The 72,089-nt window shown below is 43.5% G+C and overlaps 1 long non-coding RNA gene across 2 annotated transcripts; it reads left to right on the top strand.

Moving 5' to 3' along the window:
- The first annotated feature begins 29,606 nt into the window (after positions 1-29,606).
- On the top strand, positions 29,607-53,982 carry LOC103168353. 2 transcript variants are annotated; one of them, XR_485403.3, is made up of 4 exons: positions 29,607-29,669; positions 29,790-29,900; positions 30,117-30,184; positions 53,181-53,982. It is a non-coding gene; the product is annotated as an uncharacterized LOC103168353 (long non-coding RNA). The 2 variants fall into 2 exon arrangements; XR_485402.3 differs by lacking the exon at positions 53,181-53,982 and adding an exon at positions 32,798-33,108.
- Positions 53,983-72,089: the final 18,107 nt, after the last annotated feature.

Below are 72,089 nucleotides of genomic sequence, written 5' to 3'. Positions count from 1 at the left end.
TCTAAGCTCTTTCTACCTAGGATTCTTGGTCTCCCTGCAGTGTTGACTCTTCCAGGACATCAAAAGAGCTGGAAAATGGTTCCGAGCACTTTAAACTCGGTCCTCTTCCCTCACCCATTGCCCATCTTGGCTGCTACACAAAATTTAACATAAACATTAAACCTCCTTTCCTCCCTCTGTCATGCTATCACATTCACGGCCACTGTTACTCCTCCCGGTGTTTGTTATTTATTCAGGTATTTAATCAATTTAGTCCATTTTCTTTTTGTTCATCTGTATCTAAACCCTTCCTTCTGGTATTTGTTAAACACTTACTAGGTGTAAAACACAGTTTTAAGCACTGGGTTAGGTTCAAGTTAAGTTAGGTTGGACGCAGTCCCTATCCCGCCTGGGGGTCTTAGTCTACGGAGGAGGGAGAACAGCTATTCAATCCCCATTTTACAGTTGAGGGAACAGAGGCATAGAGAAGTTAAGTGACTTGCCCAAGGTCACACTGCAAGCATTTGGCAGAGCTGGGATCTGGCAGGCCTATGTTCTTTCCACTACACCATGCTGCTTCTACTATTTATTTGGAAATTTATGTCTGTTTGGCTCCTCCATTAGACTGTCAACTCCTAGAGGGCAGTTACTTTTTATTTTGTTGTATGTTCCAAACACTTATTATGGTGCTCCGCCCACAGTAGGCACTCAATAAATGCAACTGAGGGTGAAAATGAAATTGCCCTTTCCTACGAAGGACTTACTCGCTCCCCAGGCTGGAAATCATTTCCGCACTTGAAGTTGATAACATTTGGAGCACCCATGATTGGCTTCTGTATATTTTTCATCATAGCTTTTGCCCGACACACGGCACGATTTGACACTGTCTAGCAAAGGATCCAATTTATGACTGGAGCTCCATCTGCCTGCCTCAGAATTGTAAGCCGCTGGCTCCCAAAATGAAAATGTCTCTATAATGTTCTTCACTTTAGGCGATAATGATAAGCTGCTTCTATAAACAATTTTAACTAGTGACCCATGTCATCGCTATGGACAGTTTGGAAACTTCAATTTGGGAGTCCAGAATTATTGGAGAAGAGTTCACTCAAAAAAAACTATTATCCAGAGATCTCATCTTCCTGGATTTACCTGAATAACCTCTCAGATGCCATTGCCTCTGACGTGGAAGAAATTCTGTCTTTCAGATCGGCCCCATTTTTTATCCGAGACACAGCAGAGATTGCTGTTTTACCTCCATCGTTCTGTCAAGATTCCCATTCAGTCACATTAGTAATCAATCAATCGATGGTCTTTACTGATCCTTATTGTGTGCAGAGCACTGTACTGAGTCACTGTGGGCAGTGTGGAACATGTCTACTAGCTCTGCAATATAGTACTCTCCCAAGGGCTTAGTACAATGTTCTGCACACAGTAGGCCCTTAATAAATATGATCGATTGATTCACTGATTGATAAAGTGGTCGGGAGAGTACAGTAAAATTGGGAGACATGATCCCTGCCCTCAAGAAGCTTACAATCTTGTAAGGGAGACAGGTTTTGAAATAAATTACAGGTAGAGGGAATTGGAGAGTACAGGGATATTCATTAAATGTTGGAGGGCTGGGGGTGGGGTGAGCATCAAAGTGCTTAAGCAATTCAGATTCAAGTATTTAGGCAATGCAGAGGGAAGGGAAAACAAGGTGGGGAAATGAGGGCTTAGTCAGGGAGAGCCTCTTACACCCATATGTATTATCTGCCTATAAGTTATATATTTGTAAAATTGCTTTTTTATGGTATCTGGTAAGCACTTACTATGCTCAAGGCACTGTTCTAAAAGCTGAGGTAGATACAAGCTAGTCAAGTTGGACACAGTCCCTGTCCCACATGGGGCTCACACTCTTAATCCCCATTTTACAGATAGGGTAACTAAGGCACAGAGAAGTGAAGTGACTTGTTCAAGGTCACACAGCAGAAAAGTGGCGGAGCCGGGATTAGAACCTAGATTCTCTGACTCCCAGGCCTGTGTTCTTTCCACTAGGCCATGCTTCTTCTCTGCTGTTTTCATCATTGTCCTTCACCCCACACCGGTAGTGGAAGGGGGATGAACTGTCAGAAGCAGGGAAATAGCTATGCTAACACTAGTGAAGCATCTTAAATAGTCAACAGACTCGGAATAAATCCTGAACATTCCTTGCAGAGAGTGGTGCTAAGCCATGAGTGATTCAGGGAGGCGCTTAGCTGGAAGGGAAAGTCTGTGTTTGCAGACTGGTGGATGGAGAGGGAGGAGAGAAATGAGAAAATGAGTTTTTTCCCAAATTAAGGCAGATGATTCCAAAGTCTTTCTTCCTCCCTTCTCACTGGTATCATCATGAAGATGACATGTGAGCTGAATATGGTAGCACCGCCCTTCTGCTTTAGAAGGGAAACCTGGGTTCATCAGACACTCACTAATGACAGTCCCTTTACCTTCTATCCAAATCGAAGCCCGGACATTGTCCCAACCAAGCTCTGCCAACACTACGCATAAGTTGGAGCGGTGCCCTTCCACAGACAGTCTTTAACGGAAGCACCTCGGAGAACGTTCTAAGGTACCAGACTGCAAAATAATAAAATCGCTCCATTACTTTAACAAAGAAATGTGTCAATATGCAAACTCCTCCAATGCCAGAGTATTTCGCAACATTTCCTAATTGTCTGCTTAAAAGTGTCATATTATTACTAGGGTGGTCCTATTCTCGATAAGATAACTGCTGTTAGAGGGCACAACTGCAAAAGATGAGGGCTGGACCATTTTCTTGCTGAATTACAGCTCTGACTCGGTACTGATTAAAAAATGGTGCTTTGATTCCTTCTCCTTTCCTCACAATCCTTACAATGCTGTGACTGGAGGAGAGTCTCTCCTCTTTCTTTTTCAGTGTACCACGCTGGGGTATCTGCAACAACAGTCTCCTCATTTTCCGCTGGAATGCATCGCTGTCTGAGGCTTAGCTTTCCCGTACCCTTAAAATGCTTCCTCTTTCCTCTTGGCTTCGAGTTTCTTAATTTCAGCTTACCAAATGGTGTTTCGGGGTCCAGATTTTTAAACTCAGCAACAACCAAACACGCAAATGGAATGGACGGTGTCAGGCAGGGAAACAGATTCCTGAGGCTCAAGCCGTCAATCTGAGCCCCAGCTACCGGCCTGTGATTTTGGCGCCCGGCTAGCTTGGAGATGTTCTGATGAGTTGATAAGAAACAGCTCCGCTCCCTATATGAGGTGTTATTACTCCCGGCACACCATGATTATGGCTAGGTGTGGCTTTAACCCTGAAAAGATTGAACTGCTCAATAAAGTGTGGTCCAGAGGACCTATACCCAGTGGAAGTTTCATCAGCATTTTTCTTCTTTCTAAATGTAAATGTCACGATGCAGTGTCCTGTAAACGATGCTGTTTATCATACACTGTCAGAAGGTGCCGCTAAAAGACACATTTCCATTTGTTTCCTTGCTTGGCTTTGATTTGTAATATCAGATCTAAACAGTGTAAGAAATTGACTTTAAATTTCAAGGGCAGGAGACAGAATGTGTTTTGCCCACTGACCGGGCCCAAGTTTATATTCAAATTACTTCTCCTTTCTCAGCTATGAAAGGGGGTTTTGAAATTCATGCTGAAAAGGTTGCTCAGGAGAGATCACCTTCTCAGTGTGATCCTCACACCCACGGATTCCATCTCACCATCAGTGGTACCTCCTTCGAACCCAAGGCAACTCCACTACTGCTATTTTGCCGGTAATTGCAAGGGGGATCTGACCCCAGGTCAAAAAAAAGCCTGTTTCTTCAGTGTGACCTGATTTACGAGTCAACTGGCAAGTACCACTGACACAGCTCCCGTCCAGCACGGTAAGGATGGAAAAACTAGCTATTAGACATCCTGATAGGGACGATTTGGGTTCAGCCGCATTGGTATAAATTTTCCTGATTGCAAGTTGTCCTGATTGCCTGCTTTGCCATCGTTGGTGAAAGCCTTTTTTTTTTAAGGATTTGTTAAGTGCTTATTACATGCTAGGCACTGTGCTAAGAAAGCGCAGGGGAAAATACAAGATAATTTGGTCGGATTCCATTCCTGTTCCACATGGCGCTCATAGTTTAAGATGCAGGTTGTGGGTTCTAATCCCCGCACCCCGCTTGTCTGCTGTGTGATCTTGGGCAAATCACTTCACTTCTCTGTGCCTCAGTCACCTCATCTGTAAAGAGGAAATTGAGACTGTGAACCCTGCATGGGATAGGGACGTGACCAACTTGATATGCTTGTCTCACCCCCCGCACTTGGTACGGTGCCTGGCACGTAGTAAGCGCTTAACAAATACCATCGCTGTTGTTGCTGTCGAGGGAGAACAGGTATTGAATCCCCATTTTACAAATGAGGCAACTGTGGCACAGAGAAGTGAAGTGACTTGCCCGCGATCACATAAATGGTGGAGTCGGGACTAGAACCCAGGTCCCCTGGCTCTCGGGGCCTATGCTCTTTCCACTGAGCCACCCTGCTTCTCAGGCCTGTGATTGAAGAACAAAAGAGGGTGCCTATGAGGTGGGCGGGCTCAGCAGGAATCCTGGAAATAGCTGGCCACCATGGAGGACAAAGACTAATGCAGCCCAGCGCCCGCCTCAGGCCCCTGCTCCAGGCACTACTCACTGGTTACACCCTGTGACCCAGAGGGAACATGACTGGCAGGGACAAGTTCCAAAGTTTGTCAGTTGCTCTAGACGGGAGATGCTATCGCCAGCGGCCCGTACAGATAGACGGTTGAGACATTTCTCCATCCCATGAGGGGCTCACTAGGGGAAGACAGACAACGAGAAAAATGGGAATAAGTTGTAAGCAACCGTGGCAGTTAAAAGTGCAGAATGCCGAATTGCCTCAGTTTCCTTATCTGTAAAAAAATGGGTATGAAAAACCTCTTTCTCCCTAGCTCAGCCTGTGATCTCAATGTGGGACAGAGACCATATCTACCACAGTGTTTAGGACGGCGCTTGACTCACAGAAAGCACTTAACAAGTATCACAGTTATTACTATTATGGGCACGTAACAAAGGAGAGGCTTAGGCCAGAGAGCAGAACTGGCTGATTCTCCCTCCTGTTTATTTTTGCATTCAACTACTTCTAGATTGCCGGTTTCAGTGAAACTGGGAACATCACAGATCTCATCTCATGTCAAACTAAAACACACTAATGAAAAAGCTATTTTCCTTTATTCTAAATGCCAACAAATGGCACCAACAACAATACATAATTTGCACTTACGAGACACTGTCTTATTAACCTCTACAATGCGAACGATGTTCGGGGCACTTCATAACAAGAGTATTTCAAGTTCAAAAGCGCTTGCCTTGCAAATTGAATTTATTCAACAATTTGCCCAAATATAATTTGTCTTCGATGTTTTAATCTATCCCTCAATGTTCCTTGAAAATGTACTTAATGATAGTTGCAATGACAGCTTTTATCTTTATTTTCCCTAGTGCATGAAATCCATCTGAGTTCTTTTTCTATTTTAGAGAGCAGAAACATTGGATTTCTTTCCTAGCATTTTTTTTTAATTCCAGAATTATGAGACCAACAGCTACAAACTGAAACTGGGAACGACTGTAAAAGGGGAAATAAAATATTCCTAGAATTAGAGACGGGAGAGCGGAATGTCTAATTATATACCTAAGTTGAGAACATTCTGCAACATATCAGAGTATTTTTAATTTTGTGTGTCACTTTCAATTTAAGAGTGGGCTATAATGTTCTAGAAAAAATGTAATGCTTTTCTGTATCATTTAAATAAAAATGTAGGCTGGTGACAACCTGTTCCACCTACAGTTATGAGGTTAGGGTTATAAAAAAAAGAATAAGAGGAGACCTTTCCTAGACTCTAGAAGAGCCAGGATTGTGTATTATTGTGTGAGCAATAGAAGGCTGTGTGGGCAGATATCTCATTAGCTGTTAATGAGAATTTATGAGCATACCTCCTACATCCCCACATTGAAGGATATAATAATATTAGTACTAATGTAAGTTTGGAAGAAATACGTAGAATGTTGATACCACACTATATTGGCTTCTGGCTGAACAGTGCAGGGATCTGAGCCTTAGAATGAGCTCCTTGTAGACGACAAACATTTTCTACCAACTCTGCTGTATTTTATTCCCCCAAGCATTCAGTACCATGCTCCGCACACAGTAAGTGCTCAACAAATGTCAGATTCATCGATCCACTGATCGGTGAAAATCCTTCGTTTGATGAGGAAGAGTAACAAACTTCGAACTACCTTAAAAGACTCCAACCAACATCTGATTTATGACAGGGTTTGCCAGGACATAACTTTGGTCCCTTTGAGCGGTCTACGTCATTTTGGAAGGTAAAAATAAATCTTCTATATATGTAAACATTTTAGCTGCTGTGAACTCATTGGGAACCAAAAAATTTGCAGTCTCTATAAACCTGTTGTGGTATCTAATCTCTAATGCTGGGAAACCTGGACCCTCTACCGAAAACGCATCCACCTTCTAAAGCAATTTCCCCTGCACGATGTAGAAAACCATTTTCAACACAAAATAGCAGGACAACCAGTACTGACAAAGAGATAACTGAAACACAGTGAGCTCACCCGCATTGAAGCAGAGATCCAAACTCCACAGTTCCACAGGACCTGTGAGAAGGACAAACAACAGTTGTTGTATTTTGATCTGGGAAGCTGTGTGGTCTAGTGGAAAGAGCATGGGCCTAGCAGTCATGGGACCTGACTTCTAACTCCAGCTGCACCACTCGCCTCCTCTGTGAGACCTGGGGCAAATCACTTAACTAGACCTTAGTTTCCTTATCTGTAAAATGGTTATGAAGCACTTCTTGCCCCTGCTTAGACTGTGAGCCCCATGTGGGACAGAAACTGCAGTCTGACCCGATTAACTTGTATCTCCAGAAGGGCTTACTAGAGTGTTTGACACAGTAAAGGCATAACAAGTATTTTTAAAGTACTTGTTAAGTACTTGAGGAGCAGCATGACTTAGTGGATGGAGCATGGGCCTGGAAGTCAGTAGGACCCGGGTTCTAATCCCATCTCTGTCATTCATTGGCTGACTATGGGCAAGTCACTTAATTCTCTGTGTCTCAGTTACCTCATCTGTAAAATGGGGATTAAGACTGTGAGACCCACATGGGACATGTCAGCATCCAAGCTGATTAGCTTATATCTATCTCAGTGCTTAGTATTAGTGTCTGGCAAGTATTATTGTTGGTATTTGTTAAGCGCTTACTATGTGCAGAGCACTGTTCTAGGCACTGGGGTGGACACAGGGGAATCAGGTTGTCCCACATGGGGCTCACAGTCTTAATCCCCATTTTACAGATGAGGTAACTGAGGCACAGAGAAGTTAAGTGACTTGCCCAAAGTCACACAGCTGACAAGTGGCAGAGCTGGGATTTGAACCCCAAGGACAGTTTGGGTACATTTGAAGAATTTGTTCTCCAGGATGGCCATTCAATTAGCTTTATAGCAGACAGTTTGTTCCCCTGTCCTACAGGGTCTCAGATATTCTTGTGTACCATCAGCGGCTACCCTAGGACCCAACTATCAAATTGCTTCTGGGGCCTCAACATCATCCCAAAACCCAGAAACCCTCTGATCCCCTGCTGATGCACCCTGAGATCACAAAAGGTTTGGGAGAAAGTCAAGGAGAAAGAAAAGGAAACTGCAAATGAAAATCCTTTCTCCAGTGACAAAAATGAGTAAACAGCAGAGTAATGAGTGATTTGGTAGCTTGAGGTTTGGTATTTCTTGGGTCACTTGGTTGGAGAGAGCTGGCCTTTTCAATCTGCACCAGGTTCCGGCATTTAATATCCTGCCCATTTGAGCAGGGCATAGCTGTTCTCTGCTGTGTAACTGTAAATACTGGCTTTGCACTCTTCAAGGGGAGATTTTGCAGGACTCACTGAATATTTTCCAGTTAGGAAAAGGAAGGTCAAGGATGGGCAGGTCACGAGTATTTCCTTTGTCAAGGAAGATCGAAGAGGAGCCCAGGAGAATGGGGAGAGGGGACACGGTAGCCAGGGAGAAAGATTTCATTTTCAGATCCAGGGTGTCGGGTGTTTTGTAGCTCACACTCAGTGAACTATGTTTCCGACATCTCGTCTGGACACATCAATGATTTGTGGGGCTGTCACAGTTGGCAAGGCCCGAGGTGTAAATACGTTTTCAAATCCTCTGGGGGCAGCTGAGGGCTCCCACCCCACGTGGAGATGAGTTCAGACTGAGCCTCTCCCTTCTTGGCCAGCTTTCTCTCCTCAGCCAGGAACAGTCATCCTCCAAATGGCATTCTCTTTGTCAAAGCAGGCCAGGCCCTAGGACAAAACAGTGTTTTGCTTCTTGTAGATTTCCCTCTGCCAAAGCCACCCTGAAATGCTCATATTCTGCCTCTACTCATTGTGGGCAGGGAATGTTTCTGGTTATTGTTGGGTTGTACTCTCCGAAGTACTTAGTACAGGGCTCTGCACACAGCAGAATGAATGAATGAATGGTAACATCCATGAAGAATTCTTCCTCCTGCTTGTACCCACCAAACTTACCCCTTAACTCGTGAGCCCTAGGAAGAATGAAAGGAATCTCTGTCAGATTGCCAGAGCCCTCCTCTGGTTTTCTAGCCATGTGTCTGTGGCTCGAGGTAGTGAACTAGCGGGGTTTATCGGCAGGAACCCGCAGGTCAGGAAATCAGTCATTTGGGAGTAGAGCTTCGATGCTCTTACCCAATGTGCCCCAGCCTTAAGCTCAAAAGATGTAGGTGGGGGAGAGGAGGAAGGGCATTCTCCCCCGGTTGAGCACCCTGATTGGAAAGCAGGAATCAGCTCCTTGGATGTAGTAGTGATAATGTTTTCTGACCTCCTTGTGTTTGCAAAGTACTGTATTCAGTCTCAGAAAAATGTCCTTTTATGAGAATTAGACACATCCTCAAACAGGTAGACAACCTAGGAAAGGGTTGGTGGTAGACAAATAGGAGAAGGTGAAAAAATAACAAACTACAAAATGAAAATGGGAACTACCCGACCGTATGGCTAAAGGAGTTCCATGCTCCTCACTTAGCAGGTAGGGCCTGTTCAGAGTCTGCCCATCACCCACCCCACACCACACCCACCCCACTTCCAAGGTTCTAAAATTGTGGAAGGGACAATGCCACGTTGTCCTTCCTCTGTGATCAGGGAACATGTCTACCAACTCTGTTGTATTGTACGCTCCCAGTTATTACACAGTGCTCTGCACACAGTAAGCGCTGAATGAATACCCCTGACTGATTGATTGAAGCAACAAAGCCTAGTGGAAAGAGTACAGGCCTGGGAGTCAGAGCTCTGCGTTCTAATCCCAGCTCCTCCATTTATCTGCTGTGTGGTCCTAGGCAAGTCATTTCACTTCTTTGTCCCTCTTTTGCCAAATGGGGATTCCATGCCTGTGCTCCCTCCTACTTATTTTGTGAGCCCTTTCTGGGACCTGATTATCCTGTAGCTACCCTAGAGCTTAGTAGAGGACTTGGCGTATGGTAAACACTTAATTATTATTACGATTGTTATTATCGATTGCCGTTATGCAGACAGCAGAATGAACCCTGCTGCTAAATAGGTCTACCAAGTTGGAAGCTTCCTATTAGATTATAGATTAGATTATAAATCCTCCACTAATAGAAATAGTAGTAATAATATTACCCTCCAGGAGCTTCCAGTCTAGACTGTAAGGTCCTATGGAATTGGACTCACCCAAGCACTTAGTACAGTGTGCTGCGCATAGTAAGTGCTTAATAAATATCACTGGAAGATGATAATAATAAACATAGTATTCGTCCTACTGGGGTAGAGACAAGATAATCTGGTTGGACACAATCCCCAACCCACATGAGGCTTAATTTAAGCCGGTGGGAGTAGGATTCAATCTTCACTTTACAGATGAGAAAACTGAGGCACAGATCATTTAAGTGACTTGCCCAAGGTCACACAGCAGTTTCAAGGAGGAGCAGAATTAGAACTCAAGTCTTCTGACTCCCAGGCCCATGCTTTTACCCCTAGGCCACACTGCTTCCTGCTTCAGTAGAAAAAGTGTTTTTAACCTACACCAATAAAACGTATTTTTAAATGTGCACAATTCCATGCCTTTTCAAACTTGATCTTGCCATCGTCAGTTTTAGGAATTTGGTTATGGTATTCTAGGATAGTAATGAAATATGCCATCTTAAAATTTCCCCATTTGGTCACTTTCATGGTCATGCTCATCACTCCCACCGAAGCCTGAACTGCTCTCTCCATTGCTTTCATATCCTCTTTCAATTTCCGCATGCAACCTCAGAGAAACTTGGAAACCCAAATTAGCAAAGACACACCTACACACTCTCTGAAATATGCTTGCGTGATCCTGAAATTTACCTCTCGCAGTAAAAAGACCACTCAGATTCTGAAACTTGACCTCAGCTGAATTTGGTATTATTGAAAAGCAACTGGGATTTCCCTAAAGGCCAAATTATCCACTGAAGAATTTGAAGAGATTTGGGTTTTTGAAAATCAACCCAGCATACAGTTTGGTACATAGAGACCAGATTCGGAGTAAGCACTGACACTTCAGATTGCCAGTTTCCACAAAATTGCAGTCTTTCAATTATACAAATAATTGAAAGCATAGCAAAAGTGCTACCAGTCTCAATTTTAAGGAAAGCTTTGGTTTTCTGGCACTAGAATTCTAGGTGTGTGTGTTAGGGGGCGGGAGGTGGGGGTCATCCACAACTGTTGGATAGAAACAAACTAATGTCCAATAGGGAAATGCCCCAGAAGGCTGCTTTAGATTTCAAAGGCTTATAAAGAGTGCCTGTCTTTTCATTTCATATTGTTCCTGTGGAAAATTGGTGGTGAGAAACACAGCCTGGGTATCCAGACTTGGCTAGAGCCCAAAGCTGTGAAAAAGACACCCTTTGAATTCACTTAAAACAGTTTGATGTGACTGCTCACCACCTTCCTTTTACCGGTCACGATCTGCTTTTGGCAAACGGCTTCTCTCTGTGATGGTGAAGATTACTGCTGGTGATACTCCTCTGACAGGCTGGATATTGACTTGCACTTCGAAAGGTCAGGCAGCTCGACTAGTTAAGGGGAGCTGGAACAGTAGCTCCAACTCGCTTTGAAAGGAATTTAACCTTCATATTGCGAAGCTCACTGCTCTCCCACAGTTAGTTTGGAGAACTCGCTCCTGATGGTTCTCTTCCCCTCTTTTTCTGAGTATGCCAACTGGGGCCCGAGGGTTAACATCACAAAGGCAAACAAGCTCTCACCCCACAACACAGTCTAGGAAGAAAACGCACAGCACTGAACCATTTTCCAGAAGATGCCATCCTACTGTTATTTTTAAAGAGAGAGGAGGACAGTGGGCTTGCCTTCTATGCCTTTCGTTTTCCCAGGAGAAGTACGGCCCTTTCTGCTTGTTAGAACCGGGTGCTGTAAATTGATAAGCTGCTTCGTACGTTTTTCTGGCCATCCTTCTGACACGAGATCAAGAAAAAAAGGCGCATTCCCAGTGGAGGCCACAATCTTCTCCCCTTCCCTTTTGAAAACTCCCTGGCCTTCTGTTTTTGTCTTGTGACCAGGAGATCAGGAGAGAGTGACATTACAGTGGTCCCCGGGGAATGAGGTTTAGCGGTAAGGCTCAATGCCGGGACGAGCCTAAGGCGACGGGGCTGGGACTGAGGCTTCACTTTCCATCATGTAGGCAAGAAACTGCCATTTTATATTCAAAATAAAACCCATTTATAATGTCACCCTAAAACACAACAATGGTGCCATCCTGAAACACGAACAGTCCTTGGTGTAACAGAGGAGACCTCGGAAGAAGCTCACGAAAGGGAAGGAGTGTTTTCCCTTTGGGAAGCAGTACGAAGAATCTGCCTTGGGTATCTGGGAAAGCAAAGTTTGCTTGATTCCAGAGCAGATTTGAGGAATGGCATTATGGCTTTCGCTGCGTTAAGTTTGACATCAGCTAGATTTTAGATTGTGCTCAAATCATCCTTAATGTCCTTTCTGCCTCATCAGTGGGGGACCATTCTAGTAACAAAGTGCCAATCAGAGGCTCTTGTTCCTCTTTAGCTTGAAGATATTACTGTAGAGCTTTTCCTGAGAGCATGATCTCTCTGCTTGAGATGCCCTTTATTATAACTATAGTTAAAGGTCTGCTGGCTTAGCCATTATAAACCTCTAATGTTCTTGACTGCAAAAATTTGCTCCAGGACAAAGCTCAGCATACTAAGTCAGAGCCCTTGGGAATGCTGGTTTTGATCAATTGGAAGGAAAAAAAAATACAGTGGTTTGGAGTTGAGAGGGAAACAAATATAAATATCAGAACTACTCCGGCTACTATTTTCTGTTGCTATTGTAGTGCTAAAAATAGCCTCATTAATTACAATGAACTCTCACAGTAATTAGTTCATAATGTGCACTAATTATTTTGTTAGTTTGGAAAAAAAGGTAATTAAAAAAAATGAAAATTGGGTTAGAGGGAGGATCCGTTCAGTCCTCGGAAAGAGAGCAAGAGACATTTTAACCCGTTGATCGTCCCCTTCTGAATGGTGTCTGCCTTGCCCAGACAGATTTGAGTTTCAGTAAGACTAGCAGTCCTTGCAGTCACTGAGTCAATGATCCAGATTTTCCAGTGACTAAATTTCTCCCCGGGAATGCTGCTGGGACGATGCCATAAATGCGGTGTAGGTTTCTGAACCAAGAAACGCCCAGGGCTTTTTGCGAAGTGGGCAGGCCCGGCAGGAATCCTGAAAAATAGTCTGGCTGATGTGGGTGGAGAAGACCTCGGTGGCAGCCAAGGCCGGTTCGCCTGCTGGGTTCTGGGACTGAGACGCTATGCCGCATTACTTCAGCTGTAGATGGATGCTGCACACCCCAAAACTTCAGGTGCCTTTGGTACCGTACTGGACCCTAGCTTTCCTACCCACTCATGGCATTCCGTTCTCCAGTGGAAAGGTGACTGGCAGAGATCGCAGTGCATTTGCACAAACCACTATCGCTATAATCTACTCCTTCGCCAGATCCTCAGTCCTGAGATCTCAGCACCAGTGTGCTCTTCCTTCATTTTCATTATCATCCAGTGGCTCTTCCCAACTTCCCTGTGGTGTCTCAGGCCAAGAATCAAAAGTATCCAGGATACACCGGTACCAGATCAGTGACTCGTCCACTGCTCTTGATGAGAGACATCATCATCGTCAGCAGCATCGTGTCCGGTAGTGACTATGGATGGGATTGCAGAATTTTGATGATAATGAAGTTGGCTGAGACTTCATCAAATGGTTCATAACTATTATCCATGGGGAACCCAACAAACACTTGTGTCTAACCGGCCCAACTGACAATATCTCCGGCTGAGTATCATCCTTTCTCACTGAAAATCCAGGTCGTTTCCAGAGGCCTAGAAATGACTTTGACTATTTGCATCAGCCTCCTTGCTACCCACGTTGCCTCCGGTCTCTCCCTACTCTACTGTGTATACTTCATACTTCACTATTGCAGCCAGGTCATTTTTCTAAAGCACTGTTCGGTCCACGTTTCCCCACTCCTCAAGAACCTCCAGTAGTGGATGGCCACCTTCATATCAAACAGATACTCTTTTCCGTCAGTTTTGAAGTACACAATCAGTTTGCACCCTCCTACCTCACCTCGCTGATTTCCTACTACAATTCGCACACTTCATTCCTCTAATGCCAACCTACTCCCTGGACCTCGATCTCCTCTATCTCACTATCTCACTGCTGAACCCTTGTCCAACTTCTTGCCTCTGTCCTGAAACTCCCTCCCCATTCATATCGAATTAGATCATCACTCTCCCCACCTTCAAAGCCTTATTAAAACGACACCTCCTCCAAGAGGCCTTCACCGACTAAGCCTTTATATCCTCTTCTCATTCATTCATTCAATCGTATTTATTGAGTGCTTACTTTGTGAAGAGCCCTGTACTAAGCACTTGGAAAGTACAATTCAGCAATATAGAGGGGCAATCCTTGCCCAAACTGGGCTCCTCCCTCCCCCTTCTGCTTAACCTTTGCACATGATATTCACCCCACAGTCCTTAGGAACATATCCATAATTTATTTCTATTAATGTCTGCCTCCCCCTCTAAGCTCCTTGTGAGCAAGGAACATGTCTACCAACTCTGTTATACATTGTACTCTCCCAAGGGCTTAGTACAATTCTCTGCACACAGTAAGCGCTCAGTAAAAGATTTACCGATCGACTGACTTTAAGCAGTCAACTAGTCCAGCACCATGACTTCAAGGAGGATTGGCTTGAGAAAGTTTTGAAAAACGCACAGGTCCACATTTTTAAGGTGTAAAAGAAATCAAGCAATTGACCTAAAAGAAATCATATATATTCTGCCTTCAGTTTTTCTATCCTTTTTCATTTTTCTTGGGCGTGTGTTCAGGAGTACCCCTTCCTCTAATAAGTATTTGTACTTTCATTCTTGGTGTGGCCACAAATACAAGGAAGAGGGAGAAGAGATAATCTGGGGAAACCTAGCCCCATAGCAGATGTGCCTGGCTGAACGGAATGCAGACAGCCACTCAATTCTGACTGCTTTGCACAACTGCCTTTCTCCTGTTAGGATGTAATCTCCTCCTGGGCAAGGGATGTTTTACTTCTACGGAACTTCCCAAGTGCTTACAACAGTGTACTGCACGCATAGGGCTCTCAATAAATGCTACTCCCGCTAAGAACATCCCAAAGTCATGAGCCTCTTCCCAGTGGCTCGGGGAAGGGATTTCGCAATATACCTCAAGGAAATATTTTCCATTCCTGTGTTAGGGAGCAGGAGGAAAATCCTAAAAAGAGGGGGAAGCATCCTTGGTCTCTGAGTACATACAACTCATAATTACCCATCACAACAGGACCAGGAGAGGACCTGAGTCAGTGGAATCTCTGAATCCATTCCCAAATCTCAAGTTAGCCCAAAACTTTCAACATCCTCAGCCAGACCTCCTCAAGGAGCTGCCATAACAAAATGGAGTCCTTTGAGTTTTCCCTTAGGAAAAGACTTTAATGAAGCATGAAATGGCAAGTGAAATTGTAAAGAAGAAAAGGGCAAGGATAATTCAGAAGATTGGTGCTGCAGCAATGATTTGAACTGACACGGAATCCTTGTGCAGTCAGTTTTACAACTTGATAGACGGTTTCCATTGTGATGCTTTTACCTTAATTTAGAAGGCTCTTAGTTGGGGGCTTTGAGGCAGACAGTTTCATATTCCTGAAATAATTTTAGTTGAATCACTTTTATTTGAAATAAATTTGATTTTCAAAAGGCACTGGTTATGCCTTTTTTCTTGAGAACTATGTATTTAGACTGTCATGGCAAACTCATAATTTCCTTCAAACTTGAATTAATTCCATCCTGAAGAAACGGAGATGTAATCCTTGTTTATAGAACTCCTTTTGTGTTGGTGGGGTGATTCATATAGAAATGTCATTTCTGTCAAAGGTGTCATTATAATTCAGGTCTTTGGCATTATTATTATTTTTGTCAAATTACAATGTTATATCATGGGACGACGCTTTAAGTTTCCTTAATGACAATATTACTCGGTGAGACATGATTGCTAATAATATATTTAGAATCAATCTGTGTACTACAGGAGTTCGTGACACATTCTCAACAATATAGGGTAGCTCTATGACTCAAGAATGAGCACATCATCTGGGTTGAAGCTCCAGGTTCAAACGGCAACCAGCTCATTCAACCTGCATCAGGTACAGATCTCGCAGGGGTCTGCTGGGCGAGTGAGGGTCTACAAGAAGGATTATCACTTCTGGATTTATAAAGCTAGTCCTCTGAAGGTTCCTGCTTGCACCATCCACTGGTCAGGGGGTAGGTGGGGTGAGAGGGAAGGTGGGGCCGTGAGAAAATCTGCCCTGGGAGAGGCAAGGAGGAAGCAGGCGGCACAGTTGACCATATACTACTCCCTTCCCTTCTAAACCTGACCCTGGCCAAGAATTGGGATCCAGGATACAGTCTGGCATAGATACAACTGTCATACTGGACTTTAAGCTCCTTTCTAAAAAAAACAAATGGCATTTGTTAAGCGCTTACTATGTGGCAGACACTCTGCAAAGTAGTCAGGTTGGACATAGTCCCTGTCCCGCACAGGGTTCACATTCTTAATTGCTGTTTTATTAATAATAATAATAATAATGTTGTATTTGTTAAGCGCTTATTATGTGCAGAGCACTGTTCTAAGCACTGGGGTAGATACAGGGTAATCAGGTTGTCCCACGTAAGGCTCACAGTCTTAATCCCCATTTTACAGACGAGGTAACTGAGGCACGGAGAAGTTAAGTGACTTGCTCCAAGTCACACAGCCGACAAGTGGCAGAGCCAGCATTAGAACCCACAACCTCCAACTCCCAAGCCTGTGCTCTTTCCACTGAGCCACGCTGCTTCTCTTTTGATTCTCAGTCCCATGCTCTATCCACTAGGCTAGGCTGCTTCTTGAGGGGAGAGACCTCATCTACCAATTCAGTTGCATTACAGTCTCCTAAGAGTGTTGTACAGTGTTCAGCATCCAGTAAACACTCAAAATATACCACTGGTGGTTTTGTCAATCGATCGTTTGCTTACCACTCTTAACCTACAGATCACCCACACCCACTCCTATCCCACGACACGCTGTGAGTAGCTGCAGGCAGCGTGGCTCAGTGGAGAGAGCCTGGGCTTCGGAGTCAGAGGTCATGGGTTCGACTCCTGGCTCTGCCACTTGTCAGCTGTGTGACTGTGGGCAAGTCACTTAACTTCTTTGTGCCTCAGTTATCTCATCTGTAAAATGGGAATTAACTGTGAGCCTCACATGGGACAACCTGATTATCCTGTATCTCCCCCAGCGCTCAGAACAGTGCTCTGCACATAGTAAGCGCTTAACAAATACCAACATTATTATTACTGCGGGTCTCTACTACCAGGGTGGCTGCTCTCTTACTCCTACCCCACTCAAAAATAACAACTGTGGAATTTGTGCCAAGCACTGTACGAAGCAGTGGTGCAGAAACAAAATAATCAGGTTGTAAACGAGATCTCTCCCACAGAAGGATGGCAGACTGAAGTGGGAGAACAGGTATTTAATTCCTCTTCTACGGACAATGAAACTGAGGCACAGAGAAGTGAAGTGAATTACTCGAGGGCCCACTGCAGGCAAGCGATATAGCCGGGGGTTGAACCCAAGTCCCCGACTTGGAGACCCCATGCTCCATCCACTAGGATGTGCGGCTTCGTTCTTCCAATTCCTTAGGCAATTGGACCCTTAGGCAAGACAAAGTGGTGCAGGCTGGGGATGAGGCACTCACTTAGAGAAGCAGCATGGCTCAGTGGAAAGAGCATGGGCTTGGGAGTCAGAGGTCATGGGTTCTAATCCCGGCTCTGCAGCTTGCCAGCTGGGTGACTTCGGGCAAGTCACTTCACTTCTCTGTGCCTCAGTTACCTCATCTGTAAAATGGGGATTAAAACTGTGAGCCCCGTGTGGGACTACCTGACCACCTTGTATCCCCCAGCGCTTAGAACAGTGCTTTGCACATAGTAAGCGCTTAACAAATACCACCACTTACTTACTTTTTTATTTTTAGAGCCGGGGAAAGTAGGGGAATGAACTAAGGGGGAAAGCCGGGGGGAACGATGGGGTGGCCTCTGGAAGGACCACGGAGCAGTCACGGTGGTAATTTACCCTGAGCAACCTAATTAATTTAATCTGAACATTTGGTATGGGTGGAGGGGGTGGATAAGGTTTGGTTTGGATGGATAAAAGAGGAGTTTCGGCCACTGAATCCAAAGCAAACCTTATCCACCCCCAACCCATCCCCATAGACAACTCTGGGCAGTTTAGACCAAATTAGATCGTTTGGCTTCAAGCACCTTGAAATGAGAAGAGCTACCTGGAGAGAACTTCAGAACTGAGTCTACCCAACAAAGAGTTAAGTAAGAAACCAAGGTTGACACTGTTTTCCAACCAAACCAAAGGATTAAAACCATCCTCCTGAAGAGATCAGTCCTCCCCTCTAATGCGGCTCCTAAAGAGATCAGGGAAAATTATTTTGACTTCATTCTTTTTTATCTGGAATAATTAACTGTTTGTTTTACCGACACAGATCTCCGAGGATCTTCCAGCGTCCCTGATGTCACCAAACGTTCAGATTAGATTAATTAGATGAAATTAATTCCCTCCCCCCACAACCATCACCTCCTTGAATGGGTCATTAGCACCTGTGGTGTTGTCAGCACCTCCTGGCCAGAGGTGCTGACACAGTCTAGGTTGCTATAGCAACAGGGGGTTTTATTGACTCCTCGGCAGCTAATTTGCCTTCATAACCTGGCAATTTCCCCTGTTGACACTGAAATTCTGTTCCACTGTGCTATAGTCAAAGTTTAGGACCTGCTTTTGCCTGGATGTCCTGCCTTTCCATCACCCGTTGAAAGTTGTTCTCTGACCCACAGATCGGACACAAATTGGGGGGAGGGAATGACTTGTATAGTGGGGTTTAAGACCTGCGATGAACGTATTGCGCCTGACAAACACCTGAGGGATCTCTAGCAGTCAATTTAACACGGGATAATTGTGGTATTTGTTAAGGGCTTACTGTGTGTCTAACACTGTGCTAGGCCCTTAGGTAGATACAATACAATCATATTAGACACGGTCCTTGCCCCACAAAGGGCTCAGAGTCAGCAGGGTGGGAGAACAGGTATTTTATCCCCATTTTACAGATGAGGAAGCTGAGGCACAAAGAAGAGGTTAAGTGACTTGCTCATTTTACACGGCAGGGAATTAGCAGAGCTGAAATTAGAACCCAGGTCCGGGTCTCCTTCCACTAGACCCCGTTACTTCTCATTTAGCGGCTGCTGTCGCCTTAGGCTCTGTGGGCCACTGGCTGGGCCTTCGGAGACCTCCGTCACCGTCTAAAACCTCTCGCGTGAGGACTCCGCCTCCGGTGGAGACAAGAGCAGAGAGTAGAGTTGGGGGATTGGGCGTGCCAAGGTCACTCTCCAGAGCAGTCCCTTCAAACCCAAGAGGATGCTATGGGGTCCAGGAGGGCCACACTAACCCCAAGAATAGGCTCGCTGCTGGGGGTGCCTGTTGTGATGCCCAAGGGTGCCAACCTCGGGCACATTTTACATCACCTCAGGACCTGGAATGGTCCGGGTCCTGAGTGTTTTATTTGAAAGCACCAGCTATAGGAGTGAATTGGCAGTGATTGGCATGCCAAGAATACTCGAGTCCTTCCGTCATCCCCAGGCAACTGAGATTAGCTCTACTTGGGAACTAGGGCGGCCTAATGTTCAGTTTTTGTTGCTTCTGTTTTCATGGTATTTGTTAAGCATTTACTATGTGCCAGACACTTTACTAAGTGCTGCGGTAGACACAAGCTCATCAGGTTGAACACAGTCCATATCCCACATGGTGGGTGGGGGGTTCCAATCTTAATTCCCGTTTTACAGATGAGGTAACTGAGGCCCAGAGATGTTAAATGAGTTGCCCAAGGTCACCCAGCACACAAGCAGCAGAACTGGGATTAAAACCCAGGTTCTTCAGACTCCCGGGCCCATGTTCTATCCATTTGGCCAGGCTACCTGGACAGTTTTATTTTCAGCTAATCTGCTCCCAGTCTGGCATGGCTCTGGATGCATTTATGTCTGGTATTTTTACACTCTGATTTCCTCCTTTCCTTAGCACTCACAGCCAAATTGCTAAACTCAGAAATGGTTCCTATGTTCAGAAGGGCCAGGAACAGGATGATGAAGACCCTGGAGCAACAGGAAGGGAGGGAACTGTGCACGGGGTAACCGGTAAGCTCCTTGTTGGCAGGGAACAGGTTTACTAACTCTGTCATTTTATACTCTCCTAAGCGCTTAATATGTGATCTGCATACAGTAAATGCTCAATAAATACCACTGATTGATTTATTGTGGACTGCCCTAATCGGCAGTCTAATGGAAAACATTAATCTGGAAATAGGAAAGTCAATCAACCAACCAATCAATAATATTCATTAAGTGCTAACTGTGTGCAGGGCACTGTTCAAATTCCTTGGGAGAATACAATGGAGATCCCTGCCCTCAAGGAGCTTGCAATATAGTGGGTAAGACAATCATTAAAATAAAACAAGAGAAGCAACTGGGTGTAAGAGTAGCATCATGGCCTAGTGGATCGAGTACAGGCCTGGGAATCAGAAGGACCTGAGTTCTAATCCCAGTTCCGTCACTTGTCTGCTGTACGACCTCAGGCAAGTCGCGTAACTTCTCCGGGACTCAGTTGCCTTATCTGTAAAATGGGGGTTGAGATTCTGAGCCCCATGTGGGTGAGGGACGGTGTCCAAATGGATTTGCTTGTATCAATCGCAGTGCTTAGTACAGTTCCTGGCACATGGTAAATGCAATTATTACTATTATAAGGATCTTCTAGACTGTGAGCCCTTCTAGACCATGGGCCCGTTGTTGGGTAGGGATCGTCTCTATCTGTTGCCAAATTCTACTTTCTAAGTGCTTAGTAGAGTGCTCTGCACAGAGTAAGTGCTCAATAAATGCGATTGAATGAATAAGCACCTGGGTGTTGAGGTGGTAGGAACGGGGTGAGTACCAAAGTGCTTAAGTGATGTGGACCCAAGTGCATGTGTAATGCAGAAGGTCTGGGTTCTATTCCCAGTTATGTCACTGCTTACTGGGTGACCTTGGATAAGTCACTCGACCTCTCTGGCTTGCAGTTTTCCTAACTGTAAAATGGAGAGACGCAGCCCTACTCTTGCCCTTCCGGACAGGGCTGCCAGGAGGACAGATGGCATAACCAGTGAAATATTCGGGCCCAGGAGGCTGACCCCTCTCTGTTTTCTGTCTCCTTCATTCCTTTCTGTCCATCCGGCTGTGAGCTACAAGAAAGGAAAACCAAGAGCCAGTATCCTTGTTTGTCCTTTGCTTTCAAGGAGACAAACTGTTTCTCCCAATTGCAGTAATACATCTTTTGTGAAGAAAGGGGGGGGAGGGAATCTTCCACCAGAGCTGTTTTTTAAATTGTTTAGTAGGAGTGTAATGGCTCGAAATGCATTACTAGTTTTGTTATCTCGTGAATTCTATACCCTCGAGAGAGACTGATGATCATGTTTGACACTGCCAGCTGGAAGCAATGTCATACACTGAGTTTAGGCAGCTACCTAAAGTCCCAAATCATGAGCTGGAGGAGATGGGAGATTTTTATCTCTGGGAATTCTCAAAGAATACAATTACCGAGCATTCAGACTCCCCTGTCAGTTCCCTTAGGCCTGTATTCTAATATGACCCGGCTGCCACAGCGGCCAGAGCCTGGCAGGAGACCATGGTGGGACTACCGCGGCAGGAGGCTGCCGTGTAGTCGGAACAGGTATGTAGCAGAGGAGTCTCCCTCCGGTTAACTGTGGCCACACAAACTATCTCCTACAGTCTCACCATCTGCCGTTCCCTGGACAGACAAAATCATGCCCGGCCACAGGTCTCTATGCAACCGAGGCCCATCCCTTTGCTTTCTGATAAAGCAGAATTGCATTTCTCACAGTCTCCAAGTACTCAGTTCTCTGAATACATCAGAGTTGTACTCTTGAGAGACCTCACATTAAAGAGAGTCCGCCTCACCCATTCTGACATAGAAGCGGTTCTATCAGTAACAGTAACACTCCCATTGTTATTCCCTAGTTTTCTCACTGCGTCCTAGCCAACCCGTGTCCTGGAAACATGCGTTATAGCAGAACTGAGTGCATCGATATGGGTATCAGAGGCAACTACCGAACACTTATCGTACGTGGAGCACTCTCTTGGGTACCTGGAAAAGGTGAAAAAGAAACAAAGACGTGGTCCTTGCCCCAAATTGCTTACAGTCTAATGGGGAAGATACTGAAATAAATATAACTGGTCTAAACGAGTGAATGAAGGAAATGTTAATAAACACATAAACTGCCAAAGTTCTGAAGTGGACGACGGAATGGTTTGATCAGGAAGATGGGAAAATTAATCAGGGAAAGCTACCTGGAGGAAGTGACTTTTGATTTTTAGAAAGGCTTCGAAGAGCATTGCATGCAGTTAGGTGTTTGCACGATATTGGCTGGTTGCTTTTGTAGGAGAGCAACTGAGGCTGTAGATGGAGGAACCAGAGTGTAAAAGGCAGAGGGTCTGAGGAAGGTCACAGAGAGCACTGACAATGATTCAGGAAAGAGACTTTTTTGTGCTTCTTCAATGAGGATTTCATAGAGAAGCAACATGGCTAGAGAAGCAACATGGCTCAGTGGAAAGAGCATGGGCTTTGGAGTCAGATGTCATGGGTTTGAATCCCAGCTCTGCCACTTGTCAGCTGTGTGATTGTGGGCAAGTCACTTAACTTCTCTGTGCCTCAGTTACCTCATCTGTAAAATGGGGATTAAGACTGTGAGCCCCATGTGGGACAACCTGATTCCCCTGTGTCTACCCCAGCGCTTAGAACAGTGCTTGGCACATAGTAAGCGCTTAACAAATACGAACATGGGAAGCAGCATGGCTTAGTGGAAAGAGCCTGGGCTTTGGAGTCAGAGGTCATGGGTTTGACTCCCGGCTCTGCCACTTGTCAGCTGTGTGACTGTGGGCAAGTCACTTAACTTCTCTGGGCCTCAGTTACCTCATCTGTAAAATGGGGATTAACTATGAGGCTCACGTGGGACAACCTGATTACCCTCTATCTCCCCCAGCGCTTAGAACAGTGCTCGGCACATAGTAAGCGCTTAACAAATACCAACATTATTATTATTATTATTATTAAAACTTTGTTTAGAGATTAAGTCTCTTGCCTCATGATGCTCGTTTTTCTACTTCATCCAGCATTCAAAGGCTCCGTAGTGTGACTGTTGCACTAAAGTGAGAGGTTTAAAGGTGTCATTATTCTAAAGGCAATTTTTATTTTATTCGGAGGACTGCATCTTAGTATCGATGTCATCTGTAAATAGATCATTCTGAATACATCTCAGTCGATCGGTTTGGCTCAGCTTCAAAGCAACTGAATCCCAATCAACAGTTGGGAGACAGGGAGAGATACTATTCTCACCAACCCCGGGCTACACAGAGCCTCAGATGAAGCCAGAGAAATCACTCCACTCATAACTATTTGTTCTCGTCAGGGTCGACGCCAGCATGGCTAACTGAAACCTGTTTATGATCCAACTATTTACCTTTAACCAATCACTAAGGGCTCTTTCCTCACAGAAGCTTAGCCAAGAACATTGTCCCCATCCACCCTCTAGTCATTAACCAAACCCACTCTCCACTGCCAGGGAGAGCCCCTAAAATGGAACACAAGATGGGAGAGGAGGAAAAGGCCTAGATGATTCACCTACTGGACAATCAGCTCTTGAATGGTCGGACATGAAAAAAAAAGGGCTTATATCCAGGGTTGATTTCTCTGGACTTGCTGGATTACCCTACTGAACCAAAAGAATGGGGAAATGCTGTTCCTTCACTTCTCAATTACAAGGCATTTAGCTAGGGATCAAGTCACCAGCTCTACTGGATTGTAGTTTCCCAAGTGCTTAGTAAAGTGCTCTGTGTAAAGCGCTCAATAAATACCGTTGATTCACTGTCTGATAGTGTAGACTTCCTGCAGGTGTTGTTTTTCTAATGAAAGGCAGCGGGGAAGAAGCAGCTCTGCACCAGCCATGAAATAGAAAGTGGTGAATCACATCAAAGTGGTGATCATTAAAAACCCAAACTCAAATGGAGAATGAAATATCGACTTTATTGCAGAGGTGCCATGGCTCAGTGAGTTTAAGAGGGAGGAGAACTTGGGCTATAAATTCTCATCTTTGCTCTGCCAGAGGCCATGTCAGCATAGTGGAAATATCTATTCTCTAGACCCAAATTGGCAAGGGGAAAACCTAGCCCTCGATATCAAGCCAACATTTGCATGGAAAGTTCTAGGCAGGAAGGGAGAATCATGTCATGACTCTTGTCTTAGCGCCCACCCTGATGGCCAGAATGTCAGTCCATCTGCCAGATGGACAGAAGGCATTTCACCCTCCTGGTCCTGTCTCATCACCTTGCTGCTATTCTGCAGAGAGCTTTATGCTGCTCTGGAGACCAGGCAAGTACGTTGTGGGAGAAGAGGTGTGGTACTGAATTTCATCCTTACGGTGGGGGGAAGCTGCTGATCAAGGACACGCTCAGGTCAATCGTCCAATCCCCGGACCCAAAACCGACGGTCTGCTCATGGTCCAACAGCTTTCAATTGATCCAGAAATCCTCAACAAACTCTTCAATTCCCTAGACTGAAAGCAAGGCCACTTTCCTTTGTTCCTTTGAAAATCATGAACGGCTAGCATCCCACTGCTTTTAAATGAGCAATGACTCTGCTCCATGCAGACCATCTTTGAAACCATGCCCAGGTGTATAAAGCTCTGCACTGAAGGCCTACTGTGTTTACACAGTAACACACAATAAAAGCAGAGGATAGAGTCCCTACCATCTGGCCGGGTACTATGAGAAATCATTCAGTGATAACATAGAATGCTAAAATAATGGACTCTATATGCGTAGTAGGTAGAACACAATTGTACTTTCCTCTTTAAGATGGTATATTCCTCTAAGGTAAGGACCGGGTCATTTATAAATCAATATAAATAATTGAGATATTTGTTAAGCCTTTGTATGCCAAGCACTAATCTAAGTATTGGGGTGATAAAATACAATAGATCGGACACAGTGCCTGTCTCACATGGGTTTCGCAGCCTAACGGGGAGGGAGAACAGGCATTCAAACCCTATTTTAGAGATGAGGAAACTGAGAAGTTGGATAACTTGCCCCAAAGCACACAGCAGGCAAGTGGAAGAGCCAGGACTAAAATTTAGACTTCCCAACTCCTATTCCTGGGCCTTTTCCACTAGACCATACTATTTTTCATCCACTTAAAAAAATAGTATTATTGAGGACTTGGTAGTGTACAATAGAGTTAAAATGTATGATCCCTGCCCTCATGGAGCTTGCAGTCTAATGAGAGATCCAGGCAGTAGCTTAAAGGTAGGGCAAAAATAACCGCATATAAAGATTACGGACATACTTGCTACAGAGAATAGGAGATGGGCGTGAGAACCCATCCACTTAAGTATCATTGAACTTCAGCTGTACTCTTCCAAGTACAGTCCTTTGCACAGAGTAGGAGCTCCATAAATACTAAACTCCCTTTCACTGACTTGGGTCTTTATAGATGCAGCTCAGACCTGGAGGACGTTCTCAGTCTGAAGTGGATGCACAGGAGGTTGGCCCAGCAAAAGCACAAAGCATGACGTTAGAAAATCCCCAGACACTGAAAGAACAAGGACAATAATGACTGTTATTTTCGGTGCTCTAGGAATAACAATGATTATTGTTCTTGTTTCAACATCATCAACATGTTTTCACAATTTCTCTCGCCAGGAACATATATTCAGAGGAGACTTTGGGTGACCTAATAGAAGTTTTCAAAATTATGAAATGGAGTTGTAAAGTTCACCGAGAGGCATCCGTGACCCTGATAAAAGGTTCAACGACTAAGATGTGTGAGGTTCGAAGTAAACACAAAAGCTTAAGAGGATAATGGTAAAAAGAGTAAAGAACACACTTTCCAAAGGAAACACACACATTTTTCTGTGTCTGTAAAGAACTAACCTTCATTTCTAAAGATGTACATAGTGACAGTGAGGTGTACGAGCCTCCTGAGGGAAAGGGAATGTGTTTGATTCCACTTTTGCACTTGATCCCAGTGCTCTGCACACAATGAGTGCTTAATAAATACTATTACTATTGCATCCATATGTCAATGTGGCTGAAAAACATGCACAACTGACACTCCACTGCATAGTGAGAAAACACAAGGATCGTTCTTTACTGTCTGATGGATTCGCCACTATTTTAAATCTACCTCTTGGAGCTTCTGCTCCAGAAAAGCAACCTCTCTCGGGACAGCTGCTTGCCAGGCTGGTGGTCTCCCAACAGTTCACTTCAGTAGGATCAAGGTTAACATCTTCTTATCCTACCACTACTGAGGAAGACTGCTCTGTCATCCGCCAGGAGATAGAAATTGTTAATGAAGAGAAAAAGCTGAAAGATGTGGGGAGGCAGGTGTAGAGCAGAGGGAAACCCAAATCAATACTAGTCATTAGACGGGTGGCAGGATGGCTTAGGGGAAAGAGCAGGAGACGTGGAGTTAGGAGATGGCCCCTGGACTGCTGAATGACCTTGTGCAAGTCCGCTTTGTGTCTCAATTTCCTCATCTGCAAGATGGGTAGGTGATACCTGCTCTCTTCACTTCAGAGATTGCGAGCCCCATGTGGGAGATGAACTGGATCTGATCTGATTATCTTGCAGGCATGGCTGCATTTAGCATAGTGTTTAGCACATAGTAAGTGCTTAGTAATTACCATAATTAAATAGTATTATAAGGAAAAATGACCACTGGGGTCAGAGAGCATGGGTGGGTCTTGGAAGAACTGGGACCAGGTGGTGGTTTAAGCTTGCCATGAAATTAATCATGACCCATGAGCCTAGAGAAGTTCAAAGAAGCCAGAATAACCCAGATCTTAGCCTCTCCCTGTTCCTGTTCCCTGTAGCTCAACTCCCCACCCATCTCTCTTCACCCACCATGACCGCTGCCTCTCAATCTCCCCAAGGAAACACGGAGACCTCACTATTTCTTGCAACTTTTTCATTCATCCTCTTGTTAAGAGTAATGCTATCCCCAGATAGCTCTGAGACTAGGCGGGGACTCTAGAATTCATTTTGTACCCTTAAATTCTAGAAAAACAGACCAAGTCTAGTAAAACAGCAGCCCTGCCTTAATCTACTAAAACAGCAGCCAGGAGCACTCCATTAAGATCATTTAAATATCTATAGCTGGAGAGCATGAAACAAAAATCATTTTCAGGTGGCTTGAACTGGCCTTTCTAAAGCATTAAGGACCTTATATTGATCAGTTATGTGACATGCAAATATTTCAAAACATCCTATTCTTTTTAGAAAAGCAACAGAGGTTTTAGCAACATGTGATCCGGCTCTGCAACTTTTAAAATTGAGCAAACTTTCTAAAAGGTTAAAGCGGGGACCTTTTCCTCCAAATTAGAGTTCAAATTATTACCCCCTTTAAAGAAAGCATTTTCATTTTTAGTAGAGTTTTCTTTGCCCAACTTGGTCTTTTATACGGCTGCCTTTGTTGTTCAAGGATAGAGTTGCTGAAGGTGATTATCTACGTACAGAGGTGAGGCTGAAAGGAATCATACTGGAGCTACATTTGCCTTGAAAGTGGGGGGCAAAACAATCGACTTTTTCGTCACTGACGCATTTGCTATTTCCAGCAGTGGAGGGCTCTTTGGGAACCTGCCTCTTTATTACCTGAGCTTTTTAAAGTCTCAGTTCAAGAAAAGCAATCCCTCTCCTGACTCCGACCGGTTAAACTGGTCTACCTGTTGCCAGTGTCTCCCCTACATTGTAGCATTCTGCCACCATGTTTGAGTTTGTGTTTTTCTGTGTCTTCAGCAACTTGGGTATCTTGCCATCTATTATCCATTCTCCTCCCATTTTCTGCCCGGGGAAGCTGTGGGGGAATGAGTGTGACTTAAATCTTGAATCTCATTGCTAGTGATCCTCTCTTACCATTTGATGTTGCATTAGGATTGGCAAATTGACACTGATGCTAGAAAAGCTGGGTATGTCTTATTTGCCAGATTTCGTTCTCGTGATTTAATAGAAAATTGGACACTACCAAGCTTTGAAGATCTTCTGATATTACACTTAGTGCTCTGTTGTTCCCATACTCTGCCTTTCATTCTCCCAAAGTACATATTGGCCTTCCTGATTCAGGTCTACACTTCTCTATTTACCTATATTGCCTGTCAGACAGTTTTCTGCCTAGGAAGCAGAATCTGATGACAGATCTCAGCTCCATCTGTCTCCCTACCTTTAATTTCTTTCAGTATCTGTCTCCCTTTCTCAGTTGTAAGCTTCTTAAAGGCAGGGAACAAATCTATTACTTTTATTGCACTCTACCAACTGCCCAGTAGACACTCAAATACAGTTGATTGATAAACAGTGAAAAATTTTAGTGGAAAGCAGAATTTCCCCAACGGCAGCTGGTCAGAACTTGCCTATTTCTGGCTTATTGTGGATATGTTTACCCAAACATGTCTCTGTCCCTCATTTATGTTCCTCCATGGCACAGCCATCGGTATACAGCATATCTGGATGGCCACCTCAAAGCCTATTCACACTGCTTCTAGCCACAGCTGTCACCACTGAGCCCTGCTGTGAATGAGCATTCCTTGGACAATCTTATCTCTTGCTGGGCACAGAACACTCAGTCATCTTGTCCAGTTGATGACTATCATGGTTGCTGGAATTGAGAGGTCCTCAGCTAATGAAATATTCTTCTCCAGGAGGGAATATTTTATATGCCCCTGACAGGGCTTGGCATACAGTAAGCACTTAATACGCACTATTATTATTATTGTTGTTATTGTTGTAATGACCCGACAGGCCTTCTCCTAGGAGAGATTCCCAGGGAATCTTCATTGTGGACAGGCTAGAACTGTGCAGAGAAAGGGTTGATATCACTGGTTATTGAAGGGAAGGCCAAGGGACAGCTTGCGTGTATGTCTACGAACACTTTCAAACCATAAATGAGACCGCTCCCCACAGAGAAAATACTTTGATGGTGGTCTGAGGTCTTTTTAAAAAGGGAAATGTAAGTCTTTTGACATACTTGGATGTCTTTCAGACATTAAGCCAGTTCCTGCCCCTGCCATCTGCAATCAGGGAGGGCTGGGAGCTCGGGACTAAGCAACGTGCTGGGAAAAGCAACAGCTGAACCAACACTATGGGGCCATATCTTTTTTAAATCATGGCATGAGTCCTAGAGAGCAGGAAGCTGCTCAAGCTAAACTGCCTTACTTATCAACTATTAACATTCAATTAGTCTGAGGTGAAAAAATGTTGTGGGAGGAATCTTCAGAATATGTTCTAGGCGTGGATCAAAAACTAAGGCTGGTGGCAGGCCTGGGTGTGGGGTGTGATGCCCCAAATCCTCATGAAATAAATGCTATCCCTGATTGAAGCAGAAAGGGTCTACAGGCTTTCAACAGAGGTAAGAGGCGAATTGAAATAACAGCCAGGCTAAGATGGCTCGGGTAGAGAAGATCAAAATTCAAAACTACCAAATGGGTAGTGGGGCTCCATCAGCTCGAATTTGGTCATAGTGGACCCCAAATATGACACTGTTATTATTCCTCTCCACAAAGGCTGTTCTAGCCGTCTCCTCACCCATATGCAAGAATCAATCGATCGTGTGCACTGATCACTTTTCCCGTGCAGAGCACTGTATTAAGCAGATAGAATTAGTAGACCCGATCCCTGTTCTCGAGGAGCTTTCAAAACATTGTTCTGCACACATCTCTGTAGTCTTCAAAAACTTCATTTCCATTTCCACATCAACCAGCAACTACTCACCTTTCCCTTTAAGGAACTCAATAAGCCTCTTATCTCTCTTCACTCCCCTCCCACAACAAACACACTAGTAAAACAAGAGAAGGTACACATTGGCAAAGGGTGTCCTTCACAGAAAAACCTTTTCAGCCACTGCTGCTTGCATAAGTATGCTTCTCACTGCTGGTAACATCATCTTCTAATATGAAGGATAGTTCTACATTTACCTCTCCAGTAACAAAGGTACTAATGAGGAATTCTAATCTGCATCTGCTTTCCCTCTGTGTTTATTTTTTCCTCCAACAGATTAGTGGCATTAGAGGGAACAGGCCATGAAACTCATGAATGGGATAAACAGCACTGTGAGGAGCAACTATGTAATGGTGGTGGTGGGAAGCCCATGATCTGGTGCACAGGGTGAGACGCAAGGTTGTTCGGTTCATTTCTTTTGGGTTTTTTTCTTATATTTGCTAAAGTTGTGGTTGGCAAAATAAATACTCTTTAAGGTTTAAAACGGAAGTTCAGCAATGAATCCTTGATTTCCAACTTTAGAAGCATATTAAATTACTTGGCAAGTACTTGCTATCCTTATCTCTAGAGAACCGAACAAAAGGCTTCTTTTTCTTCCTGGAGACTATGCAGGGCGAGAAGACATAAAGGCACTTTCTGAGCCCGGAAGGTCGACAAAAGGAAGAGTGACGGTGAGAAATTAAAACATTAAACCCCCCCAAACCCGATATTGATCTGGGAATATGGCCTTTGAAAAGATCTGGGATTAAACTAATGAAACCATTTTTTCATGTGTTTTCAAAAGGACGCCCTGAAAACGTGTGTATTAAAAAGGGGAAATACATTGTTGACTATTCCCGTTGGAATTTCTGTTTCTGATATCATGAACTCATCCAATTAAAGTGGGATTATGCCTCAGATTTTCCACGCTCTCGCTCGCTGTTGCTCTTTTTCATCATAATCTCACAGTGGCCACAGTGGGAAAAAGGAATTAGAAGAGCAGTGTTCACCTAACCTTTTAAGTCCAAATCACTGCAGAATCAATCAGCAGAGAGCCAGATTAAAACAGAAAACAGTTCTCTTGCACTAGTTTTCTCCCCCACGGCCTGTGGGTGGAGAGGTCAGAATCAAACCTAGCTAGCTAGCAGCCACCCCATTACCTAGAGAGGAGGCTGTGTGTTTGGCACTCTCTAGTCGAAAGATGAATTCTTATTTTTTACATCCCCTTTTGCAAATGATCCTTTTTCTTTCCACCAGTCTAACTTTGAAGTCACAAGGTAAAAGTATCCGCTTCCGACTTTGAACTATTTCCACAAATGACCCTAGAAATATTTGTGTGTCCGTGTCATTTAGCATTTCCAACCAAGGACTGGATTTCCTGCTGGGGTTTGATGGGTTTTTAATACTAGAGATATCAATTCTTCCCTCCTGTGGGGGAATTTAGATCATGCGTCTAACTTCTTTCCCTACAGCAGTTTTCTCCCTTAACTAAAACAAGCAACTTGTTTGTGTCCCCGAGGACTTCCATTTAGATGTACCATATTTTCTCTGTGATGTGCAGATTGAAAAATCCATACCTTAGGCTCAGCCTAATTTATACGCCTCTTAAAACATGCATCTTGCAACAAAGAGACACCTCAGTGTTGCATAAAATATTCCCATTATAATATTCATATCCTATTGCTTGCTTTACTCATCAAAGCAATCTCTCTGCTGCTTTCTGTAATTGAAATCCGAGTTCTTCAGCTGCCAGTGTTAAATTTACTTTTTTCCCCCCTCTGATTTCAGTTAGAGATAAACCAACATTTTCAAAAACAATGTGGTTCCTAGTTGAAAAGCTATTTTCTGGCACATCTATAAAGTGGATGGTTAGTTCCCTAGGGTGGCTTGTGTGCGTTTAAAATGCCAAATGATATGGGCCAGAAAGAAGAAGACTAAGTTACTCCCAAATGAGAATGAGAAACCTAGCTCCTGGGTGAGAGAGCCCTCCTTAGGAACAAAAACACGTTGAGTCTGAAGGAATTAAATTCTGGATTCATACCCCCAAGAAAAGATTACCAAGGAGTACACACTAATCGACAGGTTCAGATCAGACAGGATCTTGTTCCCCTTTTTTTTGTGGTAGTTGGGAAATGCTTTCTAGGGGAAAGATGCAGATCAGCCTAGTGGAAAGAGTAAGAAGATGGGAGCCGGGGCATTTGGGTTCTAATCCTGGCTCTGCCGCCTGCCTGCTGTGTGACCTTAGGCAACTTCTCTGATATTATTTCTTCATCTCTAAAATTGGGATTAAATACCCGTTCCCGTAGCAGGTGAGCCCCATGAAGAACAGGGACGGTGTCTAACCTGATTATCTTTTATATACCCCAGCTCTTAGCAAAATTCTTGACACATTTAACAAACATCAGAATTATTATTATTATTATTATTAACCTAAAGATATTAAGGGAATGCACTCTTATCTCTCTTCACTCCCCTCCCACAACAAATGCATTAGTAAAACAAGACAAGGTACACTTTGGGAAAAGGAGTGTCCTTCACAGACAGACCTTTGCAGTCACTGTTGCTTGCATAAGTATGCTTCTCACCGCTGGTAACTTCATCATCTAATATGAAGGATGGTTCTACATTTACCCCTCCAGTAACAAAGGTACTAATGAGGAATTCTAATCTGTTAGGGGATTAGTGAAGCAGCAAGGCTTAATGGAAAGAGCACAGGTCTGAGAGTCAGAAGAGCTGGGTTCTCATCCCAGCTCCACCTCCTGTCTGTTGTGTGACCTTAGGCAAGACATTTAAACTTCTCCATGCCTCGGTTACCTCATCTGTAAAATGGGGATTAAGACCATGACGGTGTCCAACCTGATAAATTTGTAACTACCCCAAGTGCTTAATACAGTGCCTGGCACGAAGTGTTTAACAAAACATGATAAAAAAACCACAGGTTTTTGATGATAAGGGCTGTTAAAAGCCGAGTGTGAGACGTGATAAATTTGTATGATCGCCATTCCTGGAGAGCTTCATGGAAGAGGAGATCTCCATGTTCCTGGAAGCAGGAGGCTGCTCCAGATGACTCTCAAGGTCTCCCCTGGAGTTTGAACTCTACAGTGCCTAATTTTTGTCTTTACCTCAGATGTTGCTAACTATTTAATTTTCATTTTCATTTTTGAGGGCTAAAGTGCTGCCCTTCAAAGGTGAAAATGATGGTACTGTCTGTGTGATTGTAACCGTATGCAAGCATGTGACTGATAATCAGTGAGTGTCTCCCCACCCCTACCACACCGAGAAATGTAAAACTGTCCTTTCTTCAGTTTTTGCAGTGCCTGGAGGAGTTTTACATTCTTCCTCAATATCGCAACACTATGAATGAGCAGAAAATGGATAAAAACAGGATGAGGGATTTGAGCAACACAGACCCAGCCACCTATCTCATCAATGTTTGGGACCATCTTTGAAGGAGTCCTTTCTACAGAGCTGACATGTTAATGTGGAAACAGCAAACAGTCACTAAAAACAACATCCACCCCCTTCCAGTGTCACAGGCTTTAAGTCACTTGTAATTCAGACAAAGGCAACTGCTTTCCTTTACCTCTACAGTAAAAATCACTCAGCCACCTCTAAAGGATGTTTTAGAGCTGCCGTGTCTTGGTAGAGAGCAACTTGCAGTCTTTAAAACATTAGAGAGGTGGCAAACTGTCCATAAATAATTCTTCCATCCCACAAACCGGAGAGTGGGAAATTTGCAAAGCTGGCAGATTTTTAGTGTTTTCTTCGCTTGCATTCATATTACAACAAATGAGAATGGATTTCTAATATCCATTCTCCTGCATCCATTAAGCAAAGCTGGAGCCTCGGAGAGCTGGGAATGAAAAATTTCCTCTGATCTGAGACACTGGAAAAGCCCAAGTACTCATTCAGCATTTCCACCTCCTTTTCGGCAGAGACTGAAATGCTCTGGAGACTGGCAAAGGTTAGGGAATCTTTTGATTTTGTCTTGTTACTTGAGAAGCAGTGTTATCTAGTGGAAAGAGCACAGGCCTGGGAGCCTAAGGACTTGAGTTCTAATTCCAGCTCTGCTCTTCACCTTCTGTGTGACCTAGTCCAAATGACTCAATTTCTCTGTGCCTCAATTTCCTCATCTGTAAAATTGGGATCTCCCTCTTACTTAGATTGGGTGCTCCATGTGGGACAGTGTCCATGCTGGAAGTGATTATCTTGTATTTACCCCAAAGTTTCACAGAGTGTTTGGCATATAGCAAGTGCTCAACAAAATACCACAATTTTACTATACTTATTGTTACTTCAAATACAAACTAGTTCAGCAACATGTTCTAAGACGGGCACCAGACAGGTTCCAAAGAACTGGTAGTATTGGAGATAGTACTTATGGAGAATCCTCTTGGTGCCATGCACTGTACTTAGGTGTCTGGGAAGTACAAAGTAAAGAAGAGACAGCTCACCTGCCACAGGGAGTTTGTACTCTAACAAATGATCAGAACGCATTTAAGTGCATGGAAAAATTTTTAAAACCATGAACCTAAGAGCTTCCTGCCTTGGACTCAGGGGTTTGTCACAGACGTGGCATCATTATAGCAGCTAACAAGGTACTTGCTGGCATGCACGAATGGGATTATGGCATGCAATCCTGGATCCTTGTTTTAATTACAGAATTAGAACAAGGCAATCATAGAGCAGGGATGGGTTGTTCCTCCGATTTGTTTTTCACTCCTGATCTGAATGGCTTTAGGCAGGAGGAAGGGATGAAAAGGCAGGCAGAGGAGGATGGGCCTTCCAGCGGAAAAGGGTGATTTCAATGAAGGCCCTGGGCTTATGTAATCTTGCCGCACATCTAGATTGCTCCCGGAGCGATTGCGTTATAGCGTGTTCCTTTCAGCCCACCATCCCAGCCGTATGCCCGGCAAGCACTTGCCAGCCTCCTTGAACAAGGGCTGATATACGATTTATGTTCAAATGGGTTGAGTGAAGCCAATTTGAGACAACTAAAAGAGATGAAAGCTGTTACGTTAAGAAGGGAATTTAGCTTGGCCATCTGATCATCCAGGAAGAGATTTCCACTGATGATAGGAAAATTGTGGCCGTCCGGAACAGACTAACTCCTCCAAATGGCCCAGTTCAGAGGCAGTTGGGCCTTCTCCTGCCACTTCTGGGACTTGATGGTTTGGGAGCATGGCAATCAGTCCAGTCTAGAGGAAGCGGCTCAGAGACATCCAAGCCAGGGGGCTGGCAGGGACACAGGGAAGGCATCAAGAATGAGCAATAGTTGGTCATTAGAGATGGAAGATAAAGTGGGGGGGAGAGAGAGAGAGAGCACCGTCTATAGGGTGTTCCATGCTGACTCACTGTTGTCATACAGCAGTGGATGAGCATAGTGTGAAAAGGAACCAGCAAAATCCTACAATCCTGTAAAAGCTCAATAAATACGATTAAATGAATGAAGGTACATGCCCTCCTTCAGTGAGAAGCCACTTTAAACAACACACGTACTCATAAAATGCTAGGACACGGGGACCTGCTATAGGGGGAGGTTCTACAGCTAAACCAGCTGCAACCCTTCCCAGTTGGTCTCACAGGTACTGGCTTCAGTCGAACTCCATTTGATTCCATTCCCAAGTTTAATTATCTCTCCAATATTGGCTGGATTGGCTCGGCTCCATCATGCTGTTGGGTTCTGGACCCAGAATTTCAAACTTTTTACTGTTCATGGGGTTAACATCAGTGTTGAATCTATTTTGGTTTCCTTAGGTCTTATTTTACATTTCCACAATTCCAAAGGGTTAACATCAGAGTTCCTCTACTGCAGTCTCCTAAGCTCAGTACAGCGCTCCGCACACATATGACACTCATACTAATCCTGGCTCCGCCACTTGTCTCTGCGTGATCTGGGGCAAATCACTTCACTTCTCTGTGCCTCAGTTACTTCACCTGTAACATGGAGATTTAAACTTGGATCCCCATGTGAGATATCGACTGGGTCCAACCTGATTAGCTTGGATCTACTCCAGCGTTTAGTACAGTGCCTGGCACATAGTAAGTGCTTACCAAATAACATTAAAAAATGAATGACTGGTTGGTGTGTTCCAGGTTTAGTCATCTTTGCAGTCCCACAGAACCTTGTAAGACTATGGCTAGTAATTGGCCTATATTGCTGTATAAAAGAGATTCCCCATCCTCTTCAAATTGTATTCCAAGAGATGTGGGAAGAATGGTCTACAGTAGTAGTAAGCTTCTTGTGGGCAGAGATCACTTCTACCAACTCTGTTATGTTGTACTTTCCCAAGAGCTTAGTACAGGGCTCTGTATACATTAAGTGTTCAATGAATACCACTGACTGATAGATAGTGGTGGTTGTAATAGCATTTATACAGCACACCCTGGGTGCAATTCAATGCACCGTCCATCGTGTTTGGGAAGTACAAAACTATCAACTGACATCTCCTACCCACAAGGCGCTTACGCTTTAATGGCGGAGATAGACAAAAAAGCATTAACAGGGCAATCAGAATAAATAATTGTACAATTGAATAAAAACTATTAATGAATACTGACGGAGAGTATGAATAGGTACCCAAGTGCTGGAGATGGCTGGTGAACTGATATGACTTGGGATGCTGGGAGTTAATTAGAGAAGCAGCATGGCTTAGTGGAAAGAGCCTGGGCTTGGGAGTCATGGGCCATGGGTTCTAATCCCGGCTCTGCCACTTGTCTGCTGGGTGACCGTGGGCAAGTCACTTAACTTCTCTTTGCCTCAGTTACCTCATCTGGAAAAATGGGGATTAAAAAATGTGAGCCCCACGAGGGACAATCTGATTACCCTGTATCTACCCCAGCGCTTAGAACACTGCTCTGCACATAGTAAGCGCTTAATAAATACCATAATTATTATTAATGATTATTAATCAAGGAAGGGAGGTTGAAATAGGTGGGCTTTCAGGAAGGCTTGGAAATCACCCACTAATGGTCTTCAAGGAAGAAGCACTCCAGAAGTTGCAGTTCGAGATGCTGCAGCTGCAAGGTTGCTAATTAGAACTAAAATCTGAAACTCTACATACAACCTTGGTAGAGGAGGAGAATAACAAGCAGAGGGAAAGGAAGGAGTCATTTCCTGTGCTTCCCTTCCAAATCAAACCACTTACTGCCCTGCTTATGGCCTTTGCCTTTTCCTCCTCGATAAGTTTCAGGTGGTCACGACTACCTTAGATTGGATCCAGGGAGGCTACTCTGTGCCACCTCAGAAATGGAGAATGGAATGAAGACACGTTCATGAAAATGCAAGCCCCATGAGACCACGAACAACTTGGAAGTTAATGGATCTGGGCAATCACCTTGATATATAGAGTTTCAAATCCACCGAAAACTAGGATAAACAAAAAGTAGTCAGAATTGTTCTGAGCAATCAGATTTGTCATTTGTACAAAGAGGAACTTAGCTAATAAATTACTAACATGTACTTTAGACCTGAATCAAGGTTTCAACTCTTAAAATCGAACGGGCGTCATCAGGGAAGGAGCAACATTAATGACCGTATTCCAGCTATTTTTATTAAATGCATTTAAAGTTAATGCCTGTTTTGCTGTCAGTATCCACAGCAACAAAACAATTCACATTGAAATCATTTGCACATAGTCTTCCCACCCTCACATCAGTATTCAGCTCTAGTGCTTTTCAAACGCAGGAGAGGTTTTTCATGACCAAATAGAAGCCAGAAGCTGTGGCAGGTTCAGTCCTTGCTGTGTCGTTGCTGACAAAGACTTCATTGTCTATGGGGGCCTAAAATAAGTGGAAGGTGAATCTTTGAATGCACTAGCATAGGGGAGGTTCAATTTATAAAGGGCCCGGGCTAGAGATTCAGAGAACCTGGATTTTAATCCTGGCTCTTCCACTCGTTTGCTGCGTGACCTTGGGCAAATCACAACTTATCTGTGCCTCAGTTACCTCATCTGTGAGCCCCACATGGGACATGGACTGTGTCCAACTTGATTAGCCTGTATCTCCACCCCCCAACACTTAGTACTCTGCCTGACAGATGGTAAGTGCTTCAAAACACCATTTAAAAAATTATTGAAATACTCTACTGCAAACCGAAGAATAGGCTGGAAAGGTTAGTTCCATCTCCAGGAGAGCAAGAATCCTGTGCTGCTCTGGAGGATGAATCAATCTTCCCAGCGGCAGCTAGCTGCAGGCTCGTGGCCCGGTCTTAGACTCCATCCTGCTCCCATCTCCTCCTTCTGAGAAGTCTTGTCCCCACAGACGCAGAGCAGGCAGAAATGCCTGGAACAACCGTTAAACCACTGCCAAGGTTGTAACTTTAAGGTTAAGGATGGCTGTCATCAGAGCAGTGAGCGGGCCAAAGGTTGATACCTCCCAGCAGTGACGTCCTGGTCCTTTTCTTGTTGTTGTTATTGCTGCCCTGTTTTCAGCTGAATTTTCCCAGTTATTTCTTTCTCAATTTATTTCTCCTCCCTCTTCCATCCTGCCACTTCGGACTAACTCCTCCATGAATCAGAGGACAAGTTTGATTCAATCATCTAGGTCCTTTTCCTAGCTCTGATTGTAGTATTGCGCACAATAATAATAATGATATTCGTGAAGTGCTTACTATGTGCCAAGCACTGTTGTAAATGTTGGATGGATACCAGGTAACCAGGTTGGACACAGTCCCTATCCCACCTGGAGCTCACAGTCTTAATCACGACAGGCTCCCCGGAGAATGAGGGGCAGAGTGACTGGGAGTGAGGGGGTCATGGCATGGAGGAGGTCATCGTGTGCTTGATAAGAGTGCTGAGTGAAGTTTACTAGGTTTCTTTCAGATAAACACTGAACTAGTAGAGAAATTCCTACTGAATGATTAATGGAGAGGACCCTTCCATCTTAATCCCTTTACAGATGCGTTAACTGAGGCACAGAGAAGTGAAGCCACTTGCTCAAGGTCACATAGCAGACAAGCGGCAGACCCAGGATTAGTACCCGGGTCCTTCTGACTCGCTGACCCATGCTCTATCCTCCTCTATCCACTAGGCATGTTGCATTAAAATAGTCCAAAATAATAACAATAGCAACAGTAACAACGAGTTTGAAAAGAGATAAGAATGGCTAGTGGCCATTGGTAGGCCTAAAAGCCACTAAGATTTTCCAGACTTTGTGTTCTTCTCAAGAGGAGGGTACAAGGACCATCCTCATGCTAGTTTCTTGAGGTAATGAAGCCTGGGCAGGTATAATCTCGGGCCTAGCAATATGATTGATTGATTGATTAACAACCGACCTTTAGACTCCTTGCTCTCCCTATTGACCGATGGAGGAGATTAGTTCAATTTTACATGCATCCTTGCCCAAGTCCGTTGTTATAGGCCACACCAGTATTGGAGTGCCCTTGTCAGATTCTCTCAGCATCTTTAATGGAGTAAAGCAGGGCCGGGTGCTCGATCCAGCCTCTGTGGCCATTGTTGAGAAGACAACGGGGGCTTGCCAGTCAGAATACGATTCTAGTCTGTGAAATTCCTTTAACTCAGCGGGCTGAGAAAGTTATCAGTCATTCATTCAATTGTATTTATTGGGCACTTACTGTGTGTAGTGCACTGTTCTAAGCACGTGGGACAGTATAATATAACAATAAGCAGATACATTCCCTGCCCATAATGAGCTTGCAATCTAGAGGGGAAGACAGACTTTAATATAAATAAGTTACAGATATGAACGTATGTGCTGTGGAGCTGGGAGGTGGGGTGAATAAAAGGAGCAAGCCAAGTGACATAGAAGGAAGTGGGGGCAGAGGAAAGGAGGACTTAGGAAAGGACTCTTGGAGGAAAATCCCGGCTCACTGGAGCTCTGATTCACTGATTACTATGTTCTGGAGGGACATGTCCACAAGAAGACATGGGATCTACGTCTCCAAACTGGCAGAATCTTTTTGGATTGACAATTAGTCTGACAAAGATCAAGGATAGGTTCTGGTCTGCACATGGCTTAGTTGTAATGTACTCTCCCAAGCACTTAGTGCAGGGCTCTGCAGGCAGTCAGAACTCGATAAATACCACTGATTGATTGCTTATGTCTATGGAACTCAGATCTACCCAAGAAACCTCTTCTACTTCTTCAGCGGTCAAGCAATTCCACACACGTGGAACATCAAGAGACAGGACAGGATCTCAAACAGATGATTTTTTTTTTTGGATATCATCAGACCACTACCACTTAAGAAATGCTAGTAATGTAACACTGTGGCTGGGTGGGGGGGGACAAGTGAGGAGAATAGATGCCCAAACTGCTGTCCTAAACAGGGTGGACAGGAACAACACTTTCAAGAGTCAGTGAATTAACAAATGCAAATACCGTCGAGGGAGGGCAGCAGTTAGAAATGGGGATTGTCATACATGCACTGAAACTTAGCAACTCTCCCCGCACACACCGATGAATGCTCACCATCAGTAGTGCCATCTTTAAATCCAGGCTAGAGCTATTTAGATTTAATTTCAGAAATGCAATTACCATGCAGAACTTCAACTGTAGATGAGACAACCGAATCGAGCCTAAGCTCTAAAGGTTTTCTGCATGAATATAATTTATTTCAAGTGAAACCCATCCATGAGCATCTCATAATCCTTTCCTTCTTTCATAAATCTCTAACAGATGCAGAGAGAACAGTAGGGGCACAATTATTTTCTGAATGACCTGGTCAGAGAAGCCAGCTGGGAAGAGGCTAACATGTCTATAAAAAAATACGTAGCAACTTAAATTTAGTTGCATGCATTTATAAGTAGCCTCAAAATAATTGATTTCCTTTCCATTCCAGGGTGGGGTTATGGCTATAGTCCTGACATGACTCTCTTTCCTCTTGGGAAGAAAATAAACGATGGTTTTTTCTCCTTTCCTGTTATTCCTAAAAATGAGAGTGAAGTAGTAATTTCAAAAGAAACATATGCCTGGGGAAGGGTCCTCTAAATTAGTCATTCAGTATGAATTTCTCTAATAGCTCGGTGTTTATCTGAAAGAAACCTAGTAAACTCCACTCAGCACTCTCATCGAGCATAGGATGATTAGCCCATGCCATGACCTTTTCAGACAAATGATCCATCCAGTCCTGGATTCTGTCTCAAAAGTAGCAACAGGATGCATGGCAGAACCCTGTGATGGATGGTTGCCTTCCTTGACCTGCAAACTACAACCTCAAATTTCCCTCCAGTAACACATTATGATTGTTTCCCCCAACCCCCTCTTGAATATACTGGTAATTTTGGTTAGATAACACACACATAAGCAAAAAAAAAAAAAAAAGTTTAGAGGTGTTGTGGTCATTGTGTATTTTTTACTTAGTAACATGAAAAAGTACAGTGCCAACTCTGAAAGAATTTTTCAACGTTGAGATCATCATGTTTGCTATTAATGCATATTTCATAAGCTCAATTCTCTCCTCTGCTCTCGAGAGGGCACCTGCAGAATCATCCACCGGGCATTGGGAGGGTTCACTTGAGTTTTAAATATTCAAACTCTCAGGATTGAAGCTTTCCATTACGCCTCTGACGACATCATCCATAATTTGCTGCAACGACTTGCCCACCACCGGAGAGCTTCCCTTACCCATGATCATTCTAACATAGATGAAAGAATGATCAAACAGAGCTATACCAAGGAAGCGACAAACCAGGAGGGAAATGTGGAGTTACTTTTCAATACTGGGTGACATACAGTGGAGAAACAGTAAAGAAAGAATTACAGATGTTTGACAGTGAGACTGTACATACATTGTTGGTTTATGTGTTTACATTTAGCAAAATCCACCTAAGGTTTATCAGTCTTCCACAAGGTTTCGGTACTGTCTGTACTGTGCATTGCAATTTTCATAATCCCGTTCTGTTTCCAGCTGTCATATCATCAGAGTCAGACAGTACTGCAAATGGAAATGATTCACTTCAGCGGCACTGACTTAAGACTGTGAAATAGTCATGCCCTGTTAAACGAGTTGCATAATGGTGGAATCAGAAGCTCCCCGAATTGCCTCCTATGGCCTAAATGAGAGCTCACTCATTCGCTTCCCAAGCACCGGGCAATACCAAAGCAGCAAACTCCATCTTCTACCCCAGTCTTCCATAGTCCCAGTTCCTCATAATGCAGCAGCATGGAATTATGGCAGCACCCATTTTGAGATGAGTAACACCTGCCTTGGCAGAAAGAAAGGATTTAGAGGCAGAAGGCATAGTGGAAAGAGGCTAGGACTCAGAGGCAACAGAGTCAGGTCAAGTCCTAGCTCCCCCATTCTTCTGCTGTGTAACTTGGGGCAAGTCACTTAACTTCTCTGAGTCTCAGATCCCTTAGGAAAATGGGGATAAGGTAGACTCTGAGCTCTATGTGGGATAAGAACTTCATCCAGTACCATGACTTTGTATCTACCCCAACACTCAGCACATAGTAAATGCTTAATGAATCCCATAATTCTATTATTATTTGGAGAGAACATAGGGTCACGGATTGAATGAAGGTGAGTCTGGCTGGGCTGTTTTGAAATGGCAAATATAGCACTCAGGTGACTGGCTTGTAAAAGCGGTGAGGGCCCAGCAGTGGATTTTGCTAACAAGCCTCGGGCAGTTTTAGCTCTGTGATCACAGAATGCACCCACTACTCCTCCCAGCCCTCTCGTGATTTGTATTTTCAGGCTTTTCAGGCACACACAAACCCACAGGTGAATGTAATCATGATAACTGTGTTTTTTTCTCCTGCTCTTACCATTTGCCGAACAATGTACTAGGCTCTGGGGTAGATGTGAGCCCGTCACTGGGCAGGGATTGTCTCTATCTGTTGCCGAATTGTACATTCCAAGCACTTAGTACAGTGCTCTGCACATAGTAAGCACTCAATAAATACTATTGAATGAATATTTGATAATCAGATGAGACATAGTCCCTGTCCTACAGAGGACTCACCATCTGAGGGAGAGGAAGAACAGGCATTTAATCCCCATCTGATGGATGAGGGAATTGAAACATCAGAAAGTTAAGTGAATTACCCAAGATTACCCAGCAGGCAAGCAGAGGAGCTGGGATTAGAACCCAGGTCCCTTGATTCCCAGGGCCACGCTCTTTCCACTAGGCCATGCTGCTCCTCACTGTCAGTAGCATGTTCTATGAAAACTGAACAACAACTATATATTGGCATTGCAGGGCCCACGCAAGAGTGGGTGAATGATCCAATGCAAACTATCCCAGGTACCGAAAAGACGACAAGCACATATACTGCTGATGATAACTCCTCTGTTCCCTTTCTCACTCAAACCTTAAAGGTAAGTAAGAGCCCCAGTTCCATATCAGTCTTTCCGTGAATGACAACAGCATCTTTTGGCAACGCTGCTGGGATCTTGGTAGCCCTATTCAGAAACTCCCCGGTCACCCCAATTGGGAAAGGAGCCTCACTCTCTCCCTTTACGTGTGGAGAGGTGGAAGGTATTTATTGTCTTTTCAGGCACCACCATATCCATGAACAAAGTTTCTCCATCAGCAGAGTCTTCTCCAACCCCAAAGGGCGGAATGTGCTAGAAGCCCACACTATTCCTCTCTCTTTCTGTACCTGGCGTTGGTGAAGCTCAATTTCCAATAGCATGGCCACCTTGGAGCATGACACTTTAAGAGTGATGGAGAGAAGCTTGAGGGGGTCTAGAGAGCAACAAAAATGATTTACAGGTAAGGCAGATCACACTCAGGAGGCCAGGCAAAGGGGAAAAAGTTGAAGTTATTTCACTTGCAGGAGAAAAGACTGAAGGGTGTTTTATTAATAGTCTTCAAATCTAAGCAGGATTAGGAAAGGGAAGGTGGTGACCAGATGTTCCTTCTCTCCGCGGAGGATAGAACAAGATTAAATCAGCTAAAAATGTGGCTAACGAGATCTCTGTTAGCCACGGTGCTCTGCCTGGGAAGGTAGTCAGTCAGACAGGTTGGCAGCCTAGGCCATCTGCCTGAGCTGGTTTCTGGGCAGCACTGCCTGGAGCCACAGGTCATTTAAATCTCATTTAAATCTCATCTGAATCTCAGTTTCTGACATTTCCTGGGAGATTCACAAGGGACCGAGTGAGTGATGAAAAGTTGCATCAGGCTCCCTCCGGCCTGGAAGCCGATATTGGAGCTCGGGAGCCCGCTGCCTGGGAGACTTCCACGTGCCCCTCAGGTCCTCTAGAAATCCCCCTTTGCCATGGCATTCCCAGCTTTAGGAAAGTTGGTTAAGCTGTCGCTGTGGTGCCTCTGAGAGCTAGATGTCAACTATGCACTTAGAGAATTTCATATTCCCTCTTCCAGATTATCGACGATAACATTAACCAAAGAGAAGCAGGGTTTCCTGGTGGATTAATGGACCCTGGCCTGAGAGTCAGAGGGACCAGGTTTTTAATCCCAGCTCTGCCACCTCTCTGCTGTGTGACTTTGGGCAAGCCACTTCACTTCTCTGAGCCTCAGTTCCCTCATCGGTAAAATGGGAATAATACCGTGAGACCTATGTGGGTTAGGGACTGTGTCCAATCTGATTGGCTTATGTCTGCCCCAGCGTATAGTACAGTGCCTGGCTCATAGAAAGCGCTGAGCAAATACCACCAAAAAAAGAAAAAATCTTGTGGAAGCAGTTACCCGGTTAGAAAGCCCACTAACGGCCCTTCTCCAACCTGAGAAGTGGCAGTTCATTTCCATCCTTTGTTTCCCATATTGTAGCCAGTTTTCTCTCCATGACGGAACTTTCCTTCCAATCTCATCAACGCTCAGTCTTTACAAAAAGCCTTGGGAGTGGAACCCTGTCAAAGGCCTTCAAAAGATCTAAATATATTACACCCACCAGCACTCTCTTTCCCACATGCTTATTGATCCCTTCAGAGGACTCCGGCAGATTAGTGAAGCACGATTTCCCCTTGCAGAAACAATGTTGTCTTTTCCCCAACAGGTTGTGTTTTTCTAAGTGCTCACTGGTCCCGAACTTAATTGTAGATTCCACTAATTTGCCAGGTAGAGAAGTAAGCCTCGCCAGCCTATAATGCCCACAATTCGTCTGGAAGCTTTCCTAGGGATGGGAGTTACATTGGCGATCTGCCCACCTTCAAGTACAGTGTCTGTTTGTAAAAGTTCCATGGGCTGACCTTGAAATCACTGTCGCCCTTACAATGGGGAGTGGGTGGAAAGTTAGCACTGAGTCACAGGTGCAGAAAACTCCCCACACAGAGACTTAAAGAACTCAGCCTTAATGAGAGAAAAAACCAAAGCATTATTTGATTTCCTTTCTCCCTGCAAAAGTTCCTGCCAGGCTCTGACATCAATCAGGATTTCTATGCATTCCCACTGTGTGCAAGACACTGAACTCCACGGGCCATGAATTCTTTAGAGAAAGATAAGACATAGGCTCTGTGGTCCAGAAACTTTCACTGGCAGTACACTAGGGCCCGAGTTACAACTGCATCTTCTCTGTGCCTGTTACCTCATCTGTAAAATGGGGATTAAGACTGTGAGCCCCACATGGGACAACCTGATTCCCCTGTGTCTACCCCAGCGCTTAGAACAGTGCTCTGCACATAGTAAGCGCTTAACAAATACCAACATTATTATTATCAAGGCTCCCTCTGGCCTGGCCTGGATTCTAATCCCAGTTCTGCCAATTGCTTGCTGTGTGACCTTAGACAAGTCACTTAACTTCTCTGTGCCACAGTTTTCTCAACTGTAAAATAGGGATACCTATTCTTCCGTCTACTTAGACTGTGAGCCCCATGTGGGGCAGGGACAGGTAACTTGTACCTACCCCAGCACTTAAAACAGTGCTTGACACATAGTGTTTAACAAATACTATAATTACCATAAAATACCATTAAAACCCTGCAACTTGTATACGGTAATATTTGTCAAACTGTTACGTGCCAAGCATGGTACTGAGCACTGGGGTAGAGGCAATATAAGTACATTGGAATAGTGCCTGTCTCACATGGGGCTCAGAATCTAGCAGGGAGAGAGAGGGATTGTTTCTATTTGTTACTGAATTGTACTTTCCAAGCACTTAGTTCAGGGCTCTGCACACATTAATTGCTCAATAAATTCGATTGAATGAATGAATGCATAAGTATCTCTTCCCCATTTTGCAGATGCTGAAACTGAATCAGGGAGAAATTAAGTGACTTTCCAAGATCATACTGCAAGAAAGGGGGTGGAGCCAGGATTAGAACCCAAGGCTCCCAATTCCCCATTTTGTGTTCTTTTCACTAGACCATGCTTCTTCTCAAGATGAATGGAAAACTGGTGGGAAAGCCCTTTAAGGTGACCTAAAACACTTAGAAGAATAAATTTAATTCTGGTGATTGTCTGGATTCCCCCCTGCCCCATTAACCTCACTGGGCCACAATTACATCTGTTGCTTATCACAAAGTTGGAGGACTAGAAGGGATCTTAGGGGATCAACCTATCCTACTGTACTCGCTCCCTAGTGCTCAATACAGTGCTCTACAACCAGTAGGCTCTTAATTTTTTTTTTGGTTGTTTAATGGCGTTTTTTAAGCACTTATGATGTGCCATTCATTCATTCAATCATATCTATTGAGCATTTGCTTTGTGCAAAGCACTATACTGGTGCTTGGGAGAGTACAATATAACAATAAACAGACATATTCCCCGTGAGGCACTACTAGGCGCTGGGGTAGATAAGCTAATCAGGTTGAACGCAATACAATTCCCACAAGGGGCTTACAGTCTTAATCTCTATTTTCCAGATGAAGTACCCAAGGCACAGAGAAGTTAGGTGACCTGGCCCAGGTCCCACAGCAGACAAGTACTGATTGACTAAATGATCTACTCCCCCCCCACCGCCCCCATTTCTCGTTCCACCAAGACCGGGCTACCTGGCAAAGACATCTGCAAAACCCCAGTGAAGTGTGGCTAGCCCATAATGGGGTCTCGAGAAGGAACCGGTCCTTGCAAGCACGACCGGAATTCCTTTTTTTGACCTGAGTGATAGAAATGCACCATGTTTCCCAAAAGCTTGCTTGGCTTAAATAGGATTTGACTGACCATTTCTTTGAGAGAAATTCATCCTCAGGCCAAGCAGAATTGAAAGACACAGGGTCAGCCGCCTATATTGTTTTCTTACTTTCCCTTCCACCTGTGACTTGGACCATGAATGAAGATGAGGGGGAAATCCAATAAATCCAAGAAGCCAGTGTACGTTTTTAGGGACCGGAAATCAATGGAGTGTGAAGAGGAGGTGATGAGGAGTCTGAGAACGAACCTATTCTCTCGTGCCCCTATCTCCCCGCTCCCTCAGAGAGCTTTTCTTCTATGTCTGGGTTGCTGAAAGATGAAGGAACAACCCTTAATGTAAGCCCCTGCCAAGTTCTGGCCTAGGCAAACGTGCCTCAGTCACAAGCAGCAGAGTAAACACGGAAGCTGTAAAAATCCATCACCAGAGGAAAACAATAATTTGAATGAGTGATAAAAAAAGGCATTTCATCTGTGCATGATAAGAAACCATGAAACAAAACAAATTATACAACACAGCAGAATGGATCGCTGCCCAAAGAAATTGCCAGCAGCTTTTGATGAGGGAAAACATGAGACTGCAGAGAGACGCAGAAGTGAGGAGCAGGATTCTCTTTTATAGACAGACCCTCGGTCTCTGACTACAAGCCTGAGGTTGGCTCCTGCAGCCCTTCATTTTTCCGGGGGCTGTGTAGAAGGTCTGAGACCCACTGTGAGTAGGGACCTGGAGCATCTTTGCAGGGCTGGGATGGCGTGAGGGAAGGAGAAGATAAGGCAGGGGGTTGAGTGGGGTCGATCCACAGTTAGAAGCTATTGCAGTGGTTGGGTCAAACAAACTCAAGAAGCTGTGTTTTCTAAACCTGACCCTCGGAACAGTCTCACGTCCCAGTGCAAGCAGCTCTCCAACTACATATTAGGCTGCAGCCTGTGTCCCCTTCCACCCTGTAAAGATCTGGAAGTTTAGCAGCCAAAGGCTGAGAGGGGAAAGGATTTGGAGAACAGACCAGAGGCAGGGCTAGAATTAGCTGGAAGCAAGGAGCACATTCCAACCCAGGAATGATGGGAGGATGGGACTGAGGCTGGGAGGCTCAGTAGGAAGTAGGAAGGTCTTTGAACTCAGCTGGGTCAGCAGGAAAGAGGGGGGAAACAAAACAGGTGACTACGATTTTTGGGGTGCAAGTAGGAAATGGAGAGAGAAAGCAGGGAAAGGGTGAAAGAGGAGGGAGCAGAGAAAGGTATTACCACTTATCTATGTAAATTCAATCTGTTTATGTATCTAGAATGACATCTTGAATCCAAAATATTCCACTCTCCACTCTTCTTCAGCCCCACAGCCAATGAGCATGGTCCTGGAGTTAGGGACATTTCAGTTCTTCTCTCTCACTCCATCAGAGCACAGAGGCAGCATAAGTGATCCTGCCAGGGTTCCCAGAATGAAATAGCAATCAGTTGCTCTGTACGTGACCTGATGGATCAGAGTTAAGGAGCCCAGCTCTCCTCTTCAAAAGCATTAGACAGTGGAGGCCGAGGGTATTGATGCTTACTCCTTTGGAGTCAGGACTCCATTCCCACAGTAGCCATTCTGTCGGTCAAAGAGCCGGGTAGACTCCAGGTCCGTTCCACGTCGGGGAAGCATTTCATTACCACTGGCGCTAGGATGTGCTCCTTGTTGATATATTGAGGAGGGCATCATTGGTCAGCCCAGTCTGCCTCACTGGACCAAGTTGGGAATTGGAGGGGTGAGCTGTCCAGTCAGGATCCAGGTGAGAACCAGAGAAACAGGATTGGGCAATCCAGTGTCCCATCATTGATCTGACAAAGTGAAAGAGGGAAAATGTCCAGCAGGACCTGTGGGAGGGACGCTGTGAGTGAAGTAAAGCTGGGTACCATTTCCCTCAGACTTGCTAGTAGATTTTCAGGGGTCACATCCAGGATGAAAGTCAGGGTCCTCTTTGGCAAAATTCAACAGCCAATTTAAAGAATTTTGACTTGTTTGTATTATGACAATACAGGCTCTGTGGGTACCAAATCGGGGCACACAGTAAAAAGCAATTTTTACAAGCATATGATGTGGGGTTCCCCCTGCAGATTTATGAACCACACAGGTAAAACCTCTCCATGTGTAGTGTCATATTGGAACCTGAAGGACAGTTACTGTGCATATATATTTCATACCTCCAAATCTATCCAAAGTCCCCGTGCCTTTGACTAAAGACTTCAACCCAAAATCAAGCAAAAATAGAAAAAAGGACTCTGAATATTTCAGCGGAGAGTGACCAATCACCTCTGTGACATTATGTGCAGTAAAGATTGACCCCTGCTGCACTATTTTATTTATTACCCATAGTGACGGACGGTGTTTTCATTTCTACCATTTGAAGCGACAACCTTTCCAACATCTCCTTCCCTCTCTGCTCCAAGAGTGTTATCCTATTTCTCCAACTGTTGCATGCCAGACTGACCTGTCTTCTGTGGGTGTCTCCCAACTGTCCACTACCTTGACACACTGTCTGAGGTTTTGAACTCAAAAATACTCAATATCAATACACCCACTAATATCACTATAGCTACCATTAGCAGTACAATGGTATTCTATTACTATCACTATAGTATATATTAGTAGTACTATATTACTAGTAGTGATAATAATGTTGGTAAAGCGCTTACTATGTGCAGAGCACTGTTCTAAGCGCTGGGGTAGATACAGGGTAATCAGGTTGTCCCACATGAGGCTCACAGTTAATCCCCATTTTACAGATGAGGTAACTGAGGCACAGAGAAGTTAAGTGGCTTGCCCACAGTTACACAGCTGACAAATGGCAGAGCCAGAATTCGAACCCATGACCTCTGACTCCCAAGCCCGGGCTCTTTCCACGGAGCCACGCTGCTTAGTAATATACTTTATATTACTATCACAACCTCTTCTACCACTACTCCTGGTTCCATATATAATTTTTGTTTCTCCATCTATACATCATCAGTCAGTCAATGGCATTTATTGAGCGACTACTGTGTTGAAAGCACTGACCTAAGTACCTGGGACAGTACGAGACAACAGAGTTGGTAGACCCAGTCTCTGCCCACAAGGAGCTTACAATCTAGAGGGGGAGACAGATATTAAGTGAATTACAGAAAGGGGAAATGTCAGCAAGTAAGGATTTGTACTTAAGTACTCTGGGGCTGAGGATGGGATGAAGAGCAAATACTTAAGGGATACAGACCCAAGTTCAGAGGTGATGCAGAAAGAAAGCAGCATGGCTTAGTGGAAAGAGCCTGGGCTTAGGAGTCAGAGGACATGAGTTCTAATCCCGGCTTCGCCACCTGTTAGCTGTATGACTTTGGGCACGTCACTTCACTTCTCAGTGCCTCAGTGACCTCATCTTTAAAATGGTAATTAAGACTGTGAGCCTCACGTGGGACAACCTGATTACCCTGTATCTAACCCTGCTCTTAGAACAGTGCTCGGCACATAGCGCTTAACAAAAACCGACATTATTATTATTATTATTAAAGCAAGTGAGGGAAAGGAGGAAATCATCCCGGAAGATCTTCTGGAAGCCTTTGTTCTAAACAGACGACCCATTTCTGACTGTTATGTACCTAGTTGCTCTGCCCTCTATTGCTATCTAAAATTACCTGTCTTAATGCATCATTGGAAGTTTGGCTTCATTCTATCTTGAAGTTTTCTTCTGTCCTCTTTTTGCCCTGGTCGCAGGGCATCGCACTCAGTACATACTCAGGTAATACTATTACTAGATCGATCGCAAGCTCCCTGAGGGCCGGGATCACGTCTGTCAACTCTATTATACTCTCCCAAGTACTTAGCATAGTGCTATGCACATGACAATTGCTTAGGAAACCCCACTGATTCATTACTATTTTACTACTACTTTGCAGTCTTCGGTTTTGCCCAGGCAAATCCTAAGGGCAGTTTGCTTTCTCATATTCACAACAACCCAGACAGAAAGTCCCCATAGAGGAGTCCCCTGTCTTAGAGATCTGACGGGAATAAAGTCTCATAATAAAGGGAGTTGAGCAGGACTGTTTGAAAGGCCTCATCCTGCTTTTTGACCCTCAGGCCAAATACACTGCTATTTTCCTGTGCCCAGAATATGTTCCCTATTATAACTGAAGCCCCGAATTGATGTGTCAAATTAATTTTGTGCTCTCCTCACCTTAGAGTGATTAACACAAATTAACTTTCACACTAATCAGCCAGAGCCGTGAACATGTAGGACAAGAACCAGCGACTTCCATGCGCTGGGCGCTGGCCTCTGCGTTCACCACGAAGTCTCCGGGCTTCATTTGAAAGCAGTCATGTTGAACGGAGTCACAGAGATGATTCCTCCTCGTTGCATGGTTAGAGACTCACTTTGGAGTTGTTCAGCTGAACAGCTGATTTCCTTCCCAAAAGGGAGCCCAATGCACCATCTTCTCCCTTCAATGCTTTCAGAGTGACACTGGAGAGCAAGGGAAATTCCTAGAGTAGGAGCCCTGAGCCATTTGACATCTGTGCTTAATGACAGCACAGAATCTTGGATGCTTGGGCGAGGCCCCCCCAGAATCAGTGGCCTAATACCTATTCAAAATACCACCACAGCTAAATGCCTAGTTAGCAGCTCTATGTGGGGTATGGAAATCACTGCAATCATTTTGCAACAGCCCTGTTCGTAATGTTTGGTCTTCCATTTCTTACCCTCGAAATTAATGAAGGGGCAACTTTGCTGAGACATTATTTTCCATAAGTTACCTTTGCACTTACTTTCTGCTGAAACTTCACAAATCTTAGCGCTCATTTCCGAGGAGTGACCCATGATGAAAACGCTTCAAGAAGCAAGGTGGAGCAAAGAGACTTGATTTCAAAAACTGGATGCGTTTTTAGATTGGGAAAATTGTGAACTGGGCTCAGGGCATAAATTCAGGAAATAAAAAATGTAGTGAAATGGTTGGAAAACCATTTTCCAAGCTAAAAACCCTGTAAAAAAAAAGGCAGCTCTAGCTTTATCATTCAGTCCTGTCAGGGACAAAAGCTAAAAATGGAATCATCCGTCTCATATCAAAGACCATGTTCACCCTAGTAAAATGGAATTTAACTCTAGTTGGAAGTCTGAATTTGAAATGCATTCAAAAATCATTTCTAAATTCTTGGTTTGAATGATCAGTCAATCGATGATATTTATTGAGCACTTACTGTGTGCAAAGCACTGTACTGAGCATTTGGAAGAATACAACAGAGTCGATAAACATACTGTCTGCCCACATGGAGTTTAGAGTCTAGATGAGCTATTACCTTAATGATCGTTCTTCTTCTAGCTTTTACTATCTGTAAATCATTTTTGTCTGTAGTCCCCTTTAGACAGGAATCTTAAGCGAGAGACCATGTATCTCGCTACTGTTGTTCTATCCCAAGTGCTTAGCACAGTGCCTTTTACTCAGTAGGTGCTCAATAAATTCTCAGTACTCTCTGTACCCTGTGACTTGCTATTATATACTCATTGATCAGTTTTCCTAACCACAGGCTTGCTCATGTTGGTGCATCCTTCTTCCCTAACAAATCTCCTCTTGAAAAAGAGTGAGATGATTTGAGTTAGTATGTTTACAGATTTTGAATGATCTTTCCTTTCGCTTTCAATTACAATTATACTCATTTCACTGTAATGAAATTGAAAACTCTCTTATTAGTTAACTCAATTTTAAGAGAAGGGAATGTAAAAATTTTTCTGCTCTAATAATTCTTAACCGATATGTTATTTCCTTAACAAGTGATTATCTTTGATACTCTACTGTCGATAACGTCCCTTAAATGTGAGCCAGTCTGAAGGGTTATTTATTACCGTTACATTTGGAATGAATAGACTCATTTCTTTTTCTTTAGTGCAATAACGATTTCAATATCTGACATGTTTTGTCCATTGATCGCAAAACAAGGAACAAAGTTGGTCAAGAAGTTTCCTCTTTGAAATGGGATTCATTCAGCCTTTTCATCACACTGCAAGAGCGATCCTTCATGGTAGAGAAGCAGCTAATAATCAGAAATGACACATTTTCCCTAGGCCAATGTATCCACTGTCAGGGAGGTGCTGAGCTCAGGGAATAAGAAGAAGCCCGTAGTTGGGAGGTAAGAAGGGGGGAATTTGGGTGGGGGTGAGGGAACTGTGGTTTCAGAGCAGAACTAGACCTTCTGTGAGGGAGGAGAATGAGAAATGACCATGGTGATTGCTCAAGAAACTGAAGGAGGAGGAGATGCCTAAGGATGGAGAGATACCAGCAGATGAAGAGAACATTTCCCTTCTCCCTCCTCCCAGATATTGTCAATCAATTAAGCAGTGGTATTTACTGAGTGCTTAGTGTTCACACAGTGCTTTACTCAGGTGCTCGGGAGAGTACAACATAATAGAGTAGGTAGACGCAATTCCTACTCATAAGGAGCCCCCCACGCTGGAAGCAATGGAAGTGTTCCGGGACTTCAAGTTCCTGTAACACTTGGGACATGCAGTCTCCTCACCTCCCGCCCTGCCCCCCTCCCTCCCCACCCCCCGTGGTGTTTCCAGTCATTTTTGAGGTCAGGCTCCCCGTTATTTTTGCCAGGTTCCTAGCACCTATGATGATTTACAACCAACACTGGGGTCTCTCTTGGTACTCCATGTTAATGCACCCAAAGAAGGCTTCTGTAATTCACTGCCACCCTCCTTTGATGCAGACTGGGCCCCATGAAAGCCACGGGAAGTTGTCTGGACCCAGTTGGTCATCCTGCACCCTGCCTGATGAGGTTTGGAAGAGGACCGGCTGCTCCACCCTTTCCTTATGATGGCAAGTCTCCGGATCAGCAGCTTCTACACACAGAGACCCCTGCGGCACACTTTCGGTTACCGGTACCTAGTTTGTTAAGATTTTCCACTGCCACAGCACCAGGGATGTTACTAGGTACCGCAAAGTAGCTTGTCCTTCCACCCCTGTGGTTGACTGGCTGTGTTCTACTTGCCAATGATTAACATTTCATGCAAAACAGCTTTTCCTCTGGGAGGGGTCCTGATGAGTAAGCAGATTCCCTTTTTAGAAACTTCCTGTCTTTCCCCTTTTGAAATAGGCTGGGCTTAGCCTGCCTGACCATTATACCCCTTTGGGGCTCTGAGGCACTAGGAAGAAACAACAAACATTTTACATCCAGTCAGCTACCTTATTGCGGAACCCCTTCGATTCATTGTAAATGTATTATGTTTCTATAATCAACTGACTACACAATTATTAGTAATTTTGATCAAGAGAGGGTGTCTGACCTTGATTCAGGAATCAATCCCTCAGGCTTATGAAGAAATTGGTTCTGGATTATGTTTTGATGCAGTTTTCAGTAACAAAACATTGTGGGCAGGGAACGCGTCTACAGCCTCTTATACTGTACCCTCCCAAGTGCTTAGTTCAGTGTTCTGCACACAGTAAGCATTCAATAAATATGGTTGATCGATGGAATCATGTCTTAAGTCTGAAGACTACCTGTGTTTTCGCCAGAGCCTAGTTGGCTTTGATTTGATATCTTTGGGGTTTCATTACAATTGAAGGTAAACCTGGGATGGTGAAATCTTGGATTTCCATATGAAGGCTTTGTGGGAAAAGTTTGAAGTTTAAGGGCTCATCTTTGATATTTTAAATTTCTGAAGTGTCTTTTTCCACTCAAACCAAGAGCAGCTTCCCCAGGGTTTTGTTTTTGTTTTAATGGTATCTGTTAAGTGCTCACCATGTGTCAAGTACTGTTCTAAGCCCTGGGTTAGGTACAAGATAATCAGGTTGGACACAGTCCCTGTCCTCATGGTGCTCACAGTCTAAATCAGAGGGAAGAGAAACTCCTGCCCACCTCCTGCTTCTGTGCTGGAATACCCTCCTTCTTCATATCTGACAATCACTCTTTCCATCTTCAAAGCCCCATTAGAAGCATATCTCCTCCAAGAGGCCCTCCCCAACTAAACCCTCATTCTTCTTCTCCACTCCATTCTGTGTCATGCTTGTACTTAGATTTGCACCCTTTATTCACCCCTCCCTCAGCCCCAGAGCACTTAAGTACATATCCATAATTTAGTTATATTAACATCTGTTTCCCCCTCTAGACTGTCAGCTCATTATGGACAGGGAATATGCCTACCAATTCTATAATATCGTACTCTCTCAAGTGCTTAGTACGGTGCTCTGGGCACAGTAAATCCTCAACAAATATGCTTGATTGACTGATGGATTGAGGATTTCACAGAGAAGTTAAATAACTTGTCCAAAGTCACACAGGAAACAATAGACTGTGAGCCCATCATTGGGCAGGGATTGTCTCTATCTGTTGCCAAATTGTACATTCCAAGCACTTAGTACAGTGCTCTGCACATTGTAAGCACTCAATAACTATTACTGAATGAATGAAAGTAGTGGAGCTGGAATTAGAACCTAGGTCCTCTGTCTCCCAGGCCTTTGTTCGTTCCACTAGGCCACACTACTTCTAAAGGAGCACCTCAACTACACATTACATCACAGTTTAATTTCAGTTAAATACCTGTCATCTTTTACTCCTCATAGGTGACAGTGTAAGCTTCCTCAGAATAGCTCTTCCTGGTCCATCCTTCATCAATGGGACAAGAGTGCTATTCAGAAGGGACCGGTTTGCGGGGTGGTGGCCTATTTTTTACTTATTTTAGATGTTTGGGGCATAGGAATGATTGTTTCAATTATTACTTTCAGACTCTGTACTTCTCTCCTGCCCCTTCTTAGGGTATTGGCTTTGAACTGTTCTCATTTCATGGAAATCCAATCCCCAAGCGGTCAATTGAAAAAAGAAAAACAAAGACCCATGATAGCAATAAAAATGGGCATTTTGCAAAGTGCTGTAGAGCTAATAGTCCAGAACTCGATCTGGCGTCTTGTATAATCAATATAATCTTCAGAGTGAAGCAATATGCAATTTCGTCTTCTATCAATACAAAAATGTCCCAGATGATCAAGAAGGCCATCTCATCACCACATTTTAGCTGTTCCAAAATCTGTTCCTCTCTGTCACTAAGATAATGTTAAACATGTTTCATACTGGGAGACCACATCCATCTCAAAATCTTGGCTTTCTCTCAGGCTGTTTCTTATTTGGTTTTAAGATTTTATTTTGCAAGCTTAACTTCATTCTTTCTTATTGATGAGCCGAAAGGTCACTGGCTTGCCTCCCTTTTACCTGATCTTTGATCCCCAAAGAGAAGATTCTCAAAGACTTTCCTTCTTCAATGGTAAGAAAAGAGCCATTTAAGAAATCGACTTTGGAAACCATGACTGAGACTACCATTATCTATTGTAGATTCAATTACACACTTTATGAATAATCCACATGAGCTGCTGGTGGGTGAGGCTCTTGTTTACCAACTCTATTGTACTCTCCCAAGGGCTAAGCACAGTGCTCTGCACATTCTAAACTCTCAAATAATTTCATCGATTGATGGATATTTTTATTTCATTTATTGCCTGCCTACATTTCTTCCAACCAACTCACACTCTGCACTGCTGCAGCCAGAAAGAGGCTTCCTCCAATTTCTACTGACACAAAGCCCCCACTTCTCCTGATGCTGACAGATCAATCAGTGATATTTATTGAGTGCTATGTGCAGAGCACTCTACAAATCCCAGTACAGTCTCCCTCTGATTCCCCAATTCAACGCAAGCCGCCTTTCCTGCTCATATAATCCAATATAGGGGTTACCTATGCCATCCTTCCCTCCATTGTAGCAGATACTCAAGTGTAGACCAGTCTAGATGTAATAGACTTGCTGATGATCCTGGAATCACCACAAAATCAAATGGGTTTGAAGACAACCTTCACTCCAACAATTACCTAAACTTCGGTATGTTGCTCTATGGCCAAATTAGCTTATTTCGATTAAGGACAGACTGAAATCAGTAATTTTTATAGACTTGCTTCTAAGAGACGAAGCTTCTACGGCAATGAAGAATGCTATTGAAAAAGAATTAAATTTAATAATCTGGCTATTAACCAAGGGTTTTTCCTGCACAATACAGAGCCAAATTAAGAAGACTACTCTACTACCCAGGAACCATCTGTTAACTAATGTCAAATGGATGATAAAGAAAATTGAGTCCCTTTGGCAGTAGATTTTTCTCCAGCTGTACCCTGCTATAAAAGAGCTATCAAAGACAACTCTCCATTTGTTGTTAATTCAAAAATGCGACAGATAGACGTCCTTAAACCCCCAGTGACAACTTTTTGACAACTCTGTAGTCTGGAAGTATGAATCCAAGATGTGTCACATTTGTGTCCTCTGTTTCAAGGCTTGAGGGAGAGGAGTGGGTACCTATCCTTAGTGAGCTACAATATTACTGTAACCAGGGACGAAAGAAGGTGTCCCAGAAAACTTTCAAAATGCATTCATAAAAAAAACCCCAAATTAATTTTGAGATAACTTAGGAAAACACAAATAGATCAGTGGATCAGCCTGACTTTGAAAGAGATGAGAAATATCTACACGCTGTTGCCTCGGTCTTTAACTGCCTCCCTTCACCAATCCAACAGACGATAACTCACCACATATTCAGTAACCTCCTTTAATTTCCTCCTACAACAAACCTACCTTCCCCAACTATTTCCCAGCATCCAAGTCATACAAACCCATATTAAACAATCAATCAATGATATTTATGGAGTGCTTCCTATGTGCAGAGCTTGGAAAAGTACACTACAGTACAGTTGTTAGACATGATCCGGTCCAAAGGGGGTGACAATCTATAGAGGGAGATAGTCATAAACAATCTCCAACATTTACACACATATAGCCACGCTGAGCAATTTTGTACTTGTATTACCCAATTATACAGTAAATTACTTCGTTTGATTGTGTAAACATTTTCATGTCTCCCTTGTTGCAGTGGAAGCCCATCGTGGGTAGGGAACATGTCACTTTCTTCTTTTGTACATCCCCAGCTTTTAATATGATGCACTGTGCCCGGGCTACTAAAACCACCACTCTTTCCATATTTAAAGAGTGGTGCATTTTAAGGAACATTGAGGAGGAAATAGACATGGAAAGAGAGCACCGTCTCCTGTGTGACCTTGGGCAAATCACTTAATGTCTCCGTCCCTCTGTTACCTCATCCACATAATGGGGATTGAGACTGTGAGCCCAATTAGCTCTTATCTACCCCAGTGGTTAGTATAGTGCCTGGCACACAGTAAGTGCTTAACGAATACCATAAAAGAAAGAAGAAAGAATGAGAGAGTGCAGCAGTAGGCTTTCAGTCACATTGACTTGAAACTACAGGGTTTGGGAAAGGCTAAAGTCAGAAGCTTTTAGCTTCTTTGTTTTTCATTATGCTTCCACTTTGTAATTTGTATGCCTGCCTCTCCCTTTTACTTCAGGTATACTCTTCCAAGTTGTTAGCACAGTGCTTTGCACACAGTAGGCATTAAATTTCCATTAATTGGTTGATTTGTAAATAATTTGTCGTTCATTAAACCATAAATCCTCTATTGAATTTCCTTCTAGGCGCCACACAAAATAGGTGTTCAATATTTTTTTCAAAAGTTCAATAGTATTTACTGTGTGCAAAGCACTATACTAACCCCCACAGCAAGAGTCCTGCAGTTTACTACATAAACACCCCTTCTGAAACCAATACAAACCAGGATAGAGCCATTTTCTTCTCCACAGATCTTGGACATCTTACTCTGCCAGAGAATTGACTATAACTGAATATATATTGAAGATAATTGAATAGAAATAGCGTGGCCTAGTGGCAAGAGGACGGACTTGGGAGTAAGAGGTTGTGGATTCTAATCCTGCCTCCGCCACTTATCAGATGTGTGATTTTGGCCAAGTCACTTAACTTCTCTGTACCTCAGCTACCTCATCTGTAAAATGAGGATTAAGTCTGTGAACCCCATGTGGGACAGGCTGATTACCCCAGTGCTTAGAACAGTGCTTGGAACATGGTAAGCGCTTAACAAATACCATTATTATTGATATAGTTTTTGAACTGCTTGAAGGATATCTGGTATGGAAAAAAAATCTTAGTATTTTCAATTTGGAAATTTTATACTTTGCAGAATTTCTTAATCTTTTGTAATGGGCAGAGTGGCCCCTTAAAAAATGAATTCTCTAGCAGCTGCATTCCACAATATATGCTTAATTGCAAAGGTCTATGTAATAAGCTCTCTGAAGATGCTTAAAGAGAGCCAGCAGTCCTAGAACTCTGGGTCAATTTTTTTTCCCATTAGCTTCCAGCATTTTATTTTTAAGAGTGCTCAGAAATTCCTATCCTTTCGGGACCTGCACTCTGTGTTATTCAGATGTTAACAGACCTTGACTCGTCCATGGTTGAGCCTTCTAAGTTTTGATTAGTAGAATTTGCTTTCCTCATGTAGATCTTGATCGAATTACTGTTTCCCGCTGATGGATGGTAATTTTAGATTCCAAATCACTAGGTTTCAGGAATGTCTTTTCGCTTACATTCTGAGTTTGGAGGCGGGGGCGCTTTTAACAACTGGGATTTGGATCCATTTTGAGGTTTATTAACAATGCCAAGTGGAAGCCAAAGAAATACCCTCTTAATGTTAGAAAAAATGGAGTAGTTCCTTGAAATGAAAAAATTCAAGTAAATGGAGTTTGAGTTTACAAACAGAATATCAGAGTCCCTCTAAACCCTCAACTGGGGGCTGGCCACTTGTGGGCTCTCATTTCATTCATCCATTCATTCAACCATATTTATTAGCACTTACTATGTGCAGAGCACTGTACTAAGCACTTGGAATGTACAATTCGGCAACAGATAGAGACAATCCCTGCCCAATAAGGGGCTCACAGTCTAAATGGGGGATTTCCCAGGTAGTAGGGAAATAGTGGGCAGTGAGGGGGATATGGTGGCCCAAAGGAAACATGGTTTCCCAAGGCCTGTTCCTAAATGTCAAATTAATTTCTGGGGATTTCCACAAGAGCCACCATCGGCTAGCGACCAGAAAAAAAAAAGTGATGGCTGACCAAAGAAACAATATTTATCCCCCGATTTGAAACACTGTCACTTCAGGACCTGGGGTCTGGTGGTGCAAAGGTAACTGAACAACACGATGATTTCTTAGGTTCACACCGGAAATCCTTGCAATCCCTCTGAGCTGAATTACCTGCCCTTGAAGTGAGGGAAGAAGTGATTTTGAGCTCAAGTAAAATGAGATTATGATCGTTAAATTCCTTCGTGCTCTTGCCAACCTGAAAGAGCCCCAGATGCCAAGGACAAAGAATATTATGCCCCGTAGATAATCATTGTGGCTAACACAGCAATTCTGGAAAGGACATTTCAACTATTCCCTTCTGAGTCTGGGAAAATCCTAGTTTGTGAACAAACTAATTCCTGCACTCTGTAGACTAGAATGCAGTGAGGCCAAGAGAAGAAAGGAGAATCAGTTTTCTTTTTGATTTTTAGAGGACCCAACAATTTGACCTTTGCTCTCCTCTTTCAAAGCATGCACATCAGCTTCAGCCCCAACCAGCCCACCAGTCCCCTTAGATGCTCTCAGGCCCTACCATCAAACGCTAGTTGTCTTTATACCTCCAAGCACCCCCCATCATTCTAACTTCAATCCGCTGCAAAACTGGAAACCTACTTTACAATACCCTGATTCCAAAGCCTCTAAAAGGAACTCCTGATTGACAGGAATCTTTATGGTATAGAACAAAGCCCATCTCCGTGGCAAAGAGCATAAGATCCAAAGGAAGAATAGACCACTTGACCTTGGGTGGATAAATAACAGGTATGGAGTGAAGCTATTACACCTGAAATAGGTCTCAGAAGAGAGGCCCTGTCAGAGAACCACCTCCTTTAAGTGTAATTCTATTGCTCTGTTTCTACCGACACAGTACGAACATCCAGACGATTTACCCCCTCAAACTCTGAAGTCTGTTCGACCGGGAGCTTTGAGTCACCTTTCTATCTGCAGTATTCGTATTTCACTGAAAGAGTTCATTGGCAATCTCACCCTTTGAGAGAGAGAGAGAGAGAGAGAGAGAGAGAGAGAGAGAGAGAGAGAGAGAGAGAGAAGGCAGGAGTTCTGGAGAAATGAATCAAGATTGGGAGAGAGGGGTAAGTGGCCCAGGGATATCAACAGTTGGTCACTTGCCAAAAAAGAGGGTTTGAAGGAAGAAAGAGAAGAGCACAGGCAGAGATTAAGGCTGTCATGTCAACTACGCTGGAGTTGCACACAATTTTCAAGGGGATGGTGCTATACTAAAACTCTGAGTAAGAAGACAAATGAAAGTGATAACCAAGTTTCTAAGCAATTTGGATACAGCTGGGCCAAGGCACCATCTTGCATTCAAACAAGAGGTGCCCCTGATGTAGATTTATACATCACTTTTCCTGAGTAGATCAAAGCGCTGTAGAGATAGCATCTCATTAATCCTCCCCACATCCTTGTGAGTTGGAGAGTGAGCAGATGGCATTATCCCCGCTTTATAGATGAGAAGCCTGAGGCAGAGAGAGGTTAAATGAGTTGTCAAAGGTCACATAGTGATTCAGCGGCTGAGCCAGAAATGGATACCAGGCATCACAACTTTTGATTTACTGCTCATCCTGCTGGCCTGAGCTGCCACTATACAGCTATTAAAAAGAATTAAGATAAGCAATTAAAAAGCACTTTTCCTGTCCCCAGGCACTGGGAGAAAAAAAGCCTCCCACTGTTTATCTCTTGCCGAGGGGGGTTGGGGGTTCAACTGTGAGCTCTTTTGGGTGAAATTCTCTGTTCTATCCCATATTCAGAGCAATGAACTTAATCCTCTTCTTGGCAATGGGTGCAAAAGCAGCAGGCAACCAACTAGTGAAGTTCTTGTGCACCTACCTACCTCTGTCTACTCTCCAAATGGTATAATACAGCCTGGGTTACAACTGTGGTGGACAGAGACAACTCAAAGGAAGGTTCTGTCCATGATGCTTCCAGTGTCGGGATCAGCAAATGTGCTCTATCTTGATTTTCACAAAGGAGTCAGATTCATTGTTCTCAATCAAGTCCAAGATGCACATTCATTAGTAGCGCAGACCAGACGGCCCTCCCCACAAGGAGCTATATGGGATAGCTATTTCCCAACATACGATGTAGATTTCTCCATTTTCTAAAATCCACTATTAATTGAAGATTTTTTAGCATCTCTCTCCTGAAAACCTATAGGAATAAAATGTATGAATTTCTGACCCTGGTTCAACGTGTGTCATTACATCCTTGTTCATACTATATCTTAATTAGTTAGAGGGGACACAGTCATAAATCACATTTGTGCAAATGAATGCATTTTTTTTTCCTCCAGAGAAATGTTTCCCACCAGGGAATCGAAGGATAATCTGTTCCCATGAGTGGACTTTTCCACCCAATGTCCTGGCCTTCACCAGCTTGTTCACTCTGGCACTTCTCAGGTGCCAAAACAGAATGGTAAATCAGAAGATGGCTTTTGGGATCACGGTTCTTGAAGACAGATCCTTCGCCAATCTTGGACGGATAGAACACTCCTTAGTAATGAGGGTTGAAGCCAAAGTGGATCACAGATAGAATTACGAGCACAGTATTCAGACTCCAGCAACAGAAAGCAAACCAGAAGGTATCTGGCACAATATGAGCCATCCACATTTTAGGAATCCATGAAATCTGTGCAGTGATTTATCTGTGATCATTAGCAAACATACACTCCCCCTGCTGCTTTCTAGGCTTACATGCTCTGCTAACCATCCTGTGTCAAGTGAAAACAATCTGGCACCATCTTACTGTGATCGACTCCCAAGTCGGTCCTGGTAGTTGACATCAGAAAAGGAATGTAATTGGAGGTTCTGCTGGGGAAAGATTCCTTTGTGGTGGATATGACTCCCAGCTATCTTGGCATGGCCCATTCCTGGCACATGGGCCTGGCAGAGTCCCATAGGAATGGTTGTTGGGAAGAGAGGCTTTTGGAGACAAGACGGAGAATTTAAAATGACATTGCCAGAGAGGCAGCATGAAAATCTCTTGCTGCCTATCAGCAATCTTCCTTCTTCCTGGTTAAAGAGCTGGAAAGTGAGGCTAAGTGAAACTATTCTGGGGCTCTGCTATAAAAAACAGATTGGTGACCAAGAGTTGGCATAAACAAAATCTCAAATGCAAGATGTTCACTGACATATAGTGTTGAAAGAATACTGTGACCTAAATGGAACATCTGAATTTCGAAAGTGGTCAAAGAGGCAGGAAGGGAAGAAGAGATGAAAGGAGAGAAAAAGGAAGGAAAGAACTGAAGAAGAGAGTGAAATGGGGAAGAGGACCGATCACAAGGAAAGGAAAGACAGGGGAAGCAGAAGGCATGTCTGTCTCTCTTGCTAGACTGTAAGTTCCTTGAAGACAGAGATTATATCCGCTAACTCTAGTATACTCTCCCAAAGTGTTTGATATATTTTTCTACACAATGAACATCATTGATGGACTAGTGGAAAAAGGCTATAGGCGTCTATTTTCTCTCCCACCTGCATCACCTATGCGCTTAATCCTTTCCCCTAAGCACTTACTCACCTCACCCCCAACCACCACACTTACATTTATATGCATTCACTTATTTGCTTCCTCTAAATCTAACTTATTTTAATGTCTGTCTCCCCCAATAGGTTGTGAGCTCCTTGAGGGCAAAGATCATGACTCTTTACTCTATTGTACTCTCCCAAATGATTAATACAGTGCTCCGCACTCAGAGCTCAATAAATACCATTTTGATTGACTGATTGACTAGAGTGAAACAGTCCCAAGTTCATTTCCTGCTACTGCCAGGGTCAGGTCTTCTTGTCAAAGAGGACAAGAGGAGGAGTTCATTTTCTGAAGAGGGAGGAAAGGCTGAAGACAAACAACTGGCTATTGTTTCTGCCTTTCTGCCTCCATCTGCTCCACTACCCCAACACAGGCAGCAAAAAGGGGATGGGTGTTCTTTTTTTTCCCCAAAAAACTGTATAAGCACCCAGCAATGAAAACTTGATCCAAAGGATTCCCCAACAACAAATTCTGTGGGTCACTGCTCAGAGGGATACAGCCTCATCCCTCATTCTTCCCATAGAGCCTTGGAACAGATTTCTCCTCAACAGCTGTCACCCAATCCAGCTTTGCTGTTTAGGCAATTGCTTCTGAACAACTTTGGTTTAAAAAAATCCCCTAAGACTTGTAAAAAGATTAGGAAACTTCTATGTAAAGTTGTCCAAATGGTATGAAGATACATCATCTTGTTTCAATCATTTGGAATCACACTTAAGCACCCAATCCTTCTGTCAACTTTGTTCTTGTGCATATTAATAGTTATGAGATTTATTGCGAGCCCACTGGGTACTGTACTAAGTGTTTGGGAAAGTACAACAGAAGAGGAAAACATATTTCCTGCCCTCAAAAAGCAAGCCTTCTAACAGGGGAGACAGTTATTTATTCCAGGTGAGCTGTGTGAACTAATCTGATAAATGGTAGTCTGAAGCCCATAAAAGTAAACTGCTCCAGTTTTTTCTTCCAAGTATTGCCAAGTCTGTTGCAAAAGGTGTATGGGTGGCCCCTCATCCCAAAGACACAACTCTGCATCCCCGTGACCAGTAATTCCCAGTTTCCTTTATAGACTGTTCTTCGTCTTCTCATTTTAGGACAGAAATAAAAGCTGAAAATATGCATAATAAAACTGTGTAAGTACTGAACAGCTGTGCCATACAGTATCAGGTATCCAGCATATCTTGTGATGATAATAAAAGGTGAAACTTCCTATTTGAATGAGATAATAAATTATCTACCTCATGTCCCTAAATATTAATAGCCTATTATTTCCTTTAATAGTATCTTTTCCCATGGAATTCAAAAATCCTACAAATGTCATCTCACCACAATCATGAGGTCTGTGTGAGGCCCTAGGCTTCCAAGCATTCTGTCCCCACTTAGAAGACTAAGAAGAAAAACAAATCCAGGAGAACTGGTAAGTTTTCACCACCCCCTTCTCTCCTCCTTCCAGTTAGGAGATCTTTTAGTTTAATTCTGCTCATTCCATATCTAGATGTCATATCCTTTGTCTGAATCTTCATCCTTACTCTGAGGGTATGGGACCAAAATGCAATGACAGATTCCTTCCCTTTCCCATCTGCTCATCATCTCTGTCTAGTATTTATATTGGGAACCAACTGGGAACCAAGAACTCATTTGGTCCCATGGCTTCAACTACCATCTCCATTCATTCATTTAATCGTATTTATTGAGCACTTAATGGGTGCAGAGCACTGTACTATATGCTTGGGAGAGTACAGTGTACCATCCAACAGACACATTCTTGTCCACAGTGAGCTCAGAGTCTAGAGGGAGAGATTTTTAGGATGATTCCCAAATCTCTATCTCTAGTCCTGATCTCTCTCCATCTCTGCAGTCTCATATTTCCTCCTGCCTTCAAGATATCTCTACTTGGATGTCCCTCTAAAGACTCAAACTTAGCATGCCCTAAACAGAACTCCTCATATTCCCACCCAAACCCTGCCCTTCCCCTGACGTTCCCATCACTATAGTCAGCACCACCATCCTCCCTGACGCCTAACCTCAGCATTATCCTTAACCCATCTCATTCAACCCACACATTCAATCTGTCGCCAAATCCTATCGGTTCAACCTTCTCAATATAGCTAAAATCCACCTTTTCCTCTCTATCCAAGCTGCTACCAAGTTATTCCAAGTACTTCTGCTATCCCACTTGAATACTACATCAGCCTCCCTGTTGGCCTCCTTTCCGCAAACCTCTCACCACTCCAGTCCAAATGGAATTCACTCTTCTGCCCAGATTATTTCTCTATAAATGTGTTCAGTCCATGTTTCCCCACTCCTCAAGATCCTCCCCCACTCCTCAAGATCCTCCAGTGGTTGCCCATCCAACTCTGCATCAAACAGAAATTCCTTAACATAGGCTTTAAAACACTAAATCATCTTGCTCCCTCCTACCTTACCTCCCTGATTTTCTACTATAACACAGCCCACACAGTCCGCTCCTCTAATGCCAACCTACTCATTGTACCTCTATCCTCATCTATCTCATGCCTTACCTCTGGCCTGGAATCGTCTCCCTCACTCTCTCCACCTTCAAAGCACATCTCCTCAGATCCCTTTTCTGACTGATCCCTCATTTCTTCTTCTCCCAATCCCTTCTGCATCATCCCTACCCCTGGATTTTCATCCTTTATTTACCCCTCCCTCAGCCCCACAGCATTTATGTATATATCCATAATTTATCTATGTTAACTTCTGTATCCTCCTCTAGACTGTAAGCTCACTGTGGGCAGAGAACATGTCTACCAACTCCATTATATTGTGATAATAATAATTATGGTATTTGTTAAGTGCTTACTATGTGCAGAGCACTGTTCTAGGCACTGGGGTAGATAAAGGATAATCAGGTTGTCCCATATGGGACTCACATTTTTTAATCCCCATTTTTGCAGATGAGGTAACTGAGGCACAGAGAAGTTAAGTGACTTGCCCAAGGTCACACAGCAGACAAGTGGCGGAGCTGGGATTCGAACCCACGGCCTCTGACTCTCAAGCCCAGGCTCTTTCCACTAAGCCACACTGCTTCTCCCAGGCATTTAGTACGGAGCTCTGGACACAATAAGAGTTCAATAAATATGATTGACCGAACCCGTTTGGGTTATTAGGAATATGAAAATGAAAGTGAAATGATTGGGAAACCTAAATGGGTAAAAAAATTAGCATGGGCTACATTTGTGAATCACTGTTCACCCAGTATCGCTGTCATTCCCACCCAGGTGAGTAAGTAACTTCCAGAGGAAATGGAGACTCCGGAATCTGGGAGGTGAAAGCATAAAGGGAACTTCTAGCTGCCTCAGTATCCCCTTTTGTTAGTGAGACTTTATTATACACAGAAGAGCATTCCAGCGGATAATACTTTATCCTCTTTGTCCAAGGAAAGAGAATCAAATCATCATTTTGGGAACCTCAGATATATCCAACTGGAGAGATTGTCTCAGGGGAAAGGAGTCGTCCCTGTAGTACTCCACAGAAAGAAAATAATTATTCATCTATGAATAAACATTGTTACAGTCCACAGTAATTTAATCGTCACTGTACCGAGGAAATAAAACTAGCTTCTATTGGACTTAAATACCACCTAGACCTTTATCTCTCCCTATCCATGATGATATATGTAATTTTCATTAGAAGATTTTCATTTCATTTTCATTAAGTGTAAAGTAAAATTTAGAGGCCATCACTGATGGACAAGAGCTCCCTAATGTTTGGACACTTTATGACTAGACTATAACTCTTTTAGCAAAAGTCTATCCAGTACGCCAGCTGATGATTTTAACTTGTAAGAAATGTAAAGTCATCCAAGGTGGGTCATTAAACCAGAATGATTTACAACCAGATGTACTGTCGGGGCAAATATTTTTACACCTCCCTCTCCAACCACAAATGTGCTCGGTTTGATTTGTGTTTGCCTCTGCGTTTAATCTTACTTCAGCCATTTTTCAAAATTACAATTAGTTCCATATTCATTTACGTAACATTATCCAGAAGCTTCTCTCTCTCCTTGCTCATGTTTATGCTTTAGTTTTACTGGGTGCTTGCTTTTATTATATTTTTATCATGTTATAATTATTGTATATGCACAGTGCCTTGAGCATCTTGACAGAAGGCATTTTATAAATTTATTTGTATATTATTCAAATACCAGGAACTACCATATCCATAAAGTCTGAAACATGTAAATGCGGCAGACACTAGTGCTATCAGAAAACCACTGGATCAGGGATGTATGATTTGAATATAAATGAGCATGCCGTGCACTGGAGGCCAAACTGCATGAGATGTGAGCATGAATATAGTCACCTGCAATCAGAAAGCTACTAAATCACGCATCTGTGCCTTCACATACTGAACAGGGAAGGAGGCATTTGGGGCAGACCGGAGAAGACCGATATGGCTCTGAATTCAGACAAATACAATGAGGAGTCATTCAGGACTGGCTACCTGCTGTGTCTTCTGGAGGTCACCGGGTCAGTACCTCAGTCCTCAAGCCTCAATTTTATGGAATAATTGGCTCCTAAAAACCCCGCTTTAAGTTGTCAGGTAAATCGGAACTAATTTTGTTACAAGGACGATGTTAATGGGGATTTGGTTCCTGAAGTGAGGTCAGATATGCCAGTTTGGGCCCAAATGATCCAGATTTAGATTGTAAATTCTTCACTAAATTGAAAGTCGCTTGAGGGTAGGGATCATAATAATAATAGTAATTATTATTGGTAGTAATTATTATTATTATGGTATCAGTTAAGTGCTTACTCTGTGCCAAGCACTGTTCCAAGCACTAGGGTAGATACAAGGTAATCAGGATGTCCCAAGCGGGGCTTGCAGTCTTAATCCCCATTTTCCAGATGAGGTATCTGAGGCACAGAGAAATTAAGTGGCTTGCCCAAACTCATTTAGCAGACAAGTGGCAGAGCCAGGATTAGAACCCATGTCCTCTGACTCCTAAACCCATGCTCTTTCCACTAAGCCACTCTGTGTCTACTATATTATACTGTTCTCTCTAAAATGCTTAATTCAGTGCTATGCACACAGAAAGCACTCAATAAATAATATTAATTATTTGATTGATTGAGTTGTATAGTCAATCAATTAGAGAGGAATGCATGTGAAAGCACCATGGCCTGGTGGAAAAAGCACTGGCCTGGGAATCAAGAGACCTGAGTCCTAATTCCGGCTTTGTCACCTGCCTGCTGTGTGACTTTGGGAAAACCACTTAACTTCCCTGAGGCTTAGTTTTCTTTAAAATGGTGGTTAAATATCTGATATCCCTTTCTCTTAAACTCTGAACTCCATGTGGGACAGAGAATGTGTCTGAACTGATTGTATTTCATCTATTCCAGGTCTTGGCACATAGTAAATGCTTAATAAATACCAAATTATCATTATTATTGAAAATATTATTATTTATATTGAATCACAGAGATTCCATAATAAAGTAGCCAACTTCATGTGAAATAGAACAAACATTACGTAGCAACCAGTAAAAGCCTAGCTCCCAATCCTCAGGTTTATCCCAATCTCCCTTCCCCTGCACCTTCTTTCAACTAACCCCAAGTCCCTCCACGACACAACTTTTATAATTGTTCATTGTTTCCACATTTTTTCAAAGCTCCTGTGCACTTCCCCAACCCCCACACCCGCATCCCTTGAGCTATAATTGATCTTAATGTTGCAAATTCAAAACAGACATGTTTTGATACACTGAAAGAGGGTGTAAACTTAGAAATGTAAATGCTGGCCTCTGTAGCCTGAAAGCTTGAAGTCGAGGACAACTAGACTACAGAAGTGACAGAGCCACAGAATAGTTACTAGGTGACCCACGCCCTTGAAGCTCCCCAGGGGTAAGCACAGTAATAGTGATATTTGTTCAGCATCTATTTTGTGCCAGGCACTGTACTAATCACTGGGGTAGATACAAGCAAATCAAGTTAGACAAAGCCTCTGTTCCACATGGGGCTCACAGTCATGATCCCCATTTTACAGATGAGGTAACTGAGGCCCAGAGAAGTGAGGTGACTTGTCCAAAGTTATACAGCAGGCGAGTGGCGGAGCCAGAACTAGAACCCAGGTATATAACTTACCTCCAAGGAGGATCTGGTCAATAGCTGTAACTAGAAATGAACGCCAGCAAGTTCCTGAACAAATTCAACTCTGCCCATAAAGTTAAAGGATAACTCAGTGCCTGAGGAAAAATAAATTGTTCCTCACATGGCTACCAACTTCCCAATCAGTCCTTGATATTTATTGAGCACTTACTGGATGCAGAGCATGGTACTAAATGTTTGGTAAAGGACAATTTAACAGAGTTGGTAGGCATGATCCCTGTCCTCAAGACTTTGCAATCTAGTTCCCAGTACTCAGCAGTCTATAACCAATCTCTATCTTGTGAGTTTTCATGGCCTTTGCTCAGATAGTCACCTCTTCCCCTTCTCAGTATCAAACTTTCTTTCTCCCAGCTAATACTGCTTCAGTGAAAAGACCCACTGTAAACAACACCAGCTGCTGGGAGAGCTGCTTACTGAGGGTTGAACTGACCTGTTCAACTACCAGGGTGATTGAATTCTCTCATATAACATTCTTTTATGTCCATAAATTATTTATTTATAGTAATACCTGTCTTCCCTTCTACAGTGAAAGCTCATTGTAGGCAGGGAACCTATCTACCAATGCTGTTGGCTTAGAATTTATTTATATTAATATCTGTCTCTCCCTCTAGACTGTAAGCCGGTTGGGGGGCAGGGAATGTGTCTGGTTATTGCTATATTGTACTCTCCCAAGCGCTTAGTACAGTGCTGGGCACGCAGTAAGCATTCAATAAAAACCACTGATTGATTTATATTTCTATGTTACCTGTTTGTCCGGAAAGAAACACCTTTGAGTGCTCAGGAAGGGTAAATGACAAGGATGGGACATTTAAACGAGGCAGCCACCGTCAGAGACAGAATCCTGAACTGTATGGAAATATGGTCATTTCTTATATTCTTATGTTCTAGAGATGGCTTAAAAAGAGCTTCTTTTCTCCATGCAAAAATATATATCCTGCAATCAATCATGTGGTGATGATGTTAACCATAATTAGAACTCCAAAAGGTGGAATGTCACAAAGAGGACAGACCCAATTCCTTTTATCACATAGAGTATAGTGGTATACTGGCATATTGGACCTGTTTTCCTATTCTGAGAAACCCCACAATAATAAACCAGAGAAGAAGGAAGTAGATTTTAGTTTTAAGTACCCTCGGGGTTGTGTTATTAGGAAAAAAACAAGAATAATAGGTTTTTAAAAAATATAACTTGGCAGTGGCCTTTATGTCTGGAATATTACTTTCTCAATATAACCCCCATCGAGGCAAAAGTAATATTAACAAATGATAAAGTTTTGCTGTAATTCTTAGTATTTTAATAAACATAGTTATAACCCACCAAGTAAATTAAACTCCTTAATCTTTTCCCCCCCATTTTACTGTAAAACTGAACTTCTCTAGTTGGAAAATGATCTTTCCAGAATAAAGTACCTCATCATACAAGCATTAAAAAAAAATTACCTTTATTTCTAGTGACCCCTATGGTAAAACATCTGAAGAGATTTAATCATTTTGGCCTACCAATTTGGAGTGCTATTCAGTCAGAGTTCATGTCCGATCTGATGCTGGGGAGGAGCTGGGTGAGGGAGGTATCCATTGCTGGGTGGATATTTTCACATGGCGACTAATCGCTAATCATACTTTCTGCTTGCCAAGAATGAACCAGAAAACATCTCAAAGATAAAGGGGAGAGTGGGATGCATAAATCAATACAGCCATCACCTACATTACTGATCTTTTTCATGAATAAAACACAAGTTCCTTTGTACAAGGCAATTTGCAAACCTGACTTTTCAAATGCATTTTCATGCTTAGCTAAAGTCTGCAAAGTTTTCGTTAATCACACTACAGAATCATACTCTGTCAAACTGCGATTGTTGGAACCTACCTGAGATTCATTTTGCACCAAGAGAAGGTTACTGCAGTAATATTCCTGCCCGTATGGATTTCTACGGAAAAAGCGTGCTAGTGTGCAGGAGCTTCTCTCTCGAAGACACTTTCATGGATTCTACTGCTTCACCTGCCTGTAATGGCTTCACTACAGGGTACTCTTTGCACAACTGGTGTTTGATTGGATAATGGATGTTCCTGGCCTTCCCTATCTGATTTTCCTCCACCTGGCTGAAGAGATTAGGAGCAAGCTCCCTTGTAGACTCTAAGCTGTTATATCGGTAGACGCATTCCTTCCCCCAAGGAGTTTACAGTCTAGAGGGAGCTTTCAATCTAAAGGATGATATTCAATCTGTCACCAGAGCCTGCCAGTTCTACCTTCATGACCGCTAAAATCCACTCTTTCCTCTCTAAACAGTGGAAGTAACACGGGCTTGGGAGTCAGAGGTTGTGGGTTTGAATATCGGCTCTGCCACTTGTCAGCTATGTGACTGTGAGCAAGTCACTTCTCTGTGCCTCAGTTACCTCATCTGTAAAATGGGGATTAAGACTGTGAGCCTCACATGGGACAACCTGATTACCCTGTAAATCTACCCCAGCGCTTAGAACAGTGTTCTGCACATCTAAGTGCTTAACAAATACCAACATTACCATGCTGATCCAAGCACTTTATCATGTCTCTTTTTTTATGGTGTTTAAGTGCTTCCTATACATCAAGCACTGTTCTAAATGCTAGGATAGATACAAGATAATCGGCTTGGATTCAATCTTCGTCCCACATAGGACTCACAGTCCCAAATAAGACTCACAGACTAAATTGGAGGGAGGAGAATGTAATCCCCATTTTACAGGTGAAGTAACTGAGGCACAGTTAAATGACTTCTCCAAGGTCACACAACAGATTGGTGGCAGGGCTGCATTAGAACCCAGGTTCTCTGACTCCCAGGCCTGTGTTATGCCTTGACTACTGTATCAGCTTCTTTACTGACCACCTTCCCTCCTGTGTCTCCCCACGCCAGTCCTTCACTCTGCTGCCTGGATCATTTTTCAAGAAATCATTCAGTTC

Source organism: Ornithorhynchus anatinus, chromosome 14, assembly GCF_004115215.2.
Source record: "Ornithorhynchus anatinus isolate Pmale09 chromosome 14, mOrnAna1.pri.v4, whole genome shotgun sequence".
NCBI lineage: Eukaryota > Metazoa > Chordata > Mammalia > Monotremata > Ornithorhynchidae > Ornithorhynchus > Ornithorhynchus anatinus.
Note: the sequence above shows the minus strand (reverse complement) of the source record. Positions and strands in the feature narration are given on the sequence as shown.